This window comes from Ambystoma mexicanum, chromosome 4p (assembly GCF_040938575.1).
Source record: "Ambystoma mexicanum isolate Mex_15411 chromosome 4p, UKY_AmexF1_1, whole genome shotgun sequence".
Taxonomy (NCBI): domain Eukaryota; kingdom Metazoa; phylum Chordata; class Amphibia; order Caudata; family Ambystomatidae; genus Ambystoma; species Ambystoma mexicanum.
This window is the reverse complement of record NC_090927.1, coordinates 710,434,199-710,506,287: the sequence shown is the minus strand read 5'-3', so window position 1 is coordinate 710,506,287 and position 72,089 is coordinate 710,434,199.

Here is a 72,089-nt window from a genome sequence, read left to right as displayed (position 1 = left end):
ATTCAATTCAAATTCTGGCCCCTGGACATCTGCATCATGACACTCAATCTTGTGAGGACCCTGCTGAGCCTCAAAATGTAGCTGCTCCCAAGTGACACCGGTTTGGCAACCGACATCATTAGTTTGTGTAGTTGTCAGAGTCTTTATTCTCCTTTTCTACCTAGGCCTCTAATTTAAGAAAACAAAAATGCTTAATGTATAGCACACATTCAGAATATATGAATTACACCATGAAAATGTAATATCAATGAATTAACTCCTGAACTTATTAATTTTAAAAAAAACTTTTGTTACGTACCCTTGTTTTCCGAATGTTCCTTGAAGCAGTCAAATTGGATTTGCCGACCACCAGACCAAGCTGAAAAACAGCATTTTGAAATTGTATAAACCTTGAAATGTGCTCTTCCACTTAAAGAATCATATATACAAATATAACAAATTGTCACTAATATTACATCACATTTAAAATGGATGACAACTGATATTTTACAATATCTTATGTATACCTCTTGTCCATGTGTCTCTTCAATTTCGACTGCTTCAGCAGTACATTCCTTGCAAATTCAAAGAACATTTAATAAATTGTTAAGCAATTTAAAGTTTAAAACTTTGATATCTCAAAGTACATCTTGAGAAAGTTTGATTTAATGATTGTCGACCTTACAATATCAGTTAAACTATGTAAAAAGATATGGTGAAAAGTCTGGTTAAAATGTTTTTATTAGTATTACAATAAACTCAAACACTTTGTACATGTAACATTTTAAAAAGGCATATTTGAAAAATGTACCTGATAACCTTTAGAAATGTCGCAGGGAGTTGGTGCGAGATCATCCTGCAAAACATACTGATTAAATTGTGTCCCCTTTAATGCGTTGTAATGTTATTTTGTTTCACCTATTCCATGTTTTGCTAAGCAACTAAAGTTTATGAACAAAAACATACACAATGCATATCACCATGCATATAGTGAAAGGGTCTATGTTTTTCAGTGACAAAGTACATTTTTCTGAAGGTTTACTTTCATTGCTGCATGTGTTTCTGCAATAAATACATCAAGGTTGTTGATCTAATGCTTTGCAATTTGCTAGCAGTATTGCAAATTATCACAAAAATAACTTAGCCGAAATGGAAAAAAGATATTGTTATTCTATAACTATTCGTATAAATCAATACATTGTCACTTCTCATACCTCACTCTCCAGACTGGTTGCAGTAGACGAATAGTACATTGTCGAAGTTCTAGGCTGCGCCTCTATTACAGTAATTGTAATAATAAAGATGTGAAGCAAAAAGATTGTCGATATTGACAAAGAAACCTACAAGCCATTTTGTATCAAAAGCTAATATTATACATAACAATAATCAATATGTTTCAAGTTGAAATCCATAGTTTGCATAGTCACATCTGAAGGATTATTCTAAAATATTTAGTGAAAGGTGATTGAGGTTGCTGTTGACTCCGGAGTAGTGGTCAATGTAGCATCACAGTCCTTATATATTCATTATTCATTCCATTGCTCAAGAGAAAATGTACATTAGTATTATAATTCAGACCACATCAAAAATGAAAACAAAATGTGTGTGCAAGTCGCTAGCGCTCACCACTAGGATGTTGGACGGGTCTGTGGTGTCCTCCATGGTAACGGTCTGTACTTCCATCAGTGTGGTCTATGTAAAGACAGAGATGGTCATTAAAAAAAATTACCAATTTCTAAAGGACGTGAAGTGAGTATGTGTTTGGAAAGGCTCCCATTGCACTGAACTATTCAGAGATTACTTTGTGTATTCCCTAATGTATAAACCACAGTACATCATGTCATGAAGGAAACTTGCGTAATAAAATACCAATGGTAATATTTCCCATAAACTGAAAACCGTTCGTAGGCTACCTGTTCACAGACTATTTCACTATATTAAGTGGTCATTTATAGACATAAGACATATTATACAGTAAAATACATTTAAATTTCAGCATCCACTACTCACCTGGGTGAGCGTGTGCTGAAATTCAGTTGGAACTGCATTGGGAAGTAATTTGCGAAGGAGTCTGGGGAGGCGCTTTTAGTGTACTGTGATTGTTCGTACATATCTTCTGAGAAATGCGTGCTGCAGATGCAAAATCGATTGCCCATCACATCACCCCTGACTTCCTTGGCTCTGCTTTCAATTTCGTACACTGGAAATCTGCAGCTCAAGAGACATTTTCTTATTAAATTTAAATCCTTTGGAAAACATGCAGGACTGTACTCTGACATTTAGCCTGGCTATTATTAGTGCAACCCAAAACAATACAAGAAGGCATTGTTGGATTGTACTTATGATCAGTTAAAGAAATATGAATAAATATTACTGTTAAAAAAGTATCACAGTGAGTAAGCCAAAAAATCCAATTCCTTTGATAATAAAAGAAAATGTACTTTATAAAACATGGTACCTTAAGCAAACATGCATTGAAAACATGCACTACGAAAGATTACATTTGGAAACAATACTCTGTAATGTTATGGGCTAATTACAGAGATAGAAATGCATAGGACGGTTGATAATGGTGTAGACATTTTGAATAAAATAAAATGAGAATAGAGTGTACTTTGAGTATAAAGCAATAGAAAGTGGCTTAGCAGAGAAGTTTGACACTACAGAAAACAATAATAAAAGTTGACTAACTGTTACTTAGAAGAATAGATGAGCCGATTTAGCGAGCAAGATATAAAGTGGAGAGACTGCGATTTCACCGATGTTTTCTTGGTAACATCTAAGTGTTTATAAAGGCTTACAGAAGTAAATGTCTATGTGAAAGTGTGATGTGACAATGTTTGACCGCCTCAATCTGGCCAGTGCAGCTCACTTGCATGCACACAGCCACAGGTGTGAACTGTCATTAATAGCGGAGGGGGATGAATGTGGATGAAGCGAGCGCCATAGGCCGAGAAACAGTCAATGGGCATAGACATATTTTGATTGTAGGGACAGGGTCTTCAAAGGGAAGACTGAAGACACCGTGTCTGGGGTGGATAAGGGTCCCCATGGGAAAGATGGGAAAGAAGCCTTTTTGGTGTACATGGTATTCGGCACCTTAAGTGTTCCCATCCTCCCAGCCCCCTTGAAAGCGCACGGCCACAGGTGCGAACTGTCATTGATAACGGACAGGGATGGATGTGGATGAGGCGAGCGCAATAGGCCCAGAACACAGTCAATGGACACAGCCCTGTGTTGATTGCAAGAACGGGGTCTTCAAAGGGGAGACAGGAGACACTTGGTCTGGGTGGCCATGTGGATAAGAGTCCCCATGTGAAAGGAGCCTTTGTGGTTTCCATGGTACCCGGCACCTTGAGCGTTCCCATCCTCCCAGCCCCCTTGCGAGTGTACGCCCACAGGTGCAAACCATCATTAATAGCGGAGGGGGATGGATGTGGATGAGGCGAGCACAATAGGCCCAGAACACCGTCAATGGACACAGACATATGTTGATTGCAGGGACAGGGTCTTCAAAGGGGAGACAGGAGACACCGGGTCTGGGGTGGCCATGTGGATAAGAGTCCCCATGCGAAAGGAGCCTTTGTGGTGTACATGGTATTCGGCAACTTGAGCGTTCCCATCCTCCTAGCCCCATGGTGAGCGCACAGCCACAGGTGCGAACTCTCATTGATGACAGATGGTGATGGATGTGGATGAGGCGAGTGCGATAGGCCAGTAAACTTGTTAAAGAACACCAATCTTTTACGATACTCTCAGATGTTTGGACGTGTTGAGGACTTACAAAAAATGTTGAACAACTGTTCAGATTAAATAGTGTTTTTTTTTTTTATTTAGTTTGGTAAAGTGGATGACAATGACACTACAAATTATACTGCTGCGGTTGAAGTACTGTCTGTATAAATCCACATTATTGCCCCTGGTCACTAGGGAATTCATCACGAATGGCTCGAACCACACAGGCAAGTATTTAATTATTTATTTTAGAGGAATATCTAGATATGCTATTTCTGACTCAGACATGGCTTAAGAACCCCACGGGTCATGTTTGTGATAAAGCCGTGCCAGAAGGATACATAATACATCATCAGAATAGAGAGAGCGGGGTTAGTGGGGAGGGGGTTGCTATAATAGCAAGAGAGTCAATTAGCCTATTTAAGTCATCACTGGTTTGCACTGGCTGTGAATCCCTCCACCTTAAATACTCACCCACCCCTAAAGAATGTACTAACTTTGTCATGTTATATAAGCCTTCTTCCCCTGTGTCAAACTTTTATAGTGAAATCACACAACAGTTGAACAATCTGAAATCCACCAACTCGGCTACACTATCGGTTGGGGACTTCAATAGGTGGCGTGGAAATCCTTTGGACAAAGAAGCAATTCTTCTTGAGAAAACAATGAAAAACATTGATTACACAGTCCAAAATAACTAACCCACAACAAAGAAAGGAAACCAGCTAGACTGGATTGTTATGCAGAACCTTAATATCCAGAACATGGTAACGCAGCTGTGCATTTGGTCGGGCCATTTTAAAGTTTCCTTTGAAATACATATGTGTAACATACCAAAACCAAGCCACAGCCCTCACATCAGGGTACAGAGCAGACATTTTAAAGGCTTAGGTCCAGATCAGCTGGACCCATGCCTAATAAAGATAGACAATAGTTTTCAAATTGGGGACTCATGTGACCAAATGCTGAAGCAATACACCAACCATATTCATGAAGTGGTGGAGCAGTATACACCCCTCAAACAAAAAATGGTTAGGAAGAATAACAACCATAAGAGCTGGTTTGATAAAAAGCTTTGTGAGCTCAAGATGGAGAAACGAAGACTGGAACGGATCTGGCAAAAAGATCCGTTGTTAGACAACAAAAAAGATGAAACCCTACTCCTGTGCAGAAAACTTAATTCCTCCTAAAATAATCTTGGAAAATAAAGAACTGTTCACCCCAATCCTGACAAAAATAATCAATGCCTCCTTCCATGATGGCATCGTACCCCAGGATATTAAGAATGTTACCATCACGCCCCTGGTCAAGAAACCTGTCTTGGACCCAAAGGACCCTGGTAACCTGCATCCGATAACCAACACTAATTTTATCCAGATAATTATGGATAAAATAGCAAAGGAACAGCTTCAATTACATGTTGAAGCCAATAACATCCTGCATGAGCAGCAGTCGGGTTTCCGTGCTGTACACAGGACGGAAACTGCAATGCTTGACTTACCATCATGTATGCTATCAATTCTGGATAAGGGAAAGACAGTGATGTTAATGTTACTGGATCTAAGCGTGGTATTCGATCTGGTGGACCAGCATCTTCTACAGCAGGTCCTGGAGAAAACAGTTGGTTGCTCCAAGGCGGCACTGGCCTGATTGGCATCCTTTCTGGCTGATCGTGTTGCAAGAATACATTGGGGAGAAAAGTTCTATAAGCCAGCACTTATAAGCGCAGGGGTGCCTCAAGGAGCCAGTATTTCCCCCCTACTTTTCAATCTCTTTATGAAATACTATGCGTACTATTGGAATCCGTCGGCATATTTTTCATCAATTACGCTGACGATACACAGCTGGTGTTGGAGTTAGAGGGTGATTATCAAACAGATAGGGCTTAGATTGCAGCTCTATACGGCATGATAGAGAGGTGGATGGAAGTCAACTGGATGTGCCTAAACAGCAAAAATAAATTAGCTGATGATATTCGGTTCCCAACAAGCGAGAGCGAAGTTAGGAGTAGAATATGTGGCATTTGTTGTTAAAGATTCATTTATTAAGGTGGTTGCCCAGGTTAAAACCCTGAGGATGATGATGGAGGCGTCTTTGGCAGTAGAGGCCCAGACTAACTACCTTCATAAAAATAACGCTTATTATATTCGTCTCTTGAGAGCTATCCGCCCCCTCCTCAGTGAGAAGAACACGGCCACTATTGCCAGGGCCATTATCTTGTCGCGCCTGGATTATGGTAATTCACTGATGCTGGGTGCCACCAAGAAAGGCATTGAGAAATGCCATATAATGGAGAACAACGTGGTACGTGTGGTCAAACTGATTAACAGAAGAAACCATGTGACCGAAGGAAGGAGAGCACTTCACTGGCTCAGGATTGAGGAAAGAATCCTTTTCAAGGCCATAACGCTAGTCCACAGATGCCTGCACGGGGAGGCACCAGTGTATCTCAGGATTAAGTTCACAAGATACACTCCCAACAAACCACTGAGGTCTGAAGCACATGGCTGGTTGCAGGTGCCGCTGGTCAATCGAGCAATGGGTGCTGTGAGATCATTCCCGGTGCGGGCAGCTCAGCAGTGGAACAAGCTTGCCCTGGCTATCCGCCTTGAACCTAATTATAGAATCTTCAGGAAGCACCTTAAGACACACCTTTTCAACTAAAAAAGAAAAAAACAAAAATAACCTCCAACCAAACAATCTAGCATCTTTTGTTCTGTCCGTCCTGTGTCCTGGTTTCATGTTACTGCGCCCTGATGCCTGCAGGCTTTCAGCGCATTATAAATGCATAAATAAAAAATATATATATATATATATATATATATATATATATATTTTGACATTTATAAAGCGTGCCGAACCCAGGGGCATCTGGGCGCTGGTTACAAGGCGGCTTAGTTACAGCACAGTTACATTCGACAGTCGTAAAAGTACTTGATAGCGCAGGAGATACAGGTACGGTTCAAGGCAATTATCGGTGTGGGTAGTATCTATGGTACCACAGGTTACAGTCATTGCTAGTGCAGTATGTTGCAGGCACTCTGTGGGTAATAAAGGCACAGTGGAGTGGCACAGTTTCAGGATTGAGTTTTAGGGACGATGTAGAGTCGTTAGTGGTTTTGGATGTCTTTAGAAAAAAAGCCAGGTTTTGAGTCCTTTGCTTAAGGATTAATAGGAGTCATCTGATCTTAAGGCCAGTGGGAGGGCATTGCAGGGTTGGGCTGTGATCCCCGGAAAGCTGTTGCTTCCTGATTTCTGGCGCCTATATCTGCGGGTGATGAGTAAGTGTGAGTAGGCCACTCGAGTAGGCCTGGTTGATTGGGCCTTCGAGAACTTTTTGGATAGGTAGATGGGGCAGTGTTGGCAATACATTTGTGGGTTAGTGCTAATGTTTTGAAAATTATGCATTCTCGGATCGGGAGCCAGTGGATGTTGTGTCTGGCTGCAGATATGTGGTCTTTTATGGCGATGTTTAGTGCTGCACGCACTGCGTTGTTTTGAATGATTTGCAAATATTTTATGTTGTGGGCATTGGTGCCTGCAAAAAGCGAGTTGCAGTAGTCAATCCTTGATAGTATGAGGGCTCTGGTGAAAGTCGTGCAGCTGTCGGTAGACATGAAGGGTCTGCAGGCATGGATAGGTTTTGCAGTGTGTGCTGCTGCAGATGCTATAGAGTTGACATGTCTATATACTCTTAAGGTTTTTACATCTTTGGAGACGCTGATGGAGTTCCTGTCAATGAAAAAGTATTTGTATGCAGTATTGAGTGAGTTAAGCTGAGACTGGGTGCCAATGAGGAGTAACTCAATTTATTCGTCATTGAGGCATAGGCCGTTTTGTGCCATCCAGGCCTGGATGGTTAGCTATAGTTTGCTGAGGGCATTGGAGTATAAGTTGTAGTTTCCGGAAATAGGGCGGATTCAGTGACATAGCCAGGGTGGAAGCCTGTTTGTCTGATACCGAGGAGGTTGTGAGTTTCGTGGCGATTATGAATTTGAAGGTAGGCTGCTCTGTCAAGTATTTTGAGGAGGAAAGGAACAGTTGTGGGGTCAAGGGTGGGTTTTGAGCAGGGGGAGTACCCAGGCTTCTTTTAGATTCTCAGGGACGATGCCCATTGAAAAGGAGTTCTTGATAAGTGTCGAGATGAAGGGGCAAACTCGTCAGGGTAGTCTTTTATAAGGGTGGCCGGGCAGATGTCTCCTTGGCATTTGGATGGTTTCAGGCCTTTGATGATCTTGGCAGTTTCGGAAGTTGTAATCAGGGAGAATTTGAAACAAGGGGTGTGAGGGTGTTGAGGGAGCACTGGTCAGAGGGTTGGTATATAGGCTGGTTGAGAGGGGGTCGTTTATTTTTCTTTGCAGTGACTTTGGTTTGTAGGAGGGACATTTTATCAAAGAGTGCACTTTGGATATTCTTGCATCAATTTAGATCTTTGATATTATTGGTAGGTGGGGAAGCTGGTGTTTCAAGTTCGCGCAGGATAGTGAAGAGCTTTGTTGTGCCCGAGCTAGCTTTTTCGATTCTCTTGATGTAGGTGTCGCTTTTAGTTTGGAGGATAGCATGTTTATACTTTCTGGAGAGGTCAGTGAAGTGCTGTTTGTTCTCAGTGGGAGGTGATTTTGCCCAGGCAGTCTCTGCTGCTCTTTTGGTGGTGCATAAGGTTCTGAGAGTGGGGGCGTACCATGTATTGAGGTGGGAGGTTGGTTTGGGTTTGCGAGGCGAAGCAGCGCTATTTTGTTGATAGATTCGAGGAAGGCTTGGTTGTATCATTTGACCATGGTAGTGGGGTCAGTGTGTACTTGTGCGTGATCTGTTAGGTGGAAGAAGTAGGGGGAGTAAACTGGCTGGTGACAAGTTCTGTGAGTTTTTCGAGAGGGAAGTTGTGGCTGGTTGGGGTGCGGTTACTGATGGTACTGTCTCAGAGATGTTGAAGTTAATGACATTGTGGTTTGACCAAGTGCAAGGGGCGTTGGAGAGGATGCTAGTGTTGCAGTTGAGGTTTGCTATCCAATCTAGCGTGTGGCCTTTGTCAGGAGAGGGGCTTGGAACCATTTGATTGAAGCCTAGAGATTCAATGGTGTTGGCTAGGATATGCGCATGGACATCAGATGGGTCGTAAAGACCAAGATTTATATCTTCTAGGAGGAGGATTTTGGAGGAGGGCTTGATGCTGGTGGTGAGGAGGTGTGCAATGTCATCCTTGAAGGAAGTGGGTGGGCCAGGGGGTCTGTAAATTGGATGGAGCTTAATGGTGGTTGTGGCTGACACTGCAAGTTGAATTGATAGCAGTTCACCAGAGCTGATGGTAAGGCTTGGGTTTTTCTCAGATGGGAATGGAGTTTTCTACAATGATCGCTAATCCACCACCTTTGGCTATTGGTCTATCTTTCCTGTAGATGGTGTTGTCATCTGGGATGGCTAGGGCCACGGATTGATTGGCAGCAGTGTGTATCCAAGTTTCTGTAATTGCTAGGAGGTCTCGTTCATAGGTGATGAGGTCTGATATATCAAGGGCACGAGCAAGAAGGGATCTGGCATTAATGAGCACTCTTGATAGGTGTATAGAGGTGTTCATTTTTGTGTCAGGAGTGGAGGTAGCAACTGTATTTGAACTTGTTTTGGCATGTTTGTTGTTGCCTGTGGAGGCTCTAGGAGGGGGAATTGATGGAGGGTGTTGGGTTAGTGATTTGGGCTGGGGGGTGTTAGTTCTCACGTTGAGGCGAGCGTTCCCCAAGGATAGTGGCGGGGTTGCTGTTGGTATATGCTGATGGCTAGTGAGTAGGCGAGATGCTAGTCTTTTGTTTCGGCTGTTGAGTGTGCAGGGTTGATTGGTGTTTGTGAGCGGTTTGAGGTTTGTGACTTGTAGGCTGTTGGTGAGATGGAGAGCTTTGGGTAGGAAGAGAGATGGTGGGATATTGTGGAAGTTGGGGAGGTTGTTACACATTTTCAGGGTAAGAGTGTGTACAGCCGGTTCTGGTGAGGACACTAGAGGTGTGGAAGGGTGCCGGTAAGTCCATTGTGTGGAGTTGTAGTGGAGAGAAAGGAGCAGGTGGAGGTGTATACTGAGAGGCCAGTTATGAATGATGCATGGTTGCAGGAGACAAGGTGGTTTGTGATGGGCAATGGAGTTGGTTCTCTCTGGGGTCTGTTAGTAGAGCATGATTAAGGTTGGTTCCACAAGTGAACCCAAACATATTTGAATTAAGTACGAAATGTGAGCGCAAAATGCTTCTAGAATTAATGTTTCCAATATAAGCATGAAAGACCTTCAATTGATAATAAAATGTGAGCACAGGGTACTGCTAAAGTGAATGCTAAATACAGGTGCAGAACACATCTAAATTCAGAATAAAAGGCAAGCACAGGTGCTACTAAATTGATGACCAAACACAGGCATCGAACATATCTAAATTCTGAATAAAACGCAAGCACAGACGCTGCTAATTGATGATCAAACAGGCATAAACAAATCTAAATTCAGAGTAAAACGTGAGCACAAGCTGCTGTTAAAATGATGCTAACTACAGATGCAAGTCACATTTTAATTGATTGCAGAGAGCAAGGGCACAGATGCGGTAGATGGGTGTGCTTGTTAGTAGATTAATGTTGAGGGTGCTAGCGATAGCTAGCGATAAATGCATTAGAGAAACTTATAGTCTGAAAGTATAAGCTGCGTAGTGTGGGCGCAATATAGCATGAGCCTGACTATGGCTTGAAGGAGGCTGGATTATAGGAGTGCTATGTAACTCTCATAGCATGCAGCGCAGGCACTAATTGTCTGAGCGTATCATTCTCATGTTGTTTGGGTGGCAGTGAATATATTTGGGAAGCGTGGATACTGGGTATATAGAGTAGTGCACGTTCTGTGTGCCAGGCTGGTGCGATGCGAATGTTAAGGGATTGGGTTTACCAAAACAGGTTGACCTCACCTGGGTAAGTACATTAAGGTGATTTGCAGATACCCTGCCAATATAGGATCTACAGAGACGTTATGGTTTGACTTTCAGTTCATACCACCACGGCTCATTTTTAATTTCATTTAGTTTTGGCTATTTGCTGATGCTAATACGACACTTATAAGCTGAAACTATTGCATTAGTGTACAGCTAGGGAGAAATGGAACATGAGGAGAGACACAAAGCTTGTAGTTGCTGTTTGGTTAAAATCCACACTCATTGACTGCCCATGGCCATGCTAATCCCTATGGACATTCTCACCCACTTCCTGCTCCTCCCTGCCCAAAGTACACCGTCCCGGGATATCTTGAAGATCGTTTTCTCAAGCCTTACCATCAAACTTTGTGCTCGAAGTGCCTGCCAGTGTTTTTTCAAAGCAGTCTTCTGAGAGGTAATGTCTTAATTGGAGCTGTAAACGTGTCAGTGGTGTAATGTAAACGTCTTAACCAGTTCTGCCTTCAATGACTTGATTTATAAGTACTATGCTCATCCTTCACTGAAGTCCTGTTAATAGCAAGCGTTGACAAAGCCAAGCGTTTTGGCTTATGTATAAATGTTAGGCGTTTGTCGGACACTGATATTATATGCTTAGGTACTCACATCATTTGACCGCGGATTCCATTGATGGTAGTTAATACCACTACGGCAGTGCCTGGGAAATGCAATTCGCATACCTACACAAAATCTGAAACTGTTGGCATTGCCAATGCTGGTTTATTATACATGTGCAGCCAAAAGCCTTTCATTCCAAATATACAAGAGTTCAAAATATTCCAATGTTAAAATATGAAGACAATATAGGAACATGAAAATCTTATGTGTGTGTCATGTACAAGAGGGAAAATTGAGAGAGCGAAGGGGTAGAGAAGCAGGAATTTAAGAAAAGGGATCAAAACAGAGGACACAGATGTCTAAGAGGGACAAGCACATTTCTAAATGATACTGATCAGTCCTGCCCATCCTGGATAACTTCCCCCTCCTCTGTTTTCTTTGTATTCCTTTCACTCAGACTCTACATCTTATAGGAGAACATAGAAAGTTTGCGGGTGGACTTCTTGTGTATGTCACTTAAAAGATAGACCATCATTTTAAATGCAGATCTAATCCCTCGCTTTCTCATCAGGCATTTTGATCTTTTTCGAATCACTATAGCGGGACGATCAGGATCATATCAGTAAGGGTGTCTTCTACAGGTGCTGCAAGTCACTTGTGCTATCTATTTATTATAGCACAATTGCCCACGATTACTTAGTATTTTGATCTTTGACTATAATCGTGTTTTCTTTTAAGTCCCTGCTCTGTGTACACGAAGTGTATGCATAGATTTTAAGCAAATAAAGTGGTGATATAAAACCAAAAAGTATTCTTTATGCTTTGATTCGAACAAGACTCAAGGATTTTACGTAGACCTGTCATTGAAATGTGGTGGGGCGGGACTAGTCTAGTGTACACCAATGGCAAGTCAGCACAGCAGCCAGAAGAGTGTCCATTAGGATAGTCTATTTTTCCACTGTTCAGTGCAAGTCTGTTGACATTCACCCAGCCCTGCATGCTCCTAGAGGAGCCGAAATGGCGTCATTTAATGACAGATTCTACTCTAGTCTTTACTGTTACAGATACTGGGTATAAATGAAAACTCTGAAGATTGAAAAACAAAATAAAACACGTATGCATCCAATGTTCGCATTGTTTAAATAATTATTTTCCTGTTTAAAAAAAAAAACTTTTGCATGCCATACTAAACCAATCTAAACCATGTACCATAAAAAGGTAATGCCCAATAGGCACTTGTGAAGGACTGGCCTTTAATTGTATAATTATGGGTCGGTCATAGCAACCCTGTAGCGTTGGTTAAGTTGCACTCCCGATACGAAGCACACTTATTAAGAGGCTTCTAACTTTGTAGCCGTTTGACTAATCTACATGATACTTTCCCCAAAAAGTATAACCCCAACTCTGAATTGATTTGAAAGATTTGGTGCAGATTCAGCAAGGGGGCGGGGGCAAGGAAAAGTTATAGTAGGGGTTCCCAATATTTGTGAAATCTGGATTGACTTGAATGGGAAACCAATTTCAGTTGCAGCTACAGTACGAAATCTGGATAGATTTTTACCAAACTTGCACAAGGATGGCAGTATGGAACTTGGTATTAATCCTTCCAGAAACGTTTTTTAAAATGGTTAAAATGGCCAAAAATTAGGTAAAGAAATGTGTGATTTCTCGGTACAGTTTGTGGAGTCACTTTCTGTTTCAGTGTTCACTGATGCCTCTCGACCAATCATAGATGTGCGGACCATTTGCAGACATTGTGTAAAGGTGCTGATTGCTCAATTGAAACAATTGAGGAACGTTAAAAAATGTTAAACGGGCACCATCTTGGATTTGCAAATGATAGGCCTAGCCCACACACACTGCGATAAGAAAACATTAAAAAAAAATATTATTACCCTTGTCTTACACATGAAACAACCTCTGGGGAGGTGAGAGGTGGTTAGGTTGGCGAGAGATATAGGTAGTAAAGGGCAAAAAAGGGCATTCTTTGTTATACAGTGATCACTAGCTTGCGCAGTTTTCTGCAGACATTGCCGCGTTTGTTGGCGTGCTAAATCCTACATTACAGCTTTCTTACATATGAAACAAAGCGTGGGGAGGTGAGGGATGTTGAGGATGGGCTGCAATATTTGTAGTACAGGACACAAAAGTTGGTGTTTTTTTTCCGTTGTTCACAGAGACTCCAATGGTGGGGGCTTACTTTTATGTCCACCGACACCCAAAGACTATGGCCTTCACACAACATTTGTTTTACCTGGCCTTTATGTCCCCCGGAAACTTGATCTTCTGCTGTTCCTTCAGTCTACCATGAGTAGCACCCCGGCACTATTTTAGTCAAGAGCACTCATGCGAGTGTGGTGAGGGTAAGCTTTTCTTTTGCTAGAGCAGGTATGGCAGTAGTTGACTTCCAGAGGTACATCTTCAAATCTGTTTCTGATGCTGCTGTTTATCAAGACGTCTCTGAATAGGCAGAAGTCTTCAAGCGCTCCTCCTGTCCATGACTTCTCTAAAGTTATGGCACAGCAGATTCCTGATAAACCCTTGTATTTCTTCAGCTCTTCCAACTGAACCCATCCTCTTGTATCCAGTGGGTCTCCCAGGTAAAAGGATTGTGTATGTTCCAGGAGTGCATCTTGTCACACTCTCTAATATAGGGATTTAATTACATTCATGTTTTCTTGCAGATATAGGTGTCACCCCCACTAGGTTTGTGATCTTGCTTCAACAATGCCCCCCCCCATGCATATTCCCCCATTTTCCCTTCCCCATGCATTTGCACGTTCTCAATGTCACTGGGCCTAGTAAGATCGTTTGTTTTTGTTTTCTCCCCTTTTCCCCCCTCCCATTGCCTGGTGGCGCTATGAAACACCTGTGTATGAGCGCGATACAAATAAAATAGCATATAACACATGTTGTTGTTTTGAGCATTTCATCATTTACTTTCAGTCATGTGGAAATCAGCTCCTGCTTAACTAGAAGGCAGGCTACCATTGCATCAGCTGTGGTCCATTTATCATCCAGTAGCTATTCTGCCTTGCAGAAAATGACGACACATTATAGCCCTGGAAGTCTGAGACGTTCTCCTCGCTTCTGTATGAGGCAACAGCAAATTCCAGAGGGCCATCTTCAGACATTTGTTATCTCACAAAAATCTCTGTATCAGGCTGTCATTGACCCAATGTCAGTGGGACCATTAACAGTAAGTGATAAGGTATGAGGGGTACAGTCATGTTTATCAAGTTTGCTTTGCCCAAGAGGGAAAGCTTGAGTACAGTATATCAATCTAGATGTGTTTTCATGCTCGCCAACATACTGGTCATATGTGCGCTCATTTTATTCTCTCTGTGTCTTAAAATCCAGATCCCCGGGTATTTCACCCAGTCAGGGCAACACTTGAAGTTCCAAGCTTGCAGCAGGGGTTTATGCAGGAATTCATCACTGGCTTTACCTCTTTTATTGCTCGGTTAACCTTGTACTCAAAGACCATTTTGCAAATTTGATGTTCTCCCTTAATGGGGTCATTGATAATCGAATGTCTTTCAAAACCATAAACACCTGATGTCGAGTCTGTCAATATACCACAAGATAAATCATTCACCTTTTAAGGTAATGCAGCTGGAAGCCTGTCTGACGGAGATGACTTCTCAGTATTCAAATTGTTTATGGCAATTATAATGTATTCTGTTATGTCATCATGCAGCATCTTAAGAGTCTTCCTGTGATATTGGAGCCAGGAACAGCGTGTCCAGAAAATCCTTACCATTTCTGTTGTTCATCTGAAACTCTGACATGTACAGATGCTTTTAGAAATCAAAGAATCTTTGCTTCCTCTTCTGAGGGTCACAAGCAAGACCCGACGGAACCACTAGCTACACTTCTCTCAGTCTCCAGTACCTTCCAATGCGTTAGCAGTCTGCTGCGTGTCTGCCCCTTCTGGGTGGCATAAGCCAGAAAATGAATACTCAGTTTTTCCAGACAGTGGTCCTCATGACGTGTTTGGTGGTATCTCAGCGGTAAATCTGCAGAGATACCACCAACCTGTAATAGCATTACCACCACTTGGTCTGGCGTTACCGCTGGAATACAAGTGGTGGTGGCGATATTAGCCCCCATTATTTGGAATCCATGGGACTGCATGGGGTATTTTGGCGGAATTACCACAGTGCTGCAGTTATTATGCCAAAACTGGGCAGAAAGTTGTCAGATATACCTCTAGCTCATAGATGGAGGTGAAGCCTCCAAGTTTTCACTCAATTTGTAGCTGGGCGGTGTGGGAATGCAGCGGTATACGGTAATATTGCTGCATTTAACCTGCATCGCCCAACTCGTAATGAGGCCCACTTGTTCAATTTGTTTGTGACCCCCCTGCTAGAGTGGGACTGATTTGCACTGTTTTTAGTTTATTTCCAGTTACTTTACTTCGGTCTCGTGAGCCCTAAACTCTTCTTCCCTCCCTTTCCTTCTGTTAGAGCTGCTCCAGGAACCCCCCCATGTTGCACTAGAAGGCTCCACACAATTTTTGTATAAGAAATAGGGCACTCATTAGGTGTTATTAGTATATCTCAGATTCAGTTTGCACAGTAGTGTCTAGTTCACCAACCCCCTCCTCACCTGAATCCGTATGGAAGGCGGATGGATCTTCTGTGTCGGGTTCCGAGGAGTCGTCTGATGAAATTCACTTTCTTACCTGTCTCCAGGAATCGCTGGGTTTCTTCTTGTATGTTCTTTCCCTCAGTTTGGAGTAATGGTTATGAGCTCCACCGGAGGCCACTTTGCAAGTAAGGCTGTTTGCCTGGCAGCGCTGACCCCAGGGAGCCCACCACAGGCCAGGGAAAAGCCTTGCTGAAAAACCCTGGCAGGCTGTTAAGAGATGTTCCTGACGTGGAATACAGATCCCAGAATGCACTGCTGTGAAGGTGATGATGCGGTGAATCCAAAGAGGGTGTCCAGGTTCTGCTTCCAGCAGGAGGGTGAGATGGAAGGACTAGTACAGCGTAGCAAAAACCCCTTACAGACACCAACAGAAGACTGAGGCTGTAGTACTCCGAGAACGGAGCGAGAGGGGCGTGGCTAAGGAGAGGGAGTGAGCACCCGAAGAGTACTGCGCAGGACAGAGGTAAGCGGGAAGGTAAGGGGAAAGAAAAGAGTATGCAAGTCAAAAACGGGAAAGAAGAGGAATAGCCCCCTAAAAGCGGGAGAAATACAAACACACTGGAGCGTTGGTTAAGCTTCCCGAAACACTGGAAGTTGCAACACAAGCGCGTTATCAACTTCCGGGTCTTTAAAGGCTGGGAAGACTAGAACACGCATACCGTTGCTGAAGGGATTAGTCCTTTTTCCATTTTCTCCACCTTCCCAATAGCTTCCACGGCCGGCGAACCATGACAGTATAGGCCATTTTGATTTCATATAGATTGTCTAGGACAGTATTCTCTTTATTATTTGGTGGGTGACATTACTCCCATCTTAGCTGTAGGGCAGAGTAGGAGTTTCTCCAAACCCCAAAAAGATAATAAAGGTTTTGAAAGGTGTAACTCTTGTGTCAGTGTCATACTTGTGATACCAAAAACTACTCTGCTCTTGTTGGAGGATTTGAGAATGGTTGTTGTCTAGGAGTTTGCTTTAGTGGGGTGATGACTGTCCTGCACATTTAAACCAATATGCTGCCAAAAGTGCGCGTGTCTACCATTTCGAAACTTGGTATATGGTCTCGAGATCAATTACCTGCTTATGATGATAATGGTCTGTACAAGTTCACAAGTGGCTGGAAGATTAGGGAAGCAAAGCCAGAGTCCTGTCAGGGTTGTGTGCATTCTCTGGTGATGCACTGTAACCTGTGGGGACAAGGGGTGCTTTAAAGTATCTAACGCATGCAATTCACCCGCCCGAGCGAAGATGTGCGTATGTATAAATACCATGCAATTGCCACCCTTTGAGCATACAAGTGTCTAAAGTAAAATCCAGATTGTGCGCTCTGCAATATATGTAGTTGTGGAGAAAACTGTTTCATCTTTCAATATATTTACTATAGTTGGCCCAGCCCATTGTGTGCTCTGTACTGGACATATACAAAATGGAGACCTGTAACTTTGTACAGCAACTGAAGTTTCCAGTACTACAGGAGGGGCACAGGTACATTCCAAAAGCAGATATCGAGAAAAAGCTCCACAGTTTCACCAATGCTTTGCAAAATATAATTGTGAAACCAGCTAATACACCATAAGTCTGGCATCATCAGCCCAACCTGAGAAAATGGTCTGGTGATGATCACCAAGTAAAGTGAAGGTGCCCAGCCTCTCCAGACCAAACCTCACATGAGGTCATTCTGCAATAAACATGAAGGAGGAGCCAGTGGTATTGCCTGCAATTAATACAGTAGTTCGGGCAGGACTATGATTTTGACTATTGCTGCTCAACCAACCAATGGCAGTGTGATACATTTTTAAATGTGGGCATCCTTTGTTGTAGTGCTTATGCCTAAAAGCATTACAGAATTTCATAAATTGAGTACAAAAATACATGAGTTGCAAAGATCATGAAGGATGAACCTGAACATTAAAAAGAAAAAAAAGACAATGAGATTTAACAGCAGAAAAAAGAAGCAAGGTTGGAAGCTGTACACCAATACACAGATAAAGCATTCCAGTGTTTAGGGAAAAGAAGATTGAAAGAACAGAACCGGGACTGGGCAAAAGGGGGATGAGTCACAGATAGTAAAAATAATGAAGATGAACGCAAGGAGGAGTAGATCCAAAATGAGATGAAACATTAGCAGGAGCACACAGGCACCTAATAACTATAAAAAGAAAATGAAAGTGAAAGTGAAGAAGAGAGCCAAATAGGGTGGCTAGGGAGGAAGACGTTGAAGAATGAGGCAGAAGTTGGGACAGCAAATGAATAGTTGAAAATTGAGTTCAAGGGAGCAAGAGAATATGTGAAATACCTACAAGAAGAGAAGAGCAATAGTTCAGTCACGAGAAAACGAGAGTAGGACTACACATTTTAGTGGCAGAAACATCAAGAAAAGGACCTACTTTATGGGTATTGAAAACTTGATACTGATGAAAGACGTGAGACACAAGACGAGAAGTGCCGAGAAAATGAGAGAAAAGTATTGAAAAGAACATTCAGTTTGCGTGCCAAAGGTGAAAGAGGGAGAGTCAACAGGGAAATGTATAGACGGCATGGGAGGGCAGCCATATGGAGTGGGAGAGGGAACAAAGAAGCTTAGTGTTGGATGACTCTAGATGGGAGAAATGCAACAGTATCCAGGTCTTAACATCCAACAGACATCCAGAAATAAAATAAAAGCTGTATTGCAGCAAGAAAAGAGAAAAGAAAAGAAAGATCGGTGTGTCATCAGCATAGAAATGGCAATTCAATCAAGCTCCGTACTCCTGCCACAACCTCCTTTTCCAAACACCCACATTACCTGCCTGGGACTCTGGGCGTATACACGTCTGTAGCTTTAACCCTTAGGTTTGGCTTTCTGTGAGGGTCTGCACCTGTGGATGGGAACGCGAGAGAGGGTTTGATGGGCTACTTTTAATTGATTCACCTAAGTTTGACTTTGTTTTTAAGAGGCCAGACCAAACCTTTAAAAGGCAGATCCAGCATCTTATTTTATTTTTATTTTGTGCATTTTGATTTGTAACAAATCTTTCACAAATTCTACGAAAAAGTTATAAGCATCACTTATTGTTTTATCACAATATAATATACCCTGCATCCTTCTCATTCCAAGTTTAACATCATTATCTACCAGAGAGCTAATGTCCTCCAGGGGCGTGGCCTGGCTGGAGGCTGATGGAGCCGGTTAGCTCTTCAGCCCGGAATTGCGAAAACGCAAAAACAGCCTTTACAGCGCTGCGTTCTGCAGCGTGATACCGAGCTCTGGGAGGATGAACATATGGGGAATGAAATGTTGAAGTCCTGAAGGAGCTGGCAGCTGAACGGCTCAGTGAGATGGGCGGACTCTGCCCTGAACCGCAGCTCCAAAAGAAGCAGCAAAATGGCATCTGTGTCAAGAAGAACGGGATAGGAGCCGACGCAGTTGTCTCTGTCAGCTCCGAAGGCGATTCTGGATATGGCCCTGCAATGGATACCGCTGTTAGAGCCCCGCAAACGGAGGTAGAGGGCCCCTCCTCTGTTGGAAGTAACGAGGAGGGAACGAGGAGTGGGTTGGTGCACGCCATGAGTCTAGGCTCTCCAGAGAAGCAGCAGCTGTCCCCCAGACTCTGGGTAGCAGCAGAGGTGCTGGCGGCTTCCCCCTCCCTCCCTCAGCAGTCTACAGTGCCTGCGTGTCCCAGGGGGATCCCTGGCAGGGGGCAGTGTGGCGGTCGTTGGGCTGCTTGGCTCGCCCGCCAGAGCAACAGAGGTGGCAGCAGTGGGTGTGCCTGCCCAGCTCATCGAACCGCAGTGACTGTAGTAATGCCGGAGCGGTCCCTGCAGCAGTAAGAGAAGAGAGAGTGAAAAAAATAAAGCAGGGGGAACCAGGATGCCCTGGACCAACGGAGGTGGAGAAGCATCAAAAGCAAACCGATCCGAGGGATGTCCATGCAGCGCATAAAGCAACCTGAAGAGAGCTGGCAGGTAGCTGCTATAGAGGTCTGCAGTGAGTCAGGACACTGGTTACAATGATCTCACCGGTAAAGGCGCAGTTGGATGTGGCATAGCCCTGCAGCAGAGGAGGGGGCCCGGGATCAAAGCATACTCCAACATTGAGCAGTGTTCCCCGCATGGTGGTCCGTCAGGGGCCTTCCAGATGGGAGTCTACCTCATCTTGTAAGCTGGTGCAAGGATTGAACCTCTGTAGGACAGGACTGCAGTGGAAGCCAGAGAGAGAGAAAACACTGGGGCGCTTGATATTTAGGTGTCAACGAGTGTCTGATCAACGCTGAAGTGGCCAAGAGAGGTTGTTTGTCTGCACCCATAAGTCTACTGAGCCCCCTTTGTAATCCGTCCACCTTCACCCACTCATTAACAGGATGAAGTCGGGAAAGGCTAAGGACAAACTGGTCACGTATTAAGAAGATGCTCCAGCAGACTAAACTGACACTGGAATTGCCCCCTGTAGGGGAAGATGACGCACAGCCCGCCACGAGAGGAGACATTTTGCGCCTGTTCCAGTCTATACAGAAAGAAATGGTGTCAACAATGCAGGAATTGAAAAGCTCTTTCCAAGAATTGTCTAGCAACATACTACAGAATGAAACTAAATTGGGTGAGCTGGAGACGGCCTTTTGCGACCAAGCAAACGTACAGGACCAGCTGGAACAGATTGGTGGCGTATAGGCAAACCGCAGAGGAAAAACAAGAGGATGCGGAAAACCGTTTCAGAAGAAATAATATACAGGTGCGGAGAGAGGTTCGGGTTCAGGAACTGGAGAACTACATCAGGCGGTTGTTCCAAGAGATATTGGAAGATACAGAAGCTGACCTATGCTGGATCGCACGCACAAAGTGTATTCCAACTTCCAAACATGGCATTATCTTCTCCCGGATGTCTTGACGAGATTCCATTTTTTCAAGACCAAAGAGCTGATCTTCCAGAAAACCAGGGAACAACGTTGTCTGGAGTACAAAGGGGCATCCCTCCAGCTGTTTCAGGATCTCTCTGAAGGAACAATCCAAAGGCGCAGGCTCATGAGACCTCTGACTAACTGGCTAGGAGATAAAGGGGTTTGCTATAGATCGGGGTACCCCTTTTGCATCATGTTTCAGCAGGAGCGGATTTTCACTTGCCAGGTGACAGCTTCCAGGATCCCTCGTTGTCCTCATGGTGCCAATCCCAATTGAGGAAAAATAGGAGGAAGGAACACTGTAGGCCTTTGATGGACAGACAGGAGCAGAGCTTGAACCTGGAGGCCCCGACTTGAGGCTGCACCCTGGACGAACAAGCGTCTCTAGATCACTGGGAATACAATGTGGCACTCAGGAGCAAGGAGGAAGAGGTGTACAGGCTGTTCATAGCTGATTCTAAATTATACTTATGCAATTATAAGGGCATTAGGAGAGCACACCCTATCTCAGGCAATAGGCCTGATGTTTACAACACACAGGGTTGTTGAGGTTTTGAGGAATCGTTTTTTGGTTTATTTTAAGGTTTTGTCATGGTGCAGCTCAACAGAAGACTACACAGTGAACAGACTGGGTGACATAATGGGGTTTGCCGTAAATGGGGGTGAAGGGGCTAATCATGGAAATGTTTGGCAATATAGGGGACGGGGGCAATGAAAGGTTTTTGTGCATCTGTCATGGGCTCCAGTTGTGGGGGTAGTGGAAATGGCTGATGTGAAGATTGTGTCCCTAAATGTTCATGGGCTGAATTCACAGACAAAAAAGAAGGGAATGTTGACCAAGCTAGCAGATCTGAAAGCAGATATAGTCCTAATTCAGGGGACCCACCTCCTACAGCGAGAGTGGCCAAGGCTGAGATCCTGTTGGTTCCCCCACCAATATTTTCCACCCATAAAAAAGGGGGTGTCACAATCCTTATAGCTGGATCACTTCACTTTGAATGGGGTAAGGTCCTAAGGGACCCTCTGTGTAGATACATTGGCTGACATTACGATTAGCGGGCAGGGATCTCACATTGGTTTTGATTTACGGTCCTAACCAACACCAAGAGCAGTTCTACACTCAAATATTCCCTCGCATTGCGCAATTTCAAAGGGGTGGACTGGTGGTGGGGGGAACTTCAATGTGGTCCTGGAGGGGATGGTTGATAGGACAGGCCCAACGCTCCCCACTGAGGTAGCTAGAACAGTTCCTCTCAAAACAGCTATGGGGCTGGTGGATATATGGAGACACGTACACCCCCAACAACAGGATTATACACATTTCTTGTATGTACACCTAGAGTAACTTCTTTTTCTTGGTATCCAGACCCCTTCTCCTGGGAATATTTTCGGCCACCATAGAAGTAGCGTTGGTATCTGATCATTCCCCCATAACTTTGCAACTAGATGGTAACGGGTTGGGAGGTAGGAAATCTATGGGATGGAAGCTGAATGACTCCCTGTTAGCGGATCTGGCAATATGCACCACCATCATAGGGAGGATAACCCAATATTTCCAGGAGAACCTTACGGGCGATGTATCACTGTCCTGAGTGTGGGAGGCGCAACAACCGACGTTGAGGGGGGAATTGATCAGTTTAGCCTCAGCTCGGAAAAGGGTCCTCACAGCCCAACGGGTTAAGGCAGAGGGGTTAGTTAGGGATTGGGAGGCTCAATATAAGATAGATGGAACGAGAACGATGTATAGGCAGTTGCAGGTGGTGAGGGCGGAATTAAAACCCTTATGGGCAGATGACATCTCCCATAAGCTGCTCAGGACAAAGCATTTTGTTTACAGCACCTCGAATAAGGTGTCCCGAGTACTAGCTTACAAGCTTCAGGCCCAGAGGAACAGCACTGCAATTGAAGGGTTGAGGGACTCTCAAGGCCAACTACATGGGGAGGAATCTGCTAAAATTGATCTTTTAAATGCAGTTTTACACTGAACTATATGCAGCAGACGTTTCTGTTGGATTCCCCCCTTCCCCAAATAGCTGAAGCACACAAGCAGACACTAGAATCGTCCATACCAACAGAGGAGGTCACACAGGCTATTCGAGCCCTCCCCAGGAATAAAGCTCCAGGACCGGATGGGTTCACAGCCATATTTTACAAAACAATCTCCGAAGTCCTAGCTACCCGTATGGCGGAAGTGTTAAACTCTTAATGAGAGTGGGTCTATAAGGCTGTCGATGGGGGAAATCGACATTAACACTGCTCACCAAACCTGGGAAAGATCCCACACTATGCTCTTCATACAGGCCTTTTGCAGTCTTAAATTATGGTGCCCACATAGTCTCAAAAATATTTGCTTCATGCTTGGCAGTGGTACTCCCAGCAGTAGTGGGGATAGATCAGAAGGGCTTTGTTCCCGGCCGCCTGACATTTGATAACATTCACCGATGGTGGATATCGTGGCCTGGGCGCGGCAACACAAACAATCTTTGGTTCTTCTCTCAATCGACACTGAAAAAGCGTTTGATCGAGTGGATTGGGGATACTTGTCCAGGGTTCTCCTCAGGGAGTTTGGGTTTGGTCCACAGTTTAGTAAAGTGGTATTGGCTAATGTTGCCTCCCCTCTACTCGGATCAAGGTGAATGGGGTCCTGTCCAACCCAGTCAACTTGTGAAGGGGGACCCGGCAGGGGTGTCCTTTGTCCACCCTCCTCTTCGCCCTATCAATGGAGCCATTGGCTTGTTTAGTGCGCTCCTCAAGGGATATTCTAGGGGTGGAAGTGGCGGGCTATCATCATAAGCTGGTGCTATACACTGACAATCTCCTATTTTTACATGCGGAAATCCCTAACATCATTGCCCCATATAATTTAATTACTGGACAGATTCCGGGAGGTCTCTGGGTTTAAGATTAATTACTCAAAATCTGTGATCCTTGATATTACAGAATCACAGGAGATGGTAGTGCACCTGAAATCTAGCTTTCCTTTCTCATGGGCTTCTCATTCTCTGAAATACTTGGGCGTTCATACTACAGCGAGATACACCGACCTATATGCACCGAATATTCTGCCACTGTTAATGGGGGCCAAGCAGGATTTGGCAAGGTGGGGCGCGTCCGAAATCTCATGGTTGGGTATAATAACGGCGATCAAGATGACCCTTACTGCCGAGACTGCTATATGCATTCCCATCATTACCAATTTGGATCCCCAGGGCAGCACTGAAAGAACTGCAGGCACATATTTTTAGATTTATGTGGTCCAAAAGGTTTCCCAGAGTTGCTAGGTACACGCTTCTGACAGCAAGGGTAGAAGGTGGTCTAGCGGTACCCGATATCGAGAGCTACCTTTTCGCTGCTCAAATCGCACCCGTCTGAGGGAAGTCAAGCCACAGAGAATTATCTGAAGCATTGGGTTGTTATTGAACAGGAGGCCCGGGGCTCCCCCATGCATCATTGGTGTTGGTTCCCCCCAAGAGCTAGAAGATTGGGTACTTTAGTTTTTCTACATTCTTTACTTTCAATGCAAGACACAGGCTTGTATGTATGTTCCATCTGGACTCACCACGAGCAGAGCTGGAGTAAAGTTGTGGAATTCTTAATATTTGTTCAGGATAAGACACAAAGTACTGGTGATTGTTGTAAAATGCAAAGGGCCTAATAAAGTTTGAATGATAAAAAAAATGTCCTCCATAGTTCTTAAAAGTCCAATAATTTCAAGATGATATTCCACATTTCTAAAATACCAATTCTATGCCAGAATAATTCTGTGTCTAAACGTGCATGACATGTACACATTTGCACAATACTTTCTATTGTAGATTTTCTGTTATTTCACACAGTATTATTACATTTTACAGTTTCTAGTCATGTGGGATCTTTATAAAGTTGGCACATACTATTTTTTATTGAAATACATGGTATACTACCATTAATTCCAAGGTCGATAATTGATAAAAGTGAAAAAGCATAAACATATATTTCCTTTCTCTATCTGAAAAATCACAGGCCTAGCTTTGCACTTTCATGAAGGATAGAAAACATTTTATATACTGGGTTACCGAAAACTTTTGTTTTCAACGATTTTAAAATAATTTTGCAACCAATCTATTTTAACTGCAGTATCGTCCAGAAACCTCTCATTTTGATAAGCAATATCATTTATCTCTTTGTTGTTAACTTATTTCTCTTCGAATTAAGCATATTATAATCAGGTGAGATTGAACAACAATGTGTTTATCTTTAATATAGTGCAAAGTAATGCTATACCCAATTTTGCCCACATTAGCTGAGCAAGATACTTTTAGAAAGCCCCGGAGCCACTCTCCACAGCCGACCTTCAACCCCTTTCAACTTATATTCCTGGGTGCATAATTGTATCACGATTACACAGATAACCATTGAGAAACTTTTTGAGTTGTAGGCTTGTATCAAAGGAAGTAAGAAATCACCCTGTATTGTCTATGAAAGAAGTGCACTGCAGCCACTGCAGACAAAATCTTAGTTTATTAAATTACACAATTTACCAATGTGCAACATAAAGAAGAACCACAAATATCAAATATCAAACAGCTTCAATAGTACAGGAGTGTGGCACTGAGTTTATATAACTTTTTCTTTATGTTGTAAAACACATTGGGGATCATTACAGGTCTGGCGGTAACCGTGCTGGTGCTACCAGCGGGTGCTGCCGGACCCATACAAAATGACCGACTATATTGTTAATCCCCATTCCCATAGAGTCCCATAGTTCCATTGCACTGGCGACTACATCACCGCAGTTTCTACAATACCCAACAGATTGTGCACATTTATTATCAGACTTTCAGTGTCTTTTCCTGTTCCACGCATCACCACAAGGGCATTTAGAATATTTACAGAATTATTGGGTCCCAAATTTGCACATGTGAATACAGTTCTCAACACCAATCAGTAAACCTTATGTGAGGCAGCCACTAACTCAATTGATGGCCGTGCCAATAACATTGTAAATCCATCCTACTTCTTTTATAAAAATTATGCCATACATTTAAACAGAACCCAATATTGTCCCCTTTCTTAAGAGGCCTTTAATTGCCTCAAATTTTCTTTGATGAAAGTTGTTTGCAACATTTCTATTGTTCGGGAAATTGCAACAACTAAAATGTGCTAGCCAATCACGCCTTGTCTTTATTAAGTTTATCAACTACCGTGAGGCGGTGCACCACTTTTAGTACAATTCAAGTACTTCTCAATCACTGAGTACATATTATTTTCAAACAACATTTGTAGAATTCATTCACATCTCTCGTAGTACCTGACTTCTTACCAAAAGCCGTATCTATGTTAACCGCTTTCACCTCCAACCTTTGTGCTTCCATTGAGTTTTAAAAGCAAACGAATGAAAACCCATAGTTGAAGGGAAAGTTTGCCCAGAAATGTTAGTGTCTCAATCGATCGGGCATGTATTTTTGAGCATACTGCGATCAATCTTAAAAAAATCTCCTATGCACTTGGTTTTTGTCACATTTACACAATCGAAAACAACGGGTAGGGTGCCACCATCTTGTGCAAATCTTATCCGTTGATCCATCGCCCTAAAGTCAAGTGCCCTCAAAGCAATAATTCAGATCACCCACCCCTCAAGCTGACATCACTAGATGCTTACACCCCTTTTCACAATGGCAATGCACGTCTCATTTCAACGTCCTCTGTGTGCAATCTATTTGTATTTATTTTATTTGTATAGCGCAGACCAGGCCCGGAGGCTACCGGGCGCATATCTTGGAAGCAATGGTTACAGTGGTTACATACAGTGGTTATATAACAATATTACAGGTAGCATTTAGATAGAACATAGTAATAGGACACATTGGTAAGTAGTAGAACAATACATGGCTAGTCAAATAGTACAGTAATACTATTGATGTGTCTCCATGGAAATATCAAGACGCCTCTTTCCTTGACAAGTGTAAACAACCCCTATTCAATCACACAACATTGTGTAGTTACACTACCTAAAATGAATTAACTCAGTAGTTGTTTTTTATGTAAACAAATGTCTTTGCCAAACCATAATAAAATTCTACTTTTAGATGGCTAATTTTTTACATGTGTCAAATTTCAAAGTTTGTGCCCATTATTCTTGTCCTTGCACTATGGGTTTTTGAAAGATGGCTGTTTCCTCTCTTGTCTTTCTTTAACGTAAAATGTTTAGGTAAAACCTCAGTTTGTTACTGTATAGAAGCAACTTTTTTTCTCACTGTTGATTTTATACTTCTTCGATATTCAAGAACTATGGCAATAATTCAGCCTGACCAGTATGAGCTCAAATATTCATAAGGGGAAATTATTGAAAGAGAAGGATGAACGTCTTGACGATCAATGACCGAAACCTGAACCCAGTCGCATGGAAGACGTTTCCACCTGGTCTATCTGCCATCGTTGTGAGGTTATACCAAATGTAGTGGAGAACTGCTGTTGCCGAGAAAACAGGCTGCTTGACCTACATTGCCAAAGAAGACACCCCAGTGCTATGCATTACTGAGCTGCATGACTTCAGGGCAGCCTGCCTTACAAGATCTGTGTTATGCGAATGATGATGGTCCTTATCCACGAACTTTGAGCTACAGTTCCCCCTTGTAATCCAAGTAACAAGTACATTTACTCTATATATGTTGTATGTTTCACAAACAAAATTAACATTTTATGTTGCTCTCCCACATCATTTGTCTTCCATCAATCACTGAAAAACGATTCATTCTGTAAATTGAATACATTTATCGTACTAATCTCAAACCAAAGCATTCGTCACTAGATTTAACTTCCGAACAATTACGTTTCTTTCACTTCATTTCCCTTTGTTGTGAGGAACCTGAGGGAGTTCTCACTTCCTTCCCCACCCCCCGACATCCTCTGCTCACGTGGCCAGGGAAAAGCCATCGCTTTTGGATCCCAACCCTGGGGGGTGAATATGCGAGGGGGGATCACCTGGGTGGAGGAGATTTGGGGAGTGGGTAGAGGATGTCCTCGGGTAGGACATGGTATTCCCCATTCCCTTTTCACAATGAACCTTCAGTCACAGCACCCTTTATAGCTTTCTGTCAACCCTTCCCCTTTCCTGCCTTTAAAAATGACCCTCGGAAATGCCATTATTATACTGGGATGAGGAAGAGATCAACTCAGAGGACACCCCCTTATTTGTGCAGGTTAAAAACACATCAGCCTCCTCTGATTATCGCAGAGAAATATCAGATCAATGCCAAAACAAGAAAGAACCAACAGGGTTCCACTCATTCATACCACTCTGGTACTGAAACGAGGAAGAGGACCGTGGAGAAAGACTATTGTAATAGTCAGGCATGTCCAGCTAATAGGCTTAACTGTGGTCAGGCAACTGAAGACAAGGACTTTTACCTGCAACCATTTAACAGGCATCAAGTCAATAAAAGGAGAGATTGCGACAGAGAAGAGAGAAACCTGCCTAGAGGACAGGACGTGGCAAGCAGACGTGGAGCAGGCTGGAGAGGGGTCGGCAGGAGGACACCGTGTGCAGTATTAGGGTGAAGGCAATGCCGGGGCCTGAGCGGGATGTAAGAGGGTCACGACACCTGCAGCACTCCTTGCCTTTTGTCCACAGCCAGAGGTGTGGGAAACTGAAGGCTCCTAAGTACTGCAGGCCGCTGGTAGCTTCTGCCGAAGGAAGGGCAGAACTACGCGCAACAAGCAGCAAGGTTCGGCGATGGCGAGTACTGCTCACCGGGCTCCCGAGAAGCACAAGGGAAGCGAGGGAATTGAAGGGAAACCAGAGAGGAGAAAGTAGATGTCCAGAGGAGCGGCCGCATACCGGTGAGTGTGGAAAGGGGAACACTCAGACCGAGCAGGCATATGAACTGCAAAATACAACCGTTGGCTTTGGGAACCAAACTAAGGGTTTATAAATGCTGAACAATCTGCAAAGTGCTATTGAGACTTTTACAAGTACAACAAATAATATTGAATACCAAACTGAAAGAAAGATATGAGGAACTTATGAACAAAATGAAAAGCAAGTGTTGAGCACTTATGAAGACTGTGACAGCAAGGGGGTGAATACCATGGAGTGAGTTGTGTGGAAAGCACAATGTGGCAAAGCCAAGAGACTGCCAAGGAGAACCAGAATTGAATGATTGACCAATGACACAGGTTCAGCGAGAGAAAACCTGTGTTGACAAGAAAGCATGAAGAGCGGAGAAGCATAATAAAAGTGCCAAGGGTTATTGGTTGGAGAACTGTAATAGGTGGACCGTGTGGTCCGACAACTGCGCTTAGACCGGGTGACCCTGCTTGAAAAGAGCCAAGGAGAGCAAAGATAAAGAAGAAGTTGTTTTATAACAGGTTGCTGAAGTGAATGAGAAAGAAATAAATCTGTGTGAACTATTGAAAAAGCCTGGATGCACACTAGGTTGAACTGGACTGTTTTTTGAAAGCCAAGAGATTTGAACTGGTTATAGTTAGAAAGATGAGAGAGCTAACTTCTTGGGGAAAGGAACCTCAAGGCTTTGTGAACTATCTTTCCTTTGGGAAAAGGAGCCCTGAGGCCTTCTTTAAACTGTTCTAAATTAGATTTGAACTGATTGTTCTTTTGGAACTGGAAGAACTGGCATCTTGGGGAAGGGAACACTGAGACTTTGTGAATTGTGTTGACCTCTTGGGGAAGGGAACCCCAAGGCCTGTTGGAACCGTTTTGAACTTGGGGAAGGGAAAGCTGGAAAGTAAGCCAAGAGATGGAAGAAGCTCAGAACTATATTTGGAACCCTGTTCTGTTTTGGTGCTGACATATCTACTCATTGTATATCTTTAGTTGTGAGGGCAAGTATAGGTTTTGGACACAGACAGACTTTTGAGTTGAACTTACTGACACAGACTATCCTTAGTTTCTTTAGGTAGGTAAATCCCACATTAGCATAGGGCAAGTTAGGTATTACTCCATCCTGACATATAAGAAAAATAAACCATTATTTAGAAAATGGATGCCTTCACACTGTCTAAACCTGTTCTTGCTTGAATTGGCGTTCACATGTGTAATTGATCGCTACTTCAAATCACAAGTTCTTTGCTCGGAAAGGTACTTTTTTAAAGCATAACAAAGCCTTTGAATTTATAAGGCAGGGGAAGCAGAAGGAAAACAATGATCAGGCACATTCAAATACACGTTCTGTTTCTCTTACACCGGTGGTACAGGTTTGTGGCCTATTGTGTGTTTACATGGGGGATTCAGAAGAGACTGGGAATCCACGTTTGACGACTAATACCTGCCTGTGTCGTTCAAGCCATTTGTGTGAAATTCCTAGTTACAACGGACGATACAGTACCTCAACCACATCAGTACAATTTGTAGTTAGTTTGTGCCACCAACATTACTAAACTAAATTAAAAAAAAATGAGTTAATATGAATAGTTGTTAGAATGTCTCAGTAAGTGAACTACACATACAGCCATCTAAGAGGTTCCTAAAAGATTGGTGTCTTTAACAAGTTTAGTCGGATTTTGCACTTGCCTTATCCACATATATCCCACCACTGGTATCAATGGCAGTTCACACCTGTACCTGTGCGCTCACAAGGAGGCTGGGTGGATGGGAACGCTCAAGGTGCCGAACACCATTTACACCTCAAAGGGATCTTTCGCACAGAGAATCATTGTCCACATGGCCACCCCAGACCGGTGTCTGCAGACTCCCTCATGGAGACACCATCCCTGCAATCAACATATGTATGTGTCACTTGAACATTGGTCTGGGCATATTGCGCTTTCCTCATCTACATGCATACCCCCCCTCTGGTATCAATGGTAGTTCGCACCCATGACCGTGCACTCGAGAGGGGACTGGGTGGATGTCAAAGATTAGCATCAATGCTGGGTGGGTGTGAACAAACACATCAGACATTCACATATACACCCACTTTTGTTAGCATTTATAAACACCTTGAAAGTTGCCAAGAAAACGTCCCTGCAATATACATTGGATATCGTAAGTGCTCCAGATAAGATTTTGAGGTGGGAGTATTTTACTCCCTATTTTTAAACTTTGAGAGTAAATGTGATCCCAAGAGAGTAAAAATGACTTTTCTCATTTGCAAGAGAGTAAAATGTATGTGACATCCTGCCGACGTGTGCACAAACTGTATGGAAATAATTAACATGCAGCAGCTTTATGTATTGTGACAGAATACACATTTCATTATTTCTCCAAGGTCTGGCCATTTGATTTCTCCTATATATATATTGAAATGTTGAAAACAATAGAAACTAGTCAATTACATAGTAAATCAAACATGAATTGTATTGTGTGTTTTGACGTTTGATAGCAGAATTGTTTTTGATGTTTAATGAAAGTCCTACTTTCTGGGAGCTATTACTACCTAATGGTATGCCAATGTTATGACAGTGCAGAGAGACAACCACTCCATGCTAAATTCTATATCTAATCTCATGGTCAAATGGTTATTTACATAGCGCTTTTGGCAAAGCACTGTGCAAAGAACATGTTTATCACAATTATCACCAAACCAAAGTTGGTACTCCTTTATCGATCTCGAAAGGATGAAAGCTGAGTTGGCCTTGCCGGGATTCGAATCTGCAACGTACAGATCACAAACAGATCATAGCAATGAGTGCTCAGCCGGCTGAGCTATATTATTTGCTAAGATCCTTCAGAGGTTAATTGCCTCACATTTTCTTTGATGAAAGTTGTTTGCAACATTTCTATTGTTCGGGAAATTGCAACAAATAAAATGTACTAGCCAATCACGCCTTGTCTTTATTAAGTTTATCAACTACCGTGAGTGGGTGCACCACTTTTAGTACAATTCAAGTACTTCTTAATCACGGAGTACATCTTATTTTCAAACTACATTTGTAGAATTCATTCACATCCCTCGTAGTACCTGACTTCTTACCAAAAGCCGTATCTATGTTAACCGCTTTCAAGTCCAACCTTTGTGCTTCCATTGAGTTTTAAAAGCAAACAAATGAAAACCCGTAATTAAAGGGAAAGTTTGCTCAGAAATGTTAGTGTCTCAATCGATCGAGCTTGTATTTTTGAGCATACTGCGATCAATCTTAAAAAAATCTCCTATGCACTGTAACTTGGTTTTTCTCACAATTACACAATCGAAAACAAATCTTATCCGTTGATCCATCGCCCTAAATTCAAGTGCCCTTGCAGCAATAATTCAGATCACCCGCCCCCCAAGCTGACATTACTAGACGCTTACACCCCTTTTCACAATGGCAATGCACGTCTCATTTCAACGTCCTCTGTGTGCAATCTATTGACGTGTCTCCATGGAAATATCAAGACGCCTCTTTCCTTGACAAGTGCAAACAAACCCTATTCAATTACACAACATTTTGTAGTTACACTACCTAAAATAAATTAACTCAGTAGTTGTTTTTATGTAAACATTTCTTATATTATGTACAAAGGTCTTTGCCAAAGCATAATAAAATTCTACGTTTACATGGCTAATTTTTTACATGTGTTACATGTGTCAAATTTCAAAGTTTGTGCCCGTTATTCTTGTCCTTGCACTATGGGTTTTTAAAAGATGGCTGTTTCCTCTCTTGTCTTTCTTTAACGTAAAATTTTTAGGTAAAACCTCAGTTTGTTACTATATAGAAGCAACTTTTTTTCTCACTGTTGATTTTATACTTCTTCGATATTCAAGAACTATGGCAATAATTCAGCCTGACCAGAATGTGCGTGAATATTCATAAGGGGAAATGATTGAAAGAGAAGGAAGCAGAAACGATGGGGAATCAGATTAAAGTCGTGACGATCAATGACCGAAGCCTGAACCCAGTCGCATGGAAGACGTTTCCACCTGGTTTATCTGCCATCGTTGTGAGGTTATACCAACTGTAATGGAGAACTGCTGTTGCAGAGAAAACATGCTGCACCTACATTGCCAAAGAAGACACCCCAGTGTATGCATTACCGAGCTGCATGACTTCAGGGCAGCCTGCCTTACAAGATCTGTGTTATGCGAATGATGATGGTCCTTATCCACAAACTTTGAGCTACAGTTCCCCCTTGTAATCCAAGTAACAAGTACGTTTACTCTACATATGTTGTATGTTTCACAAACAAAACTAACATTTTATGTTGCTCTCCCACATCATTTTAACTTCCATCAATCACTGAAGAACGATTCATTCTGTAAATTGAATACATTTATCCTACTAATCTCAAACCAAAGCATTCATCACTAGATTTAACTTCCGAACAATTATGTTTCTTTCACTTCATTTCTCTTTGTTGTGAGGAACCTGAGGGAGTTCTCACTTCCTTTCCCCACCCCCCGACATCCTCCGCTCACGTGGCCAGGGAAAGGCCATCGCTTTTAAATCCCTACCCTGGGAGGTGGATATGCAAGGGAGGATCACCTGGGTGTGGGAGATTTGGGGAGTGGGTAGAGGATGTCCTCGGATGAGACATGGCATTCCCCATTCCCATTTCACAATGAACCTTCAGTCACAGCACCCTTTATAGCTTTCTGTCAACCCTTCCCCTTTCCTGCCTTTAAAAATGACCCTCGGAAATGCCATTATTATAGTGGGATGAGGAAGAGATCAACTGGGAGGACACCTCCTTATTTGGGCAGGTTAAAAACACATCTGCCTCCTCTGAATATCGCAGAGAAATTTCAGATCAATGCCAAAACAAGAAAGAATCAACAGGGTAAGTTATGCATACTTGCCTTCAGTTTACCTTCAGAGGTCGGTAAACTGAGTATCGACTGAGGTATAATAATCACAGTGCCTAGATGCTGAACAAACCAACATAAAGTTAAATACACATCTGGATTGTCACAGCAACAGGTTTTGCTGAGTTTCTATTTCCATTACAAATGCGACTTTCATTTGTTTATTTTTGAGCAGCACTTGTACTTCCTGGAGAGTCAGGTTTTGGATGTTTTAATTGCAGGCTATAACACGTGTGATTGGTGTAATGACAATCACTCACCTTTGAGCAAAGACTCTGCTGCCACCGACCATTTATAGTAATGTACCCCATTGACTGCAAGGTTGAAAACATGTAAACTAGATATTGCATACTCATCATTTTACACACTTTTTATAATTAAAGTGTAAAAATCATCTGCCTCTGCATGATTATGCACACAGCACAGGAACTCTGAAAAATACAATTGTGCAATACTGGTTTGCTTTCACTGGAAAAAAGTATAATTTGTTACAAAAGATTAATACAACTTAGCTGTCCATCCTATTAATTATACAATCCTAAAAAAATGCTAGGAAAATAAATATGTACAGTGCTTCTGTTTATTCGAAGAGCATCTACACACAACTCAGCAGAAGCTGAACGGAAAGAAACCATTCCTTATATCACAGTCTGCAGTTTCTTTTTTTGAAAGGCTTCAGAGAAATGCATTCTGTTTCAGAGACTTTTCTCCATGACTTGCAATTAAATCCATGTAGAAAAAAATCAAAATAAGCGTTCTGGTTTCTGTCAAGTAACCTCACCTTTGTATTGCCCTCTGCTCTATACATGTGCATAAATGTACACAGAAAAATAATAACTTTGTCGCATTTACAAGATTTTCATGCATAGAAGGTCCTGGAACAAACCTTATCTGGAGGCCTGCATATCGCCATCTATCCACTTGTTACCTGGCTTTCTGAATCGGCTCATCTGTTTGTCCAAGTAAGGGTTGGTCAACTATTTGTTTCTGTAGTTTCATCGATCGCTGCTCAGCAACTTTCTATTGCTTTATACTCAATGTACACTGTATTCTCATTTAAATTTATCTCAAAGACTTCACCATTATCAGCCGTTTTATGTATTTTTATCTCAGGAATTAGCACATAACATTACAGAGTATTGTATCGAATCTAATGTTTCATAGTCCATGTTTTGAACGCAGGTATTATTTAGGTGGCTGAAGGTTTTTTCAGTGGACTAGTATTATGTTTCAGCTTGCGGTAGAACAATGAGTTCTGACTGATAGGATTGCTGTGTTGTTTAAACCAGTTTACAGGGCTCTTTTTTGTATTTAAAAAAAAGGTTACAAACAAAGGTATGTGATGGTTGCTTTACTGCCAGTGATACTTTATTGTCATATTTATTTACATTTTTCCTACAGATCACACGGCCAATCCAACAATGACTTCATGTATCATATTTGGTTGCCCTAATGTCAGCCATGTCAAATCTCCTGGCACAGTCCTGCCTGTATTCCCAAAGGATTTCGATTTAATAAGATGGCTTTTGAATTGTGGATTTCCAGTGTCCGAGATTGAAAGCAGAGCCAAGGAATGTCTTGGAAGAGGTAAGGGGCAATCAAATTTGTGTCTGCACCAAGCACTTCTCTGATGATATGTACGAACCATCAAAGTACACTAAAAAGCACCACCCCAGACTCCTTCACAAATGAATTCCCAAAGTAGTTCCAACTGTTTTTCGGCACATGCTGGCTCCAGTGAGTAGTGGACAATGAATTTTGTATTTATGTTGATCTGCGAAAAATTGCTCCGTTTACATATTTCTTCTAAACGATTGCTCAATCGATTGAATTAGTGTTTGAAAAGGTAACACAATTAAGTGTTTTGAGTTTTTGGGGAATATTTCCATTGATGGTATATTACACAATTTGCCTTTGATACACATTGTACTGTAGTTTATACAGTTTGTACTTTAGAATACTTCGAGTATCCCTACTTTAGGGATACTGTAATAGTTCAGTGCAATGGGAGCCTTTCTAAACAATGAAATGGTGTCCTTTAAAAATAAGTTATTTTGTTAAATCTGTTGATTACCATGTATTTCTTTATGTAGACCACACTAATGGAAGAACAGACCGTTACTACAGAGGAAACCACAGACACACATCAAATATCCAAACGGTGAGACCAAGCGGCATGCATGTAAACTTACTCTACAGAATTTAATGTGGTCTAAATTCTAATACTAATGTACATATTCACACAGTATTGATTTTAATTTTTTATACCAATATATAACTTCACAGACCTTACTTGTTACATATATTGTTTTGATTTATTTTCAGAACAATACAAAAGCACATAAACACTACTTACCTTTTGAGGATCCACATGTAGTGGGGAAAGACGTTTTGAGGGTTTTCTTAAATCTTAATATATCAACAGAACTTTATGTTAGGAGAATACTCTCTTTTGTTGATTATCCTGTGAATTTGACAAAGAATCTTTGCACAAAATAAGAAAATAAATACAAAAATGGAACTCTGAATATCTCTTTCATCCATAGCGCATATACAACAAAGATCTACTTTCATGGTCAAGTTCCACTTTAAAAATATTGATCGCAGTTATGTATAATATTAGCTATTGATACAAAGTGGCATGTAGGATTGTATCTCGATATCAACCATCTTTTGCATGTAATGTTTTTTAAAATGTTCATTAACATCCTTATTAAAACAATTACTTTGTTATAGGGGGATACTGAAACTTCAACAACGTACGATTCTATTATTGCAACTGGTCTGGAGGATGAGGAATGAGAAGTCAGAATTATATTAGCAGTTGTTGGTTAATAATATTTTATATAACATTATATAAAATTGAGATAAGTGTTAATTGTTGGACAATTTAAAATACTTTCAGCAAATTGCAAAAAATGTAATCAATAAACTTGACATAGACATGCAACAATGAAAGTAAACCATCTAAAAACAAACTTGTTACCTGAAATACATCTAACCTTTCACTATATGAAGGTTTTCTGTTTTTAGTAATGTCCTTTATAGGCCTGCACAAAGCTGAAATGATTAAAAAGAAAACACTACAACACAAACTAATTTGAGCCACAAAAATGTAATGACTATATTTTGCAGGATGATCTCACACCAACTCCATGTGACATCTTGGAAGGTTATTGGGTAGAATTTAAAATATATCATTTTAAACGTCATACGTAGACAGTGTTTGACTTTATTTTGATGAGAATGTACAAATTGTATTACAATGATTAACCTTATAATTTTTCCACGTTTAACTGTTACTGTAAGGTCAACAATCATTTCAAACATATTTCTCAAGAAGTACTTTGTTAGATCAAAGATTGTAACATTGCATTGCATCTTTTTTTGATGAATGTTATGTCCAAGGAATGTACCACTGAAGCGGTAGAAATTGAAGAGACACATGGACCATAGGTATACATTGTATATTGTAAAGTATCAGTTATCATCCCATTTGATTTTCATGCAATTTCTATCTATGGTTTAATGTTTTACGTATGGAAAGTAGGTTCTATTTGTAGAAATGTATATATGTTTCTTGAAGTGGAAGAGGAAATTGTTTGGTTTGTACATTTTACAATTGCTTTTTATTAGCTTGCTCTTGTGGTCAGCAAATCAAAACTGACTGTTTCAAAGCAAATTAAGAAAACAAGGGTAGATAACAAACATGTTTATTTGAAAGAATCTGTTTAACAGTTCTTTGATTGATATTACATTTTGAGGTTGTAATTCATATATTCTGTATGTGTGCTATAAACTAAGCTTTTTTTAAAATCGATTAGAGACCTGGGAAGAAGAGGAGCATAAAGACTCAGGCAACAACACAAACTAATGATGTTGCTTGCCAAACCAATGTCACTTTGGAGCATCTACATTTTGAGGCTCAGCATGGTCCACTCCAGTGACCCGTGGAAAGTAACCTTGGATCATTGTTACAGCACAGAACGTCACCCAGAAAAGACAGTCAACACAAAAGATGTTTCAAAATTGCTTGCAGACCCGCTCACACAATTCAGACCATCTAAAAAATGTAAATTGAAGAAAGACAATGCTGCCTGTTTCTCCAATACATGTGGGGAATCCAGAAATATCATAGACTGAAATAACTGAAGCCTCTTCGCAATTGATAGACAAATGTGCTCATGATCTGGACTTCACTATTCCTAGTGTGCGGGACTTGTCCACCACCATCGAATCACAAACCACTGTACTGCTGGACGATTGGCTATTAAAGGAGCCAAAATGCATTGTATTTGACTGCTGCCTGCTACAGATTATTTAAATGATAAAATGTGATCATAAATTACAGAGGAGGATATGTGGGGAGCCTTTGGTGAATTTTACATGTGTAGTCAAAGACACCAACCTGAAGATCAAGGCTGACTGTGTCCACCATCATAGCACATGTTCATAGTCAGCACAATCTATGCTTGGAAAAGTGCCTGCTGGAAATTTACTTTGTTCATTCACTTTGTTGTTCAGCGGATCAACATTCAGTAAGATTTCAAGTTTCTGTCAATTTGTGGGACTTGAGTTCCTTACTAAAACAAAGTATTAGAAATATCAGAAGGATTTCTTGTTCCCTGCTATTAGGCAGGCCTGGAAACTAACAGATATCAATTGACAGTACACTTCCTGGCATAAAGGTAAGGCTTTCTGGCGATACACATTGAGATAGTCCTGGCTTTCCCACTATATACTGCACTTACCACTTTCAAGACATGAAAAACAAAAAAATAGTGAATTTGGTCTTTTGCAAGTGTCTGAATGTACATCGTCTGTTGCCATGGAGAAATATGGTTTCATTAAATCCATTGAATTTCTGGAATCCAGGGGAATGCAAATAGAGCCAATAACCACTGACAAGCATGTTGGAATAGAAAAATAGAAAAGCCCATGTGAGAGCAGCTCCCACACATACAGCATCAATTTGATGAATGGCATGTCAAAATCGATTGCTATTAAATTACAGCCGCTACTAAAAAAGGGTTACAGGAAGCATTTTAAAGTGGAACACAGTCTATCGGGAACCATCTTTGGTTGAGCTCAAAAACTTGTGATGGATCTGTAGAAATTCTGCTTGAAAAATGCATTCAATGCTGCACCATTGTTCAAACATACACTCTTGGGGAGAAAACAAAAATGTCCACGAATGTCCTTTGCGTAAGGAGCTTGAGCATAAGAAAAAGTGTTTGGTGTCAGGTTCCTCTCCTCAAACAGCACTCGAGAAAATTGTGTACAACAAAATGCTTTCAAGAGACATGAAGGGACTCACCGAATTCTGCCACATTGGATATTTAGAGGTGTTCCATAATATTTGCCTAAATCACAGGCCTAAAAGGTTGGATTTCGGCACAGTTGTATGCAGGCCAGACCAAGACGGTCTCTACTTGCACACAACGAGAATGTTGGTAGGGAACAAGCAAAAACTGCAGGAACTTTAGGGATGCTACGTTACAACATGGCGTTTAAAAAACGAAGCAAAAGAAGCAAACAGTGGGTGGCCAAGCCAATATTCCAGCAGATGGACTTTGAATTTGTGAAACATCTTACATTGACTGTGCTGGCCATTAATATGAATAGAATGGCTCCAGAATGTGTTACCAGGGCCCTGTCTATACAACAGAACATTTCAAAAGAGGTTTGTTTAGTGTAACACTTGCAATGTTAATGATCAATAATTTATTTTAACATATTTATCTTTGGCAATGTAATCTTGCTAAATATGATTAATAGATTCTTTTTACCTTTCCTTTCTTTATATTTCTTTTCCTCTATGTCATTCATATATATTACATGGCCTGTGGTAGCGGCCATGTAGTTATGGTTAAGTTGCTCATCTCATAGGAAGAGCACTTTTTGGGCGTCTTATAACTTCGCTCCTCCTGGACGAATCCTCACCAAACGTTACAAAAAATATGACCCACTCTGAATTTTTTTTGCAAAGTTTGGTGAGGTTTGGTCAAGAGGGGGCAAAGTTATAGAGGGATTCCCAAAATTTCTTTTTTTCCCATAGACTGAATGGAGAAAACATTTCTGTTGCACCTACAGCCCAAACCACTGGACGGATTTTCACCAAATTTGCGCTAGCAGCAGCGGCTTTGTCCCGAAAGCGTGCTTTTGTAAATTTGGTAAAAGTAGGTCTCAAAAAATGTGTGATATCTATGTCCGCTTCCCTGTTCGCTCCACAGTCAGAAAACTGATTGGACAATCGGCTTGCGTCATGTCTGCGGACACACGACATGTTCGCTGTTTGGTTGGAGTGATGCGTGAGGTGCGTCAGATTTTTGGCAACGCACGCCATCTTGGATTCGCGGACATCGGCCGGTGTCCACGGACATCACAGTAAAAACGTATTAAAAAACACAACATTGCACTTGTCAAACTTATCAAATAATCTCTGGGGAGGAGAGGGGTGATGAGGATGGGATGGAATATGGCTGCAAGGAGCAAAAAAAAAAACAGGTGTTTTCACCGTGAAAGTCTGCGAACAGTTCGGATGTTCTCGAACAGTCCTGTGAAGTTCGCGGACACCTCTGCATTACAGGGTTGGTGAAAAGCAGTTCTTGGGTGGCTTATAAGTTTGGTGCCACTTAAAGAAACTGCATGAATTTATATTCCTGACCTAATCCAGAATGGGCTTGCAAAATTTGGTGGGATTCTGTCAAGAGGGGGCAAAATTAGACGGGGGTGTCAAAATAATGTAAAGGCTTATAAATGAGGTGCCATTTGAGGAATCTACACTTAATTTTGCAAACGGATAATACATATAGATATACATGTTTTTGGGAGGTTTGGTGGGATTTTGTCAAGAGGGGGCAAAATTAGAGGGGGGCTACCACAATATTGTAAAGGCTTATAAATGTTGTGCCATTTGACAAATCTACACAAAGGTTTGCAAAAAGATTATAGATCTAGATACAAATGTTTTCGTAAAGTCTGAATGGATTTTGTCAAGTTGGGGCTAGGTTATATGACGATTGTATGTTTATTATATTTCCAGCAAACTTGAGTAAGGAGCATTGAGAAGGACATGAAAGCATAGTTTTGCAAATGAGCCTGTGTTTTATTTTTTGACAAGTGTCATAATGTAGGTACAGAAAATAGTGATATACCTTTGGTGACTGAGGTGTAGCCTGTGGCCATGGGCAGTGGGCAGATTGTGTGGGTCATGGAATAAGGTCATGATCCGGACAATCTGGCTACTGGCCATGACCATGAGGGACAAAACATGGGGTTAAATTGCCCATATCCACCTGAGACTGGCTTTGTGGTAAAGTTATTCGAAATTGGGAAAGATTTGAAAAGGAAGAAAAATGTGCTTGTGGTAATATGTTCATAGAGTTCTCTTTTTTTCCTTCTGCAGGCTGCCATGGAAAGCGAAGAGGGGCCCTGTACAGAACCCTCCCTTCCCTTTCCATGGAGGCGTCCCGGTGTAGGAAGAAAAATCCTTTTTTTTAGCACCCCGGATTCCCGCTTTGGGATCCTAGGGTGCTAAAGGCTTTCATCCCCCGTTAGAGGGTCGGGTCTGGAATGGGGGGATAATGGTCCAGAGACCTTGTTATCCACCCTTGCTTCGCTTGGGCTGATAACTTGGGCTGCTGGGCCGGTATCCACCATTCCAGTCCCTGGAATGGAGGATGAACGCCACAATATTCCCATTAGCATAACACAAAATGCAAATGGAATGTTGGACAATCTTATTGGGTCTATGTACTTTACTGAGAAATATAAAGTAGATGGAGTGTATACGTTTTTTTTAGTTCTATTTTTTAACTGTGAAAGATGGTTCCTAAAGGAACATTTCTTTTATTGTTTTTGGATGTATTATTATTTTTTTATTTTGCAGGAGAGCTAAGAACGCAAGGTGGGGAGGGAAATGAGGGAAGAGGCACCAAACACTAATATGGGGGGTAGGTGGACAGGGGAAACTGTTGCATGTGTGTTATTTCTAAGGTAAGGGGCAGTGTTTCTCATGATCCTTGATTACAGCTGTGGTGGTGGCTCTTGGGGAGGAGGGATGGCATTAGCTGATGCCATTTTAAGATAAATAGCAGTTTTCCTAAAAGTATGTACTGAAGGGGGCATGGCTCGGAGCTGCCGCAATCGGTATGACTCCTTAAGAGCTCCTGTTTGGCGTGGCGCATCGTGTCAATAATCGCTGGAAACAAACCCCGATTATGCCCGCAATTTAAAGACAAGTTGTGGGAACAGCCTCAGCGGACGTTGCCCAAACTTGGCCCTGCTTCATGGTCGGATCTTCAAGATGTGGACCGAAATCCTAGCCGGGAACCACGTGGCCAAAAGATGGCGGCCGTCATCTCGCGTCCCATATATCAGCCTTGAGGGGAGGTGCAGGCGAGCTAAAGCAGGCCTGGCCACCGAACAAAATCATCTTGCGCACCCGCACTGCCTCGGACGCTCCAGCACCCCTGCCCCCTCCCTCCCACAGTGAAGCCCGGCAATCGCGGGAGTCAGGGGAACTGAGCACCTTTGACTGAGCCTCGACCATTCCCGCTCTACAGGCACTACATGCCACGTCTCCAGCGGCCTGGGACAACGCAGACCGTCCCGAGCTCAGCCGAGCCATGGGGGAGCCCGGCAGGAGACTGTGCAGGACCCTGGGGCCTTATCGTGGGAAACCTGTACACGGGGATCAGGGGTTCCTGGGTGGGGCTCCTCTCCTCCGGCCAGTGTGTGCGGCCCCTCCACGTGTGACTAGGAAGCAGTGTTCATCGATCCCGCTGAGCGGCTCTGCTGGGTGGAACGCCCCACACAGAGCGCGCCGGACGCTCGGCGCAGGAACGGACCCACCCCGCTGTAATCCAAGGTCCCCACGCCTCACCGGCTGCATATGTGCTCGCCCGAGGGGCCTGAGGAGGATCACTCCATCGCTGTGCCTACGGTCTGGCGTCAGGTTCTCCGGAGCAGCAGTGAACCAACAGCTGGCACACACAACAGCTGCTCGCAGCTCAGACCCATAAACTCATCAGCCTGCACTCCTGGGCGCCTCGGAACTGCAACATCGGACCGCCTCCGGTAGATCAAACCGGAGTGCTGACGCCTGACAACTGCCATCATCATCTGCAGCGCGGACCCACCAGCCCAACCACCCACATATCCGGGCTCCTTGCGCCCTGTAGGTAAACACCTATGACCACTCAGAGGGACGGGTGCCCGCGGAACTGCAGCACCGGTGAGGAGACGGGGGCTCTGCTGCGGCCTCCACGAAACCCAGGCTTGCCTCCCACATCAGCCCCGAACCGCCCCTCATATATCAAATAGGTATATCCACCTGGACAACCATGGCGGAGAGCCCAGTCCCCCTCCTCCCACAAGCTCCCTCCTACAGCCAGCCTATATCCATCAAAAATTGCAGCCCTAGAAGCGAGGTACGACCTCCTAGAAGTAAAGCAGGAGGATGCAGAGAACCGGTCCCGACAGAACAACATCCGCCAGCGGGGGATTCCATCTTCAATCCCAGACGCAGACATAAAGGGCTATGTGTTGGACTTGCTCAGATTCATAATCACCCTTCCTGACAACTCACCACTGGAATTGGACCAAGTCCACAGAATGATCCCAAGGCAGGCGTCGACCCTCCCCCCGGACGTCCAGGTGAGAGTACATTTCTTTCAAGTCAAGGAGGAAATCATGCGAGAGGCAAAACAAATGCACCAAATCTCCTTCCAAGGATCCACAATTTCTCTCTATCAGGATTTAGCGAATTCCACTCTTCAAAAATGAAAAGCTATGAGGGCACTCACGGAATGGCTGCGTGAAAGAAAGATTTCATAACACTGGGGTTTCCCGACTTCCATGAGATTCACCTGGGAGGGGGCTCAGAAACAGATTAATTCACCAAAGGAGGCAGACAAATTTATGGACATTGGCGGGGGAGAGGAGGAGTCAGAAGTGGAGGGAGCAGGCCGTGCAGCCCCTAGAAAACAATCAGAAGCGACCTGGACATAAAGTCAGTAGATGGCGCAGGCTCCGAGGCCCTCCCCGGAAAGAGTCCAACCCAGGATGAACAGCAGCAATATCGATTGCCATTCAGGGTTCCATGGGCTCCACGTTACCCACAAATTCCGATGAAGGGGTCGGGGGGGGACGAGCGATGGTCCTCCCAGAGTCAGCGATTGAAGGCAATCTGAACACCTCGCGAAAGGAGCCTACTCATATAGTTGTAGTACAGGAGCAATGTTCGAGCTCAATATGCACATGCGCCACCAGTTTCCCACTGGCAGTAGGATGTGGTTCTCCCTACTAGGCCAAGGGGAGGGCTGGGGTGAGAGAGGGATGAGGATGGACAAGTTCAAATCACTGAGACACGGGACATACATGGTCCGTCTTCTCAGCCAACTTCACAGCACGTTACATCAACATCATTGCCTGTGTTACGCCAATGCAGTGGTTTCGGCCCGCACTCAAAGGAGCTAGAATCGGCAGGGTACAAAGAGCTCACTACAACCAATGCCGAAGATCAAGGGGATGGTTGACACAAACGAAGTGGTAATCCTTACCTGGAACGTCCAGGGCTTGAATTCCCAAGGAAGCGCAAATCAGTGGAACACAAGTTGGAACAATTAGCCGGAGACATTGTTCTCCTCCAGGAAACCCACTTACTGCAGGGAGATGAACACCGGGTCAGATTCAGCAGATATAAAAAAGCTTACTTCGCCACGTCTGGAGAGAAGAAAAGAGGGGTGGCAATACTGCTGAGTGACAGGGTCCCGCTATCAAAGATCACGGTGAGAAAAGATCCGAGTGGTGGCTTCCTCCTACTAAAGGGGCTATTTGAGGAACTGTCTATTACTATTATCACAATCTACGGACCCAACACGTCCCAAAGCAAGTTCATCTCCAAATTAATTCTGACCATTTTAGCCTTTCAGGAGGGGCACCTGATTATGGGCGGGGATTTCAATACGATGCCAAACCCCCAAGTGGACAAAACTCTGCCTCCCACAAATGAAGACTTCACACAAGCACTATCCCTGGCAAATCTGCTCAGGGAAACTGAATCTGTCGATGCTTGGAGGCTATTCAACGGACCATCCAGGGACTACACCCACTACTGCTGTACACACAAAGGGTTCTCAAGAATAGACCTTTTGCTAATCTGTGGGGTCCTATAACCGTGTTTAAATAAAACAGAGATCCACACATGTATGATCTCCCATCACGCCCCAGTAACTGCAAATCTCAGTGTATCTGGCCAAAGGCACCCCACTCAAAGACATTGGAAACTGAACGACTCCCTACTGTTAGACAAGTGCATCAGAAAGGAAATTGGCAAAACGATAACTTACTACTTCAGGGAGAAAACGATCGATGACTCCCCCATCAACATTGTATGGGATGCAATGAAGGCAGTTGTTAGAGGGTCCCTAATCAGTTCAGGGGCAGAACAGAGGCGTATCTCGAATATTGCCGCAGTCAAACTTGAGGAAAAGGTAAAGCACAGGGATGCGGAGCTGAAATCCCAAAGTTCCAGGAAAACGGAGAGGGCCCTGAAGAAAGCAAAAATAGCACTAGAAATTTGGGCCAATCGGACAGCCAAATCACTGGCCTTCACGAGACAGTTCTATTATAGCAAAGGGAATAAGGTGAACCGGGTACCAGCACAAAAATTAAAAAAGGTTCATAGCAAGAACAATATCCTCAAACTGGAGGGAGCCGATGGCAAGGACCACTACTCAGAGGCAGACAAAATCAGCGAGCTGGTGCGACATCACAAAGCTATAATGTCAGGGCAACCCACCCTGCCAGAGTACCTGCAGACTATCCAGCCTCAAAACAAAGCCAAACTGGCATCCCTGGAATCCCCTATCACAACCAAAGAAACTATCGAGGCCATTAAATCCCTCAAGAACACTGCGCTGGGCCCAGACGGATTAATCCCAAACCTCTATAAAAAAATATGCGAGCTTACTAGCACTGCATATGTCAGCCCTGTTCAATTCCTTCCTGTCATCCAAATCGGTCACTAAATTAATGGCAGAGTCGCTCACAGTGCTGCTACATAAAGCCGGAAAAGACCCCGAGTTGGCTGCGTCTTCACATTACTGAACAATGACGGGAACATTTTCGCAAAGATCCTTGCACCTGGACTGGGGGAGACTCTCCCAAGCTTGGTAGACCGGGACCAAACATGATTAATCCCAGGGAGGGGGACCCACGACAATATAAGACGAAAGATAGACCTCATTGAAAGCGCTCATAGGCTGGGTATGGGAATGGCAGTCATATCCCTGGACGCGCATAAAACCTTTGATCTGGTGGACTGGGGGTATGTTCGGAGTGTGTTAGAGCACTACGGCTTTGGCCCCAATTTTACATGTGTAATGGCCAACTATCAGACACCCACCACACAACTATGGGTCAAAGGCACCAGGTCCAAGGCAATACGCATAACTAGGGGCACTAGGCAGGGATGCCCACTCTCGCCTCTGATTTTCGCTCTTTCCATGGAGCCCTTCGTGGCGAGAATTAAGCAGAACATGAGGATAAGGGGGATCACTGTGGGAGACCACGAATATAAAATCGCCCTATACGCGGACAAAGTCCTAGTAACAGCAACAGACCTTGCAGCTTCTCTGGGGTTGCTCTGGGAGGAAATTGAGGAATTTGGCGTGGTCTCCGGGTTCAGGGTTAATCTAGATAAATCCTCAGCATTAGCAGTTAATCTCCCCAAGCAAGAAAGTATCAGCATTAACCCCCTAATGCCAATCCCATGGGCGAAAGGAGCAATTGATTACCTCGGGGTACAAGTCACTAAAGACCCATCACGCTTGTACTCAAGTAACTTCCCGCAGCTGATTAAAGAATTCCACAGTGACCTTAAGCGATTGAAGGCCCAGGAAATCTACTGGTTTGGGCGGATCACAGCCATAAAAATTAAAATAATCCCCAGGTGGCTGTACTACTGCACAGCACTACCGACTCATATCCCGGGTCCCGTTCTGGCCTCCCTGCAAAAGAAAATACAGGAATTTGTTTGGGGGGGGCCTTGAATCGGAAGGAAGATCATGGTGCGGGGGAAAGCACAGGGGGGGTTGGGCGTACCCGATGTGGCTAGGTATGCCCTTGCAGTGCAGCTGTCACATGCATACACCTGGGTTCAAACGGTGGATCAGCCAATGCGGAACCAGCTAGAAGAGGCCTGGTGCCCGGTCACTCCATCGGATCTCCCACACCTGCCAAACATAAAACCCCAGATGAACAGCGGCCCTCTGTCCGCAACAAACACAACCGTCCACAGTTGGAAAGCTGCGGCCCGGAAATGGGGCGTCCGGGGTACACTGGGTCCTCTTACCCCCATTTGGAACAACCCCAAATTCTCACCAGGCAATCCCCTGCTGGCTTCGAACCTTGGAGAGAGGGGGGACTATTAAAATGAGGAACTTCCTGGAAGAGGGAATCCCCATATCATTCGAGAGATGCAAGGCGAAATTCAGGGTGGGTGAATGGAAAAGATTCCACTATGCCCAAATTCAGCACTGGTTGTCCCACAAAGGAGTCAGGGAAAAAAGCACTAGCGAGCTGATGGCGTTGGAACTCTCTCTAACATCCCCAGCTGAGAGAGGTAGAACCTCAGCTCTCTATCGGCTCTTGGACAGGTCAGATCCCTCTAAAAAAGAAAGATATATGCTTGAATGGGAGAAAGACCTGGGCCGGGAAATAGTTGTGGAGGAGTGGGAGAAAATCTGGACGAGACGGCATAAAAGCACTCAGTGCATCACAAACAGGGAAGGGGGCTACAAACTCTGCTACAGGTATTACGTCACTCCAGATCAACTAAACAAGGCCACCCCGGCCATCCCTGCGAACTGCTGGCGCGGATACCCCACCCGAGGCACTGTATTCCACATGGTCTGGGCCTGGCCGAAAGCAGAGGCATACTGGAAAGAGGTAAAAAACGATATCAAGGAAATTACCAGATTATCCATCCCCTAGGCCACCGGCATAATCCTCTTGGGCGAAACAGGGGGAGGGGGCTCCCGATCTCGGGCCCTATCCCTCACCTGTGCACGCACCTCCTCCTGTCAGCAAAAATGACGATGGCCCGGCTGTGGAAAAACGCAGACGGACCCTCAGTAGCACTATGGTGGTCCAAATGTTGGGACATAGCTGTCACCGAAAAGGTCACAGCAATCCGGTCAGGCTTTCCGAACAAAACTCTAAACATTTGGGCTCCATTTATGGACTACGCAGTAAAGTTTCCAGCTCTTACCAGAAGACCTCCACTGACCAGATGGCTCCAAGGCAGCGCAATCTATTAAGCCAAAGAAGCAGGAGGTGAGAACCCAGGGCACATGGGCCCTCCATTGGCACTGTGAAAAGGCATGGACACAGATAAATAAGAACAGCGCCCCAGCCATCGAAACAAGCCTATCCCATAGCGCAAACTGCATTGCTGTATTGGCACTATCATTGAATATCGCAATGTTGTTGATGTTGTGTATACTCGTAAAATCCAATAAAATGTTGTTATGAAAAAATAAATATGTAGTGTGTACTAGATTGTTAATGGATAATGAGTAGGACTAGGTGTTGGAGCTGTGCAATGGAAATTTTGAAGTTGAAAGTTCCTGGATCAGTAGAAAATGCATTTCAGAACTGCTCACGAAGCACAGATCTTATTGTGAAGTGCGGACGGGTTCTCAGACTGGTCATCATGACGTGTGCCAGCGTATGGTCATGTGGCAATGTCCGGAAGGCCTGCAATGAAGTCAGATGTTCATAGACGCTTACGGATGCAAAACTAGTTGAAATAGTTGCAAAATGTGTATAGAAGTGTTAAAAATTATTCTAGAAGGTAGGAAATGGCAGAGTTTTAAGGTGACACTTTGTAAATTGAACACAAATATTGCTATTTTGGGTAAGTATGATATTATTAAGTTGTAGAAAAATAGCATGCACTGGTAAAAACCCATGAAATTCACTGAAAAACCTTTGTTAAAGCGACATTATGGTTAAGTAGTACTAATAAAAACCTATGAAATTCAATGAAAAACCTTTGTTAAAGAGACATTATGGTTACACGTAAAACCGGAAAACCCCAGAAATCAGCCAGTTATACTAAGCTAAGCAACCATAACTCGCGCCACCACCGTGCACTGCTAAGACTAACACCCAGGACATCAAAGATGACATCACAAATGTCATTGATGACATCACATATCTGGGCCACTTGTTTTTGTTCACTGACATATATAGGCCAAGTGGTTTTTGTTCACTGACAGTCAGAATATTAAAATTGAAAAGGTGCTATATATCTAGACGTTAACTTTGTCATATTTACTTTAAGTACTTTCCTTAGGGTTTGGTCTCATCTCATGGTGCACATACATGGGGAAATGAGCAAGCCTCAAACACACAATTTATTTGTATACACGAAGATACACTTTAATGTCATTAACATTTTCTGATGATGCAGTTTCTTTTTTCCTTAGTTTAGTTTCCCTGTATGTGCCTCTGATTTATATGCATTGCGGTTCTTCATATCTATTGTTTGTACGAGCACAAGTGCTGTAAATCTTGAATTGTTAGCAAGTTATTACATATTTAACATTACTCAAAATCTGATAAGGTAGCATTCATTATTGTACTATCCAAAATTACAAGATTATAAATAATGTACTTCTATGGTGCATGCTGCAGTCATTGCCTATGTTTATATATGATTAGGTTTCTGTATTAACAACAACAGTCCAATACAATGATTGTAGATGAGTACATTCTTTAATAGATTAAGTAGTTCATGATAGGTCTCCCGATCACCCCTGACATCTTGTTACCAACAATATAAATACAACTCCTTGTAGGGACTTTTCATCAAAATGTATTTCACATGTGATGTCATCAGTGATGTCATCAATGACATTTGTGATGTCATCTTTGATGTCCTGGGTGTTAGTCTTAGCAGTGCACTTTGGTGGTGCGAGTTATGGTTCCTTAGCTTACCATAACTGGCGAATTTCTGGGGTTTCTCGGTTTTACTTGTAACCATAATGTCCCTTTAACAAAGGTTTTTCATAGAATTTCATAGGTTTTTATCAGTGCAACTTAACCATAACGTCCCGTTAAAGTTTTTTCATTGAATATATATATATATATATATATATATATTAAAACATTACATTTCAATGTGATTATTTTAAGTAAGTGCCTTCATTTCAAAATCATGGGAAAGTATTTTTTGAATTAAATTGTAGATCCATATGCTTTTTGTTTCTCAAACTATTGTCAGCAGATGCAAGATGTAATATTTTTTTTATGTATCTTGACTACAGAACAAGGACTGATGGAAGAATAACTATCAGTTATGTTGTTCATATTAATCAAGCATTCTTACCGGGCAGAAGTCATAGGGGCACTAATCTTTGGACGTAGTAGCCCCAGTTAATTCGCCCACATTGCCCATTGACTATTTGCTTGCACCTCTCCATCCTCCTGTGACCTGGTTAACATGTACATGGAATATCACATTTATTTACCATAAATCTTATGCAATACACGCGAAGCAGTTGTGGTCTTGCACTTGATGGTAATTGTAGCTATGGGTACTGCCAGCAAAAAACTGAGCTAAAGACCGATTCATGACATTTTTAGCATGGTGAAAAGTCACTTTGCACTGCTAACACACACCCCGATTCATTTGTATTGCAAACATGACTTTTCATAGACTTTGTACTGCAAAAATACACTTTGCACAGTTCAATGAATCAGGATGTGAGTTGGCAGTGTAAAGTGATTTTGCAACAGTGCAAAGTCACTGAAGGTGAATAGCGATTAGATAGTTATTTATTTATGACATGTATAGCAGCACACAAAGGCCATGGACATCAAGGCGCTAGTTACAGCAAGTACAATAAGTGAAGTTAAAGCCGAGCTTTGAAGAAACCCACAGTTGGGTAAGCTTTGATTGTGATGAGTAGTGGGTGCAACAGAGTGAATTGAAAAGAAAGAAAGAGCGGAACTGAGAAGAAGCACGGGGAGGCATGGGAAAAGCACGGGGAGGCATGGGAAAATGAGGTTGAGTACAGAGGGGGAGGGCAGGGGAGGGTAAGGGATGATGAGTAGAACTAGATGCTGTCTGCCAGTTACTGAGGAGCCAGGCCATTTATAACTTTCTAACTTAAAAAGGGAGTAGTTATGCATGCGGAGCTAGCCAGCATGGTGTGTTTGGTAGAAGTGGGGGAGAATCTGGGTAGATTGTAGAGAGTGCGGGTAGCGAAGGTGAAGACTTTGTCTAGAGGAAGGAAGGAGTACAGGGGAAAGCAAATGGGTGGGCATGAGCAGTATTTCAGTGTAATGAGCATGAAGGAGGAGATTAGCGTTTTTGTGGGGAAGGGAGTAAGTAATTGACACATTTTCATAACGTTGAGAAGGTCAGTATGAGCAACAGAGGCTGTGGTAATGTTAGGAATCAGGCACACACAGCCCCTCTCCTTCCAGGCTGGCTCTGACAGCCTATGTGGACACGTAGGTACCAGAGAGCTATCTGTATCTGTTCTATCCTGTTACAGGCCCACTTAAAGATGGTCATTGTCAAAGCTGTAGTGAGTATTAGACCCATACCAAAATGGCCACCGAACACGTCCAGACACATCCTTATGTAACACAACAGAGCTCAGTGTGATATGAGCAAAGAGAAGAGTCGTCAGCGTTTCGTCTCGCAAAACTCCCATTCCCTGCAAAGCTCTGGTTTGTTTGTTTTTGCTCTGTTCCAAACCAGAGACCAGTTGGGTTTTTGGGTTTTTAGACAGGTAAGGGGAACTCCTTCACTGGCTGGACCAGAACAGTTTTTATCATTGCACTCCCTGGGACCCCATTAAGCCTCACGTCCCGGGTCTCATTACCCTCCGGTTCTTTCTAAGATTAAGGGAGGCATAAGTGCCTCAGATTCTTCTTGGGCCTAATCCTTATGGTTCTATTACCCAAACGTCTTTTGTGAAGCTAACAGGGGACTCGTTGGGATCATTAACCTCCAAGACTTCCAGTATCGGATCCTCTGTGTAGTAACATAGGACCTCTTTATTCAGGCGGTTCTCATACGGGTTGCTTGCAGCATTGGTAAGCCAGAACAAATTGTTTAGTACATAGCTTACGTTGATGATATGTAAGCATTAGACCATGTTAAATTCTTCACCAATGTAACCCTTTGCAGCTCCAGAGATGGTAGTCAGAGATAGAGCTTCTTCAATGATGCAACTGATAAGTCACCCTCACCTAGGTTGTAGTTCCCACCTCCTGTTGTATGTTAAGATAAGCAGGAGAGGGATTTCCACTGAGGCATAAGTAACACACCTTTGCCTTTTTGATACCTGAGAGGATCTTGACACTCCATCGCCTGACAGGTAGTGATAAATGGTGACAAACAGAGGTTGTCATCAAAGAGAACCCTAAGGTTGCGAGTCTTGACTGAGGGACAAAGGAGGTCAGGCGGGAAGGATTTGGGAAAGGGCAGGGTGGGAATGGAGTTGTAAGCTGGGAAAAGGATATTTTCCACTTTTGATGAGTTCAGAGTGAGGCAGTGTAGAGCCGTCCAGTGACTGGTTGCAGTGAGATATTTGGTAATCCCTTCCAAGATGGCTGGTCTAAAAGAGGGAAAGGAGAAAAAGATGTGTTGTCAGCAAAGAGGTGATAACTACTGAAAGGTAAAGGACAAGATTAGTCTTCCGATGGCAGAGGTATAGAGGGCGAAGAACAGAGGTCCAAGGACTGATCTTTGGTGGATGCCTTCATAGAGAGAAGTGGAGTCAGAGGATTCTGAGTTACAGAAGATTTTAAAGGAGCAACCTTCCAGGTAGGAGGCAAGCCACACTAAAACAGATATATGAAGACAAATATCCTGGAAAGTGTGGAGAAGAGAATAGTGATTGACATTTTCAAAAGTGACAGAGGGGTCCAATACAATGAGGATAGAAGAGAGGTTGGAGTTGTAAGCATTAGAGAGAAAGTTGGAGACATGCATGAATGCCGTCTCGGTGGTGTGTTTACTACAGAAGCCAGATTGAGGTGAACTGCAAAGGCCATTATTCTCAAAGTACTTAGTGATCTAGTTGAACGAAGTCACTATCTATGAAACCCCTCAGGTGCAAATACATGGCCTACATAGAAAGATGATGAAGAAAAGAGGCAGATGCATGAAGTTTCCATCATTAGGGTCACCAATAATCCTCTGAGAAAGGAATACTCAGGTCCCAAGACACACACTTCCTGCATGCCCTGCTCTTAATGACAACACGATAGGGATTCCTTCCCCAGGCAACCGAGACAAACAAATGTAAAGTGACGCTTGCTATTTTGGAAGAACGCCGCATGGGCCAGGATGTACATTCACTTCATAGTTCTGTGAGGGCCAGATCCCGCTCTCATAATTTCCAATGGCCAAATGATAACAGTGAACTTGGCAAGACTAATATGTTACAATCACTTTTGATTCAATTTAGGTCACTTGATAGACTGTTGCCAATGTTTATTATTGACTTCAACTTTTGTGAGCAATTTTTCATTTCAAGGCAAACTGAAACATATTAATTTACGTATGTCTGTGTGCATGAGGCTCTGCTCCATGACTGCTTTCAGTCCCGTCAAGAACATAATGCCCACCAGCTTACCCACCTACTGCTGTGCCCCATTACAAGATGGCTCAGTTCGAGACCCTTTGCATGGCAGCAGTCCTCGCCATGTCCTCCGCTCCACTTGCCAATACGGGCGCTGATGGTAAACTGGCAAGCCTGGTCCTATGCTGCAATGTGAAGGGAAGGAAAACGTTCCCTTCAAAATGGCCGCTCATGCTCAGTTTTTTGTCTTTAGGTTCCCGACACACCCGCTAATCAGTAGAGAAGACCAGAATGCACACAACTTCCCACCAAGTGCAGGTAGTGTCGCTTCTGCATCATCATTCAGTCAGTCCAATAAGTTGAGTCTATTGCGTCAGTTAAGTTGTCACTGGACCCGGTGCCATATTGAATCAATGGCAGACTCGGCAGATCATGGCCACCTGCAAAATATATGTAATGCCTAGAAGAAATGAAAGCAAGAGACATGCGATGACCAAGCAGGGGAAATAGAACTGCTGCAGTGTGTGTAAAACGCTAATAGAGCCCTACATATTTTCCAACAAGTATGCTACTACTATGCAAAATATTTTACCTCCTAATAATGTTCAAATAGTTTGACATTGTACTAAAATAACTATATCTTCTTCTAGTGTTGGAATACCTATGCACCCTTTTAATGATGAATGCTGTGACTCCCTCTCTTTCCATCTCTAAGGAGGGAAGCAAGAGAGTTAACAGCTATGTAGTGTGCACGCAGAGAGGGCAAGGAAGGGCCACCATAGTAATCCAAGACCTACCCATACGCATTTCATCTTCCTTCCCGTTTCCAAGTAAACTCCCTCAGCCGCTGCATGTCCCAAATGGGCTCTTCACTAACCCACATCCCATCTGGGAAGATTATCATTATCATCTGTTTGGGAGGCTTCATGAGGCCAACATTGTTGTTCTTCTTTCTTGCAAAGGAAATCCCTTCAGAGAAGACCTTCCATTTGTCAACAACATCTTTTAGAAAGTCTAGATATATGGATACCGGGTAGCCCTTCCATTTGAGACACCCTATTTGCCTGGCCACCCTCAAAATACGTTCCACCATAAACAGTTTGACAAGAACCAACATAATCTGCCCCAGCACGATGGTTGTACTTAAACTAACCCAGTAGGCAAATCCAATGCACACTAAACTGATGACATTTCTTCCCAAAGTATAATTAACGATATTCTTGACCAGGTCTGGCAGTCGCCCCTTAGCCAGGTCAGTGGCACTGACCAGGCAAAGGTTGCAAGAGTGGCTCTTGATTACAAAATCATGTTATGATCTTGATGGAATCCTAAAATCTCATTTGTCAAGTCTCCAGACCTCTTTTAGAGCTAATCCACACTTCATTCTAACCTGGTGAACTCACCAGGCAGATCTGCCACAGTAATTTTCATTTCCCCACCACCAATGGCGACTTTCATTAGGACAGCGTAGATCTCTGAGGCTCTGGGCTATCCACTGCCCTCTCTGCCTCACTGCACAGTCTATTGGCTTTGCCATCTAGGGGGGTGGGGAGGAGGAGTGTTGCCTAGTGTCACAAACTTCTTTTTGAAAATGGGGTTGACATTCACAGTAATTAAGCAGGAGACCATAATATGTGACAAATAAGTTCTGGAGCACGCTCAGTGGCCATTTTAGAATCTGCTTGCAATACATACTTTGAAATCTACCTACAAGAAAAACAGTTCTGTGAAAGATTTCCCATCTCCCTGAATATCACTCAGGCTGATGTAGGTCGGGTCCCATTACAATAAAGAATCATTCTAGATGGTCCCTTACCCTGCATTGGGATGGGTATCACTGGACTCCTAAGCACGTCCAAAGCAGGAAATCCTATATCTAACAATGACATCCTTGTCATTGCTGGATTATACATCCCCCTATCCTAAAGATTTTTCTCTAAGCAGCAATACCATATAACAGATTATAAAACATCATGTCCTCGTTTTTCACCCGGAGGGTTTTCCTCCAGAGATCCTTATGGACAAGGGTCCTATTTCTACGTCTAACCACATGACCAGGTTCTTTTGTTTCTTACAAATAAACCACAAAGTGCTCAGATAACGACCAAGTGGCGTTACGACTAGTGTGCTAAATGGTGTCATTGCCCCTTTAGCCCAACATATTTTACAGTCAATTTTGAATTTGTATTCTATTCCAAAATTCCTGCCCCTAGCGCTGTATAACATCAAAAACACTCACACGTATATAAAGTTAAAAGGATAAACAAAATGGCAATCACTTATATACATTGGTATAAACGTTGTTAAAGTAAACAACACAAAACACTTAAAAAGTCAGTTCTCCTAAAATTGTTATACAGCGTTCATATGGGAGAAACTCAACAATGCACTTCATGTTTCTGTCTCTTTAGCTGGACATTCTTCAGGGTCTATAGAAATAATGTGGAACTTGGCAAGTCATCAATGGTCCGGTACCCTCCTATACTGTCTAACAATTTGTATCAGTACATTTCCCAAACCTGAATCAAAAGGGGACAGTAGTGTGCCAAGTATACTAACACACCAAAAGCACTTGGGAAAGCACTTTGCCCTAAGATCAGACACTCAGTGGTATTTGATTTTCATCCCCTTGTTCCCTCCCTGCTGCCCTGTGGGCGCTTTGAAACACAATTTACTTGACGTGTATGCGCCTTACAAATGCACAATAAATAAAATAAATAAATAAATATGTACCAAAAAGTCTTCTATAAACAGTAAATCTAGTAGGGGTCTGGCAGGTGAGCTGCCACTATAAACCCCACTGAGCATTGTTGCGATGGAGTGCGTAGCTACCATGCCACTGGAGTGGTAATCTTGGGCAGTAATTACCTGTCTGCAACATGCCGTATGGTTCTTCAACATGCCCAAAAACCTTGCCGTTCCTTTGCTTCCATGGGCATTTCCTCCCCTCCGTCCTCTTGGGTTGGGACACGCCAGCTACCCCACGGGCACCTTTCATTGCCACAACAGGGTCAAGCACTCACAAGCCTGCAGGCAAAGAGGGGCAGCAGGTGGGAAAGGGGACCTTGGCACATCCAGGTAAGAGCCTAGGGTCTCAAGAGAAGATTCAAGGGCCTTGGATAGGGCCACTTGGTGGTCAACCCCTAAGGGGGTAAGTGGGCCTTGAGGCGGTGCTTCAGAGCTAGTCTAGGCCTCCATGCTACGAATATATGTACTATATTTTCTATATCATCACGATAGCTCCCAGTCACATTGGTCTATATTGCCTCTGGGGGAGTGGTAGAAGGAGAGGGAGAAGCAGAGGGCGGAGGTGGAGGGAGAGGGAGGAGGAAGAGAGAGGGAAGAGGAGAAGAGGGGTAAGGAAAAGGGACGAATAAGAGTAAGAAAGAAGCGGAAGAAGGAAGAGGGAGGAAACTTACTTTGCGTTTCCTCTTTTATACTCCTTCCTTCCAATTCTTTTTCCCTATCACATGAAATGTCCTGTTACATAGTTCCTGACTCATCCTTCACAGGGCATTTAGTAGAATGAGCACTCAGAAAAGAACAGTGCACGCCAAAATGATGTCAGAAACCCTAATCAGACGGGTAAGAAGAGCAAGGTAATCCTTGAAAAACAATAGTTTAACTACTTGGAAGCAAGATAACGTGGAACAACACAGGTTCGATTCCCGGATTCGCGGTTAGAAACTTCTGGGTATTAAGCGAGCTATAAATAGCCCATTACAATTGCACACTTTAACCTAAATGTACAACTATGAGAAACATCTCTAAGTGCAACACGTAAACTGCGTCGAATTCCCCATGATAAAGCGAATAGGAACAGGGGCAGCAATCCACAGGATGCTTTGTGTGTGGCAACTGAGTGTCCACTCAAAAATATTGCAGGTTTTTGGGTAGAGACACATCTGTTTTCTGTTGTTAAAGAAAAGGCGCCTGCTGTTGCGAGTGCCTCATCATTGAGGATCTGACTGGCAATGGCAACAAAACTCTACCTGGATGTGGAGGCAGAGATGCAGATTTCCACAGGAATGTGTGTGCCTGTCCTTCCTGTTCATTACCCTGTCACTTGCCCTTGAGCAGAAGAAAGATCCAGGATAAATCCCCACTCCCTGGCCTGGCCCCTCAGTGCAGAAAACATCATGTATCCCTTTAGGTGGAACAATCTTACCACACAGTTGAAAATGCTGCAGGCAGAAGGGCATGACGCTGTGTAACTGTGGGCCCCACAACACAGTCCCAATCAGTCACCTTGACAGGAAGTTGGGAAATGACAGCATTCTCCTTGGAGATACCACCTGGGCTGATATGCGAGGGTTTTTCTCCCAGGACATCAGCTCTGGAGAACAAAACACAGGGGAGCATAAGTAACACCAAACACAACTAGAATTGCCATCCATCCGGATTTAGTCCGGACTGACAGAACTGTGTCCAGTTTTAGCTCATACGTGGAAGGGCCGTCTGAATTACAGACTCAGATACCAACAGTGTACCAGGAGAAGCGGCTTCTGGGGGGGAGGGGTTCAAAGTGTATGTTAAGAAGCTGCCAACTGCATTTGAATTCTGTAGTGTTCGCTGTGCACCTGTGATTCACAACTCTGTTGTCAGATAGGGGCCGCACAATGGGCGGGCAGCAATTAATGGAAAATGGGTCATGCTGGCAAGTTCCTCTTCAGAAACCCTTTCATGTGCAAAATCCCAACACTTCATGCAAACTGATAATGTTAGGGCTGCTCATTTTGATGGCTCACATGCATTTTAAAGAAAAGCCCAGACAACGGATCTCACCAGCTCTTTGGTTTGTTTGTGAAAGAAAAGGTTAACTGTATAAAAGGTTGTTTATTAATAATACCACCAACACACAGCAGACGTGCAATGTCACATTTGGGTTGGGCATCGAGGCCGGACTCCATTTTGCATTCTGTCATTTGCAACTCTACGTTGGTGAATGAAAAGCAAAACTACAGCCAGTGCTTAATTTGTGCCGGTGGTGAACACCGGCACTATTTTATTGCCACCGGGACTCTTACAAGGTGTGTCTGACTCTGCATGCCGGCTGCAAAGGCTGTGGTGCTGTACAGCACCGGCCACCGTGTAGAACGCTGTGTTGGGGCCTCTCTGCTTGAGACTGCAAGAGTAAACTGCCTGTCTAGTGAGTGAAGGCACTCATGGAACAGAGCAAGTCAAGTGGAGGGGATTAGCTCACGATTGCTGCCCTTATCGGAGAAACAGCAAGTAACAGTTCATTCTTAATGGAGCGCACGGTGGCGGCTGTTTAGTACAAGCACTGTGAAGGCATCTGAGCAAAAAAAGACTGCAGAATTTTTTGTCATGCTAGACTAGATAAGGGATTTATGGTGCTGCCATCAAAAGTCGCACTTACTACCCACTAAGACAGCATGCATTTGGTGAGACACTTCAAGTATCTGACTGCGGGAATATCATATATATATATATATATGATATTCCCGCAGTCAGATATATGGGCCGCATCAGTAATTGCCCATTCGCGGGCGCCGGAAATTTTCGCAAGTTTGGCGGCAGCCTGCCTGTTTGACCGGCAAGACTACGGCCAAACTTATAATGAGGCCCAATGTTTCTTAAAAAGGGCAACATACCATTCTGTTATTGGTATTTGTTTTATAAAATGGTTAAAGAATCACTCACACTTTTTCTTTCCTTGAGATTCTTTTGGGACGTTGGCTTGGTGGGTTAGTGTGCCTGCTGCAGTGATTTATGTGAAATCTGCAACTAGAGCTCTGCTGTAGGTTCTTACCCACTGAGCTATTCCAAGGATATATTGGCTGTAAAGGCGCAAATTGAATCTCATAAGAATGTTTTTACAGCGGTTTTTAAAACTAATTACATTTTCAGAAAATGAGATGATCAATGACATCTATACATTTGGCAAGATGGTCAAGCAGGTTAATACACATCTTGTTAAAGTTTCAACAGCTTGAAAGTCAGAACCAAATAAGCTTTTTGTCTTTCTAGATCAAAATAGTGTATGAAATATAATTTAGTGAAACATCATTGCTTTTTAGAAAACAGAGATATTTATTTAAAACAATTATATTACAAGCATGATTGTTTTCAATCTATCAAAAAATACTTTATTTCAGGAACAAGCCCATACAAGTGCAAATGCATAGAACAAACAAATCATCAGTGAACCTCAAATCACAGTACATTGAAGCCGATCATTAGATGCTGTGATCATGATAGGAACAACTTCAATGTAAGAGCAAAATTATATGCACATTTAAATACATTAATCACAGACATGAAAAAGACCCATAATTCTTATAAAACGATAGCTAAAATATATGGCTAAAAATGTAGGTTTTCAGCAAACCATACACATATTGTTTTAATCTTATCTTCATGCCTTTGCCAAATAACTTGAGGCTGCAAAGATCACTTTTTTATAGTAGGTTATTTTGGAGATAACAAGAGCGTTAGGTAGTGACCAGGTTTGATATTTAAAAAGAACTGGGAGAATCCACATTTACCATAACTGGGAATATTTGGGGCAGTACAATAAGAAATGCATTGTTGTTTCCGTCACCGCTGGATAGAATGGGCCACATTTAGTAGAACCAGAAGACCGTCTATGTGAATACTCTGCAGCCAGGCAAATGTTATGTAAAGAACTCTGTTATAGACAGGAAAGATTCCACTCAAATAACCCTTTGGTTTGAGATCCGCTTTACGCACAGTGTATCCGGGAAATTTGTCTAGGTTGCAGATGCAAGCATTTCCATTTTTACACGTCAAACATCCAGCTTGAATTTGATATCTCTATAGGTTTCCTCAGTGATATGAACATCTTTGTCAATCAAACCGGCACATTTGATCTTACAGTATTATATTGACATATGTCGAAACCAACTCCATAATGTACCCCCGGGGAGTTTATAACGCCCCAGGCAATTTATTTATGATAGCTTAATTTAGCAACCGTATGCAAATGCAGCCAATAAAAGAGGGGTTTGGTCTGGGCCATAAAACCTACACGTTGCACCCCTGCCTCCACGAATAACGTGATTGTAGGAGTGCTTTGAGGTAGGAAAGACACCTTTCAGAAACTTGGTTTCGGCTAGACCTAGACGTTCCAGGGCGTCCAGGCCTCAAAGTTCACTCCCATAAAGGGCCACAGTCAGAAAGTTATATTTGTCTTGGTCATCCTCACCATAGTTTTTTATCAGTTAACACAGAGACTTCTCTCATTGCAGAAATCAAGGACACCATATATCTGTCTTTGGAAGCTTGCACTTGATAAAGAAATAAGGACCGCATCATCTGCATATAATTAAATGCCAACCCTTTTCTTAGCCATCATTGGTGCATCAACATCCAAATTCGTAATTTTTAGCACCAAATCATTAAATATAAAAGAAAAAGAAGCAGCATAAGGACACACCAGTGGCGCACCCCACTCCCGGCAGAGAATGACACCGTCATTTCACCAACCGACCATATCCAACCACTGCTGTATTAAGCTCATATAGTCACTGAATGGGATTTAAAATGTGAGGGGAGATTTTGAAATGTATTAAAATGGTTTTAAAATCATGAAAAGACAAATTAAGAGCTACTTTCTTTAAAATCATGAATTGCATTAAAATAACTAAAAGGCTAGATCTAGATGTCTGATCTATAGTGCCTATGTTATGGGTAAAACCTGCTTATAGGTCAGTTGTTATGCGACTGCCTTGGACCAATTTTTCCAAACCATTTAAAAAACCTTCCCATACATCTTAACTCGGGTGACAATCAGACTAATTGATCTGTAATTCCCAGTGATGGCACCTGCGCCCTTTCAACAAATGGTAATGATTTTGACATTTCGCCAGCTAGATGGAACAAAATGTATTGAAAAAAGAGAATAAAAAAATCATGTTCAAATTGGAATCCATATAACTAACTCTTCCTTAAAAGAAATCTATGGTAATTCTATCAGAGCCCGGGAACCTTGCCTTTTTTATTTTTAAGACTTATGTGCGATCACAACCTTTGCTTCTGAAATGCTATTAGATTTCCAGTGATAGGCCTGCACCACTGCATTTGTAAACTCATTCTCTGCTTCGTGGCTACGTAATGGAAAACTATACATTTTTTATAATAGAAGTCGACGTTTTAATGGTTAGTAGCACATGGGGTGTGGGGCGCAGCCAAATAAGCCCCACAGATAACGGGCTGAAACCTATAATCTCAACCTAAGTTCCACGGAACCGACCAAACTGCCTCCGCCGCCCCGCAGCACCATCTTCCTTCTTCCTCCTTCCCTATTTACCAACTCCCCTCAATGCCCCAGTTACCTTAGTGTTCCGGCAGCAGCACCCACCACCGCCTCACTGACTCTTGCTCTTCCCAGCTGCCATGGTAATGAAAGAGGAGCCTATAACTTGGTCCAATTAACTTGGGCTGCCGGCCGTTACTGTAGAACTTGATAGTATGTAGAAGCCTGGTTTGTTATCATTATGTAATCATTACCCATTTTTAGAGAATCATTACCCATTTAGGGATCCAGTTATCCATCATACATACTGATTAGTAGTAACATGAAATAGTAACATTAGACTATCCACATTATTCTGCCACTTTGTATGCATTTGCAATTTGCTATAGAATGAGGCCTGTTATATTTGAAGTGCCATTTAGAGACACATGTTACACATATAGAGATATGTTGCTATGTATTATGTATACAGGTAGAGAGACATGCATTGAGTGTGCACTTAGAATATGCATGAAGTTTGCATTATAGATAGCGCTTGGGTTTGCGAGAGAAAGAGTAAACGCTAGGCAGAGCATTTAGCTGGCATTATGAAGCCATTCCATTGAGACACACAGAAGCTGTTCGTTCCTCGGAGTGCAGAGATTGTTATGAGTTAGTGTACAAAGTATTTGTAAACAGTTTGCTTGCCAGACAGAGATAACATGACCTTTGTCCGAGAGGGAGAAGGCTTTAGGCCTTATCAGCATGGCTTGTGCTTCGCAGAGAGGGAAGGGGGCAGGCAGGCAGCACCAGGGAGAGGAGCTTTGCACAGAGAGCTTTGCATGCAGGAGGATAGAGGGATTTGAATGGAGAAATATGAGGAGATGGCAGGCATACAGAAGATAGATATGGTATAGATATGTAGAAAATGTTGCGATGACAGAACACGCAGTGATTGAAAAAGTACAAGTACATGCATCATAGACTTTTAGGCACTCTCATATTTAGAATTGCTGAAAGACAGAAAGAGAGGCATTTTAGCTTAGAGAGAACGAGTGTAACCATGCATATGTGTACGTCATTGAACAGTATATTGAGAGGTGAGACTCTGAGATTTGAGGTAGTAGCTGCTCTCTGCTGGTCTGCTCTGTGAGGAAAGAGGGAGTTGGTAGTTCGAGATTACAGTTGTTGGAGATGGAGTTTTGGATGGAGCTGCTCTCTGAGAGATTGAGCTGAGATCGAGGGAGCATTGGGGAAGCATTCTGAGCAAAGCTGATGAGATCGAGTTGGCAGGAAGCCAAGACCTCTGAGAGGCCTGGTCTTGACTGACTGGCTGGTTACAGAGTTAGCGGGAGAGGAGAGATGGAGCAAAACACAGAGAAAAGGGGAGCATTGCTGAATGAGACACGTGCATGGGGAATTAGAGCAGACACTCACACAGAGCTATAGATGGGGTAATCAGACAGGGTTTGTCTTAGAGAGGGAGTGTGAAGTATGGTGTGGAATGGAGAGGATTGGAGTTATTAGATCGCTTGCATTAGAAGCCTGTAAGGCTTATAGTCATTGCATTGCTGGTAGATTTGCACCAAAAGCATAAAAGGTGCAAATTCGAGATTTGCATTATAGTAGTGTTTGCATCATGCATTGCTATGTATGATTAAAAGTGTTTCTATTGTAGAATCGATTCATGTGTTTTCTTTGTGTCTTATGTTAATGTGTCCATTGGAGTACGATAGGAGTAATCTAGGAGTAACACAGTGCACAAAGGCCCTGAGATACAAGAGCCCCCTAGGAGATTGTCTAAGACTGATGCATGGTCGCCCACTAAGGGGTAGGCTAATGGTAGATTTGTATCATTTGTATCACTCTCTCACATTACCTCCCATTGCAGCCCTTGGAACAGGGTGATAATGCCATATTAACGTTACTTTATAACAGATCAAAGATAGGATGCCAGAAGGTTTTAGGATCTCTACTAGCTCTGGCTCTATAAAAGGAGCCCCACATCTCCAGTTACACAGATTTGTTCTTATCCAAAATTAAATGTTAAAAGGCTGTGCGGAATAGTGAGATTTTATGGGGATCTCGGGATGTTTTGAACTCAAGTACAACTTATTTGCCAATCTAGTCCTTATTGTACCATAAATGTCCTTTCCTGGACAAGATTGTAATAAGAGACGTCATTTGGGGGTCGCACCTGGGAGCCCTGAGGTCTACCTTGCTACCATTAAAAAAAAAGTGTTTTTTTTTTAATTGGAAGCTACCATGTGTCTCTTTGTTTATGGGGTGGCTGCCTTTCTTGTTCAGGCCTCTTAAAATAAACAGGGTTCCACAAGTGTAACACTTTGAGCAGTGACCCTAAATAAGAAAGAATAGGAATAACAAATAATTTGTCTTTTTGGAATTCTGTACAATAATTGGTAGACTCATTAAAGGTTTATTTCAGGCACACTTCAGGGGGTGATTCTGTTCCTAAACACCTCAAATTCACAATGTAGACAAAACTTCCAAAAGTATTTACAGTAGCATCCATTTCGGACTATGTAAATTGCAGTTATAGCAAGTTTTGTTCTACCCTTGTCTCTGTTACGATCATCACAAGACATTCCATCTCGGTATCCTCGGTCACTTGGCAAAATCCTTGTGCCTAAAAGTGTACAGTGTAGAAATGTTTGACCATTGCACATAAAGTGGCCCTTGATTTCATTGTGCCACAATTAATACTTTGTTGTAATGTGTCTATCTTTCCTATCTACTGTTCAGGAAATTTGTTTGCATATATGAGGTAAAGAGGGCCCAGAGCACGGGATGCCAAGTGAGTGCGCTGCTTTCCCTGCGCTACTCTAAATTCTTTAATACACAGTTATGAACCCTCCCAATAGTATGTATTTTGCCAATCTCTGAAGCCTGAAAAGTAGGTCCACGTAGGATTGACATTTGGCCAACTTTGTACCAGAGCTGAAGATGAATTGGCCTTCTGTTAAATCTGTTACCGGTTTAATGGCATCCACCACAGAGTGTAATTTGCTTTCCAACTTTGAGAACATTCAGACATGTAATTGCTCATTTTACTATAGCCGCTAAAATAGCTATAGCCGGTAAAACAGCTCATTAGGTTGCACACTCGATGCTGTGATGTGTGTGTGTGTGTGTGTGTGTGTGTGTGATCTCCAGGTTGCAGGCTTGAGTCCCGGCAAGGCCAACTCAGCCTTTCATCCTTCTGATGTTGATAAATGAGTACCAACACAGGTTGGGTGCTATTGTATGTATATTTGTTCTATATGAAGTGCTGAAGCAAAAGTGCTATATAATGACATATCATTATCATTTGGCCTTGGACGTCTGCTTGGATTCACAGCAATTTGGTAATATGGGCTGTACACACTGATATTCATAATACATATAGTGATCCATTCTTGTATGAAATGTATATCAAATTACAGTGATATCGTAACCATATTTTTCATAGTGTACTTAGGAACAATGCTATGTGATGCCACTTTGTTTTGTCAAGGGTTAAAATGTCATGTTACATTGCTTCCTGTGATGTCACTTCGGGGTGGGATCAAATGACATCACTTCCTGTGATGTCATCAGAGGTCATGTGATGCCACTTTCGCTACCCCAGGCATATTGGTGAAATTACATTCCTGATTGTAATCTGCTCTGCTGGTTTGGTACAAAACGGGGGGAGAGTGTGTCAGCGGGTAATTGATAGAATAATTCAAAAGAAGCCCCTTTGTACTTTATTTCAGAGTCATAGGACTCAAAGAGTGAGTTTAATGCAGTATATATTAGTCTGGCATTAGTACTATAATCAATGTCGGCCCCTTTTACGGTTGCCTCTTTTTGTGAAATATTTAGATTTTAGAAAGAGGCAAGCAGGGACAGGATCACCCTCAATCCGGAAAAGAATCTTTAGTGCTTTGGGAGAAAGCCAGTGGCGTGGGTCCAGGAAAATGTAATCTATACTACAGATTCTTTTCCCTCTTCTAAATGTAACAGCACTTGCGAGTCTTCATTTGCAACTGCGGAGCCCCAACAACAGAAGCTAATTCAAGTTTTTGACAGTGAGTACCTTTGCGGGGTGAGCAGTCTAGTTCAGGAAAATCCCAAAATGCATCGTCTTTGGCTATTGGGCTATCAATGGTAAATGATTGTTTTCTATTCTCTTACTATTATACTACAGTTTATCAAATCTATAAAAGGAGAATCTCCAGGGGGTATTGCTTTGGCAATATGGGCGGAACAGCTGTTTTTTTGCATCAAACAAAGGTGACAACCAGAGATGTCGTTTCACCAAAATGCGAGGAGTAGCGGAAGTGACATCACAGGACCCTCAACATCTGATGACATCACATCACACCTTAACTAAACAGGAAGTGACATCACATAGCATCGTTCCTAAGTACATTACTAAAAATATGGTTACAATATCACTGTAATGTGATATACATTTCATACAAGAATTGATCACCATATTTATCATTAATATCAGTGTGTATAGGCCCATATTACCAAACTACTGTGAATTCAAGCAGACCTCCAAGGCCAAATGATAAATTATAAGTTACTCACTGTATTAACTAACATACTCATAGTCCATAGTCCCCTTTCCTCCACACTGTATGGGCATCCCTCACTTTGGACAGAGGACAGAACCTTTTTCACCAGAAAAAAATCTTTCCCTTTATATTTAGAGGCACACAGGGGCGCGGCCCTGGGACCATGCACTCCCCGACACCGCCTGCCGATGTCACTCCTCAGTCCCCTTTGACGCGTCGACAATATTACCATTGCCTAATGACACCAGTTTTATTAAGGGGGAGGATGGTGGGACGTATGGAGGGAAGGGGACTATGGACTAGGAGTATGTTAGTCACTACAGTGAGTAACTTATAATTACTCCCACGTCCCGTCCCCTTTTCTCCATATGCTATGGGTGATTACAACTGAATGTAGCCCCAGGGTGGAGATGTGACCCTCCTAAGAAAACAAGTTCCTTAAAACTGCCTGACCAATTGTGGTGTCTGACCTGGAGCTGGCATCCAAGCAGCAGTTCTTGCAGAACACCGAAGGAGTAGCCCATGTAACCACCCTATTGATAACCTCCCACAGAACGTGCCTCTGGAAAGCCACAGCCGTGGCCTTGGCTCCGAGAGCGTGAGCATGCATATTTGCTGGGAGTGGTTTGTGCTGCCTCTCATAAGCCTCCTTGATGGTCGCAATCATCCATCTTGCTATGGAGGCCTTGGAAGCCTGATAGCCTGGCCTTGACCCACCGAAGGTGACAAAGAGTGCTTCTGATTTACGGAAGCACTTGGTTCTGTCCAGGTAGAATTTTAGAGTATGCTTCACATGCAGACAGTGCAGTACCCTCTGTTCTTCATCCTTGGGGTCCACAAAGAAAGTAGGTAGCACTATCTCCTCATTGAGGTTAAACGAGGAGACTATCTTAGGTAAGAATGCAGGATGAGTTCTAAGGACCACGTTTTCCTTATGAAAGGTAGTATAGGGCTCTGAAGGCACCAATGCCTGGATTTCACTGACCCTGCGTTCAGACGTAAGAACCACCAAGAGGGCTGTTTTAATGGCATCCAGCCTGATGTCCGAGGACACCTTTGGCTCAAATGGCTTATACGCCAAGGCGCCCAACACTACATTGAGGTCCTACACTGGATGTGACTTCTTGATAGGTGGGTAGAGCCTGGTGAGGCCCGCCAAATGTCTTTTAACTATCGGGTTGGAGGAGGAAACAACCTCCTCCTCAGAGTTCCTGTAGGCTCTGATGGCAGCTAGATAGGTGCAGCATGTGTCCACTTGCACGCCCGAGTGTGCGAGATGTGCATAGAAGTACAGCACATCATCCAATGTGCAAGTCAAGGGATCGACTTCCTTTGATTTCGCCAAATGACAAAACCTAGTCCACTTGCTCTTGTACTTGCTTCTAGCACCCTGTATAATATCTGGGTTAGCCTGTGACAGGCGCAGGTGTTTTAAGGTGACCTGTTCAGGAACCACGTTGCGAGGGCTAACCTCTGGGGGGGCAGGGTGGATGACCATGCATCCCTGCTGAGAGAGTAGGTGAGCTGGACCCAGCAGAAGGTGCACCAGGGCCTGTTCCAACAGGCTGAGTAGTTCTGAGAACCATGGCCTTGTGGTGCACCACAGAGCTATCAGGATGATGAGAAGGTCTGGGGCTTCCATGATCTTGTAGATTACCCTGTGAACCAGGGAAGTGGGAAGGAAGGCATACGCATTCATGTCGTCCCACAGGCTTTGCATTGCATCGCCCAGAGAGCCCCAGCCCTGTCCTTGCCAAAACGCAAACTGGGGGTACCTCCTGTTGGACCAGTAACTGCCTGTACTTGGCGTTGAGGCGCCGGTTGGTAGGCTGCACCAAATGGGGTTTAAGCCATCCCTTTTTGTCCAAGGGGACAACGTCCTTCTGCATCGGGATCCCCGTTCTAGCCACAGGGCATAGAGTGAGGACCTCGGCCAGGACCCACACCTCTGGTTGTTCCACCTCGGGTTGTGGAAGCCCCAGGTATTCGGCCAAAGCTGTGAGTTGTTCATGGAAGGCCTTGACTGAAGATCGCGTGTCGGGGCCCTCCTCCTCATCGGTGTCCACTAGGGTGTCTGACTGGTACAGAGCAGGTGGAGGAATGCTGGGCGCTGAGGGCTGAGGTGTGGAGATCAGAGCCGGAGGCTGGTGTGGAACTGCCTGAACTGTGGGAGGCAGGGAAGACGGAATCGAGGGACCCGGCGTGGGCAGCTGGGGCTGTGCAGCGGCCTGAGGTACTGGAGCCGTAGGAGGAATGACTGCAGGTGCTAGAGGTGGGAGTGGAGGCAGCATGTCCCTGATCACATCACGAAGGATGGCTCCCATTTGGGGGGACCTAATAAGTGTGGGGAACTTTTCAAAGAACCTGTCTTCACAGGCCGGTGGGGTGGCAGGTGTTAGGGAGAATTCTCCTTCTAGGGCTAATTTCCCTCACCTAGTGAGTCCCCCAGCAGATTTCCTGGATTTCTTGAGTTTATGTTTTTCCACCTGGTAAGAGTACATCCTTTTTCCACTCTTACATGTGTTTGGCCTATGTGTTTTTACTCATTGTGTGATCTTGGGCACTGGAGCACACCACTCCAGGTGCCCCTGTTCTTGTATGGGTTACACTGCACCCTCAGTGTAGTAACCCAGGGTTGTCTTTAAGACTTCCCTCTGACTCCATTTTGCTGGGGCTGACGACTGTCCCCCAGAGAAAGGTAAAGTTGCCATTTACTTTACATAGTCATTTTTACCACAGACCCAGTACACCCCATCTTACATGGAGTACTGGAAAGGGCTAATCTGTACCCCTTTTCTGTCTGTAGCTCCCTGAGCATTGTTTCGCTCTTTTAACATTTAGACTTGGCTGGTGGCAGTGCTACCTACCTTAACTTTTCTACCGCGATTATATTAGATAAACGTGGTACTTTTCTTGGCTATTATATCAGCCTCGAACATAAACCCGCTTGACCAAATAGTCTTTCTTTTGGCTCCGGTTGGGTTTATTCGCCATTTCTTTTTGTTAAAGTCCTTCTTGTGTTTTACTTTATGCGGCAAATTAGGTTTGCCTTCTTTGTTCACCGTCTTTTGGCGGGCTTCTGCAGAGAAGACCTCCTCAAGGCACCTGGGTGTCTAGGTGGGCTGAATGTGAGGGAGGGGTGTAGTCACCCCCTGCACAGGGTATCCTAGGAAACCCAAGTCGCACTTTGCCATGATTGGCTGAGGTGGTTGTCCCGGCTGGACAACCCCCCTGCTGCGTGATTGACAGCCAGGCTGTGTGAATGGGGGTTTTGCGCATAAAAGGCAGGTGTCTTGGGCTAGAAGTCAGAGTCGCCTCTGGAACTACAAGGAACCGAAGAGAAGCGGAGAGAACGATGCCTGCTGCAACTACCCCGTCCCGGTGAAGCCCTGCTGCAGTCCTGAGCTATCTACCCTTCAACGACTAAGAGGAGATCCAGTCCGGAGTCTTCTTCCCTTGAGCCTGATGGGGATAACCAGCTCATCTTCTTCAGCCAGAGATCTCCGCCGTGGTCGAAATTGCTGCACCCTGCTGTAGTGGTCCGGATAGCCACCTGCCGAGTCTCTCCTGTTTTTAAGGAGCGCACCTTTCATTAGTTGTCGCTGCTGCCGGCTTCATCCCTGTGTGGTGCAGACCCCCTTCAGACGTTCTCCTTCCCAATGAAGCTCCAGGAATCGTGGGTCTGCGGGAAACCAACAGGAACAACTGCCAGGGCACCAGCTGCATCATTGGACAAGGTACTGTGCTCTACTCGAGGAAACTGGGTGAACCCCCTTTTCTTCATCCTCAAGGCTCGCCCTTGTCTTCCCTCCTTCTTATAACTTTTGCTTCTGAACATTGACAATATCAAAGTACTTTTGGGCTACATTGAATTGTGAACTGTCTAATGGTGTGATCTTCAGCAACCGGTCTCTGGTGTTACTTAACCCTGGCTCCGACCCTTTGACTTTTGACTCCTTTTTGAGTGTTTCTCGATGCTGTCTACCTAACCTAAATATTGCCTGTGATTTTTGCCTCCAACTCCCTCTGGGTATCTCAGGTGCTAAGTGTGTTTTTGCCCCGGTAGCAATTCATGTCACGGATATGCGTTTATGGAGTAGACCAAACTGTCAAAAAGTGATCGCAAACCGTATCCGCGGTATCGTGTTTTGTTCATAACACCGGTTCATTCAAACACAGGGTACTTACCTTGAGACATACTGTACAAAGTGAATTGGTTAGTTGTAGTATATTTAACGTGTGGTTTTGTTTAAAGTTTAATAGATGTGTTGTGTTTATAACTGATGGTTTAAAAATAAATGTACTTATATTTTTCTACCTGAAACCTTGAGTCAGTGTTTGCTTGAGTCACAGTAATTGTGGCCCCTTTGTGTAATCTCTGCTACTGCTCATATACTCTTGAGATAAGCCTGGCTGCTCTGCTACTGCTACCACTATAACTTAGTAGTACGGGCTTGTGCCAAAGGTAAAACTTGTATTGCCACCTGTAGTCTTAATTGTGTGTAGTGGTCCCTAAGGGCACTGCACAGAATTCTGCCTAACAGCAGGTAGAGCGGACATAGTAGCAGTAGGCTGCTGGGGCCTGTGCATACTCTGCCTTGCTGCCTGCGGGGTGTATCTGTCCAGTGACACTGAAGGATAAGCTGTAGGTTATGTACCTGCTCTCCGGACAGGGTTGGTGTCAGACGAGCAGCCATTTTGTCTGGTGCGGTGGCCATTTTGTCAGGCTGCATGCCACGTGCTGGCATCGTGGTGCTTGCCGCACTGGGCCCGGCCTCCTCCTGAACTCTTGGCGGCAGAGCTTGAGGCCTACCCTGCACCTCAGAACAAGGCCTGGTTGGCGTAGTGCCCTCTGCTGTATCACCGGTAGTGCTGTGTACATGCGCCCCCTCAGACATTTGTCCGGTAGAAGGGCGTAGCCTCTTGGGTGAACACCCAGTAAATGAACCTTGCGGTCCCTCAGCGATTTTACCGATAGGATCTAGTGACCCCTCGGCCTGGCGGCCGTTAGCTGAAGCAGTCTCAGTACCTGTGCTGGTTTCAGAACCTGGCCAGTCCCTCCCGCTCGGACGAGTCCTGGGGAAGGAGTCACCCTTACGAGGTGCAGATGAAATAAGTGGCCCTACCTCGGGTCTTGACTTGTGCTTGACGAAGTTCTTCAAGTCCCCTGGAGGCGATAGTTCGAAGAGTTCTCTCCACCGAGCTAACCTGTTCTTCAGAGTGCGCAGTCTAAGCGTGTTGCACGTGGCACAACCCTCATCAGCCCGCTGATGTCGACAGGCTCCGGGGACGAACTTGGCGCCAGAGGACCGAGTACCTGATTGAAGACCAAAAGACAAAAGACAGTATTCGGGGAAGAGTACGTGGAATTACAAGGCCAAATCCAAACCCAGGAATGCTGGTGAAAGCGGTCCGCTCCCGTCAACACAGACTGAGGAGTGGCGCCGGTGGACAGAATCAGGGGAGTGCATGCTCCCAGGGCCACGCCCATGCACGCCTCCAAATTTAAAGTGGAAGAAGATTTGTTCTGGTGACAAAGGTTCTGCCTCCATCCCCACCGAGGGATGCCCATACAGTATGGAGGAAAGGGGACGGGACGTAGGAGTATCTGTTATTATATAGAACAAATATGCATCCAACCTGTGTTGGTACCCATTAATCAACCTCAGAATGATGAAAGGCTCAGTTGACCTTTGCTGGGATTTGAACGTGCAAATCACACACACACACATCGCTGAAGCGAGTGCTCAACCCATGGAGCTACCTTACCCGCTATAGAAAAGTATAGTACATGTCTGAATGTTCTCAAAGTCAGAAAGCAAATTACACTCTGCAATGGAAACCATTAAATTGGTAACTGAGATTTAGCAGCAGGCCAGTTAATCTGCGGGTCTGGTGCAAAGTTGACCACATGTCAAGCCTGAATGGATCTACTTTTCAGGCTTCACAGGGTGGCAAATAAAATACCATTGGGAGGGTTCATAATTTAGAGTAGCACAGGGAAAGGTGCGCACTCACACGGCATCCCATACTCTGGGCACTCGTTACCTCATACATGCAAACAAACATCCTGTACAGCATGCCAGAGAAATAGGAAAGATACACACATTACAACAAAGCATTTATTGTGGCACAATGAAATCAAGGGCCGCTTCTTGTGCTATGGTGAAACATTTCTACACTGTACACAAGCTTTTAGGCACAAGAATGTTGTCAAGTGACCGA